Raw genomic sequence first — 72089 nt, 5'->3', positions numbered from 1 at the left:
GAGCTATCCTACCATCTTTTACTTGTACAACTACCGGAGCTACGTTTGCCATTAATCCAGTGTCTTGTCCATCTTTTGTCCAAAGTGACTCTGGTATCTGAGATGTCATTTCTTCTACTTGGGAGGGAGTCCTATTTGTCATAATGGTATGTGACATTAATTTTGACGGGGAGTCTAACATGTCTCGTACTTCCTGAGCGTGATTCTCAGGTATGTCCAAGAATACACCTTCAGGAGTACAATAAATGACGCACCCCATTTTACACAATAAGTCTCTACCCAGGAGATTGGTCGGTGCCGATGCAGCCAGCAAAAAGGAATGCTTGGTATGTAACGGCCCTACTGTAATCTCGGCTGGTTTGCTAACAGGGTAGTGCTGGACTACTCCCGTTACCCCTATGGCTGGAATTGTCTTACCAGTGGTTCTCATGCCCACTGTCGAATTTATCACTGATTTGGCCGCCCCTGTGTCTACAAGAAAGTTTAATGATTTACCAGCTACATTGATTGCAATTTCTGGTTCACTTCCAAGGCTTGCAATCAATTTTACTGGCTGCAGATTACAGGTATGGCCACACCCCTATTGGGTATGGTGACCTCCCTGAATCCCGCTGGCAGCAACTACTTGTGAGGGAGTTAGCTGGGAACTACCAGAGGTTTGCCAATCTCTGTTTGGGGGGTATCTTTTTGTTTCCCCTGCATGTGGCTCATAACTCCGTTTCTGCGGACCCTGCTCCCAATGTCGTGTGTCGTGTCATTGTCTAGGGGGTTGATAAGATTTTTGTACATTTCTCAATCTACAGTCTCGTGCAAAGTGTCCCTGTTTGTGACAAAAATAACATGTTACCATATTTGACTTACCCACAGGGTTTGGTGATGTTAACACAGGCTGTTTTGTGGTCAGGGCCTGTATACTTACTGCCATTAACTTATCACTTTGTTGTTCCCTGTGTCTGGTGATGTTCCTATCATGATCAATAGCAGCCTCTCTCAAGGTAGCCACAGACAGACCTCGCCAACATGGTTGTGTGGTCTGTACCCTAGTCTTTAATGATTCTTTTAAACCATCCATCAGTACCGATACTGCTACTTCTCGATGGTTTATGTTTGTTTTAATGTCCTCTATGCCTGTATATTTTGCCATTTCTGATAATGCTCTGTGAAAATACTCTGCAGCTGTTTCTGACTCCTTCTGTTTAATGGAGAATATTTTGTTCCATTTAACTACGGCTGGGAAATACTCCTTTAACTGTAAGCTTATTCTTTTTACATTGTCTTTGTTGTACACATCTGTAAGAGGTACATCCTGATCTAATCCACAGTCAGCTAAAAATTGAGCTGCGTCGACATTGGAGGGTAAACATGCTCTCAGCAATATCTGCCAGTCTTTGTTGTTGGGCTCTACAGTGTTACCTAGGTCTCTGATGTATTTTTGGCTGGCAACTAAGTCTTTTCTAGGGTCAGGGAATTCAGACACTATGGTCCTTAATTCCATTCTGGAAAATGGGCTATACATGGCAATGTTCCTCACAGGGGTGACTCCTGATGTGTCAGTTTTCCCATTTGGAACAGCTATTACCCTAACAGGATTAACTCTAACAATATCACTCTGTGTGGGTTCTACAGCCTGTGGTGAAATGGCTTCAGCATAGTGTATGGTGCCGTACTTACCTGTAGATACGACCTCACCTATCCCTCCGCTAGGGGCCCTTGTTACTAATCTCGTGGGTGGAGCTGTGCCTACTGTGGTCTCTGCTATGGTGGCTGCTAGAGAGAGCGCTGAAATTGTTGCCGATTCGTCTTCTTGATCACACTCCTGAGGAAAGTTCAAAACAGGGTACAACTTGCACGGGTTAATACTTGCATTGGTTAATTGGTTAACATTATCTTTAACATTTACACAGTTGCTAAGTGTTTGTGTGTTACACCTTAGTGCGTCATTCTCCGCAACCAATTTCTCTCCCGATATATATGGTGGCGGTGGGGCCGTGGCTATCAGTTTTCTGATTGAGCCAGATCCCGCCGCCTGAGCCAATCCTCTCTGTATGTCACCCTCCTGTTGCCACAACTGCAAATAATCATAATGCTTGATTCGTCTCTTTGCTGATTTAATGAGACATATCCTTCTCCTTAAATTCGTTAACACTTCTGTGCTGAAGCTACCTACTCTTGGGAATTTCTCCCCGTCATGTACCGTCATTCTCTCCCATTCATCACATAAAACCTCTGTGTGTGAACCGTATTTTTCACACATCACGTACCTTGCCGACCCAACTGGTCGGTTCACTGAATCAACCCGAACCGAGGTTGATCGCCCCCTACCTGAACAAGTGGCCCACATAGTTCGAAGGTGTTGCTTTATTCAGCCAACCCTTACGCAAACCAAAATGTTCAAAATAGGCTGACGGTGGCGGTTTACCGAGTACCCCACTCACTCGCCCACGCCGACCAATACGACCTGATCACACCGATATGGTGCTGGCGTACTCGACCCAGGGCCCCTGCGACCTGAACCTCTATTTACTGGAACCTGTGAGGGTGATCCGAAGAACACTTACTCTTTCCAGTAACTATTGGTTGTTGGATAGTTCCTGAGTGAGCAGCGAACTTCCCTTAAAATAAAAAAAATTACACAAATCACGTTAGAATGTACAAATAGCGTTTATGACCTTCGTACACAAATAGTACCGGTCAGGTTTACTAATGTACACAATTACGTGCGGTACAATCGTTCAGCACATAAGCAACTAATCTTATGTACGGAGCGACCAGTGGAATCGAAAATTGCGGCTGCGAATTCCTTCAGCAAGAGCTTGTATGGCCTATATGGGTGTTGCACCAACCCTTTCTTGGTGTTGTGCCTGTGGACTGTATAGCGGACTTCCTTGTCTGCTGTACCTGAACCTGCTGGTCTGCTATGACCTCCTGGTCTGTTACAGTATGACCTCCTGGTCTGCTATACTCTAATGCTCAAATTGTATGTTTTAACCAGGGATGCCTCCCTAGCCACCATGTACGTCACTTACACGCATGTACCTCACGAGAACTCGACTTTTCTTGTGGTTCAACCTGTAAAATTGTATACAACACACTCACTCACCACATGTACACTTTTGTTTCTATTTCTATTTCTGCGCAGAAATTTCTCTTTAGACCAGATGTGTTACAAATTAGGAGAAGGATCTATTAATTTAAATTTCGAATTTAAAATAAATTTGTGCGATTTATCGCCTGGCGTTATTTACCGCGTGGCGCTACTTATCGCGTTGAGAGGAGAGAAAAAAACTTGTGATTTGAGTTACGTGGGCGTACCCGTACGCTCCGTTGCGTAATATACGCTGCGTGCGTCGGCCTTTGGTTTGCGTGCACAAATCTCAGTCCTTGTTAGAGACACGTGTACGCAAAATAAAGATCCACCGTAACACAATTTATATGTTTATCAATGTAGATGATCCTTGATCATCTACCGCACACCACACTGACTTCGCCTTATCTCCCAGGCAAAACTGTGTGTTTGTCTATATTTTAACTATGTTATCTTTACTTTTACACTTTGAAATAGCGGCAAATCTCTCTTAGCACGTTTATCAACTATATAATAGCGAACAGGAGAGTGATATACGAAAATACACGAATGAAAAGAAATGCAGATATGCGTGCGTGTGTACGCAAGACAGAAAAATAAACAGTTTTAAAAGAGACTAGCGTGTTGTTCTTACCTCCGGTTCCCGGATTCCTTCAGCACCCTTTACTAAGAGAAGCAGACGCTTATCCAAACAGCACTACGAGGAATATGATCTCCCGCCCTTTGCTGCTGGATAATGTCTGCTGTAATTACCTAGTGCAGATATGTGAAGGACAGGACGAGCCCGCAATTGTTAAAGCAGATTATTTATCTTATATAATACCCTTTATGAGGTCTAAGAACACTGTACGCTAACTACGTATGAAGTACCGTAAGGGTACGCACGTTGCGTAACAATCGCTTAGCCGTGGTCGAGACGCTCAAGCGTTACGTTCGCTCACGGCCAAGAGATCACTGGCAGGCACGCTATTGGCTGCCGACTACCGTAATGATTCGCTATAGCGATGCGACCGCTCGAGACCACGAAGAGATCACCAGCGGCGCATACGCTCACAATGTAAAACCTTTATATCTAAACCATAAACAGTGTATTATGCAGTAAACCCTTTGTGTAGTGATATGGTGTAAATGCAACACAGTATAACCTTACTAGCTTAAAAGCAGTTTGAGCGTCACCGACGCTCTGAGAATACTTAACTCTATAAGAAATACACAGATACCTGGGCTTAGGGTCCAACGCCTAATATATATATATTTTGAATGATATACTTGCAAAAGAATTAATACAAATACAAATCATACACTACAATATAACATAGACTAACTAACCAGGTAACTACACAGTAAATACAATACAATTAAGTTTAAGAGAAAAATTAGAGAAAGAGAAGAGAGAGAAAGATATGGCCCATAATAACAAGAGAGAAACAGTATGATTACGGAGAAAAACTTACGCACAAAGGAAACGATCGCATGCGCCTCTGGACATCCAGCTCCCGATTTTCAGCAATGATAACCGTTGAAGAGTGAGCTGGATGTTATCGGCCTTTCTATTTATGCCCCACACACAATGCAATTCAATGGTCCCTACAATCTCATTGTTCATTGGACACAGGAATTCCTCCTCGCATTATAACAAAAGGTCATAGGTTGATTCATACAGGTGGGCTGTGACTATTTCCAACAGCTCAGGTGGGAGGGAAACTGGGTTTCCCGCCGCATGGGTAATAAAGTGCAAATAAAGTAAATGTTCATAAACTTATGTCCATAACTATTCGCACGAGCGATTGATCTGCTTCAAACCAACACCGGAATATTTCTAATTAAATATTCTTCCGATGGATACTAAACACCACTGTATTACTCCTGTCTGACCCTTCGTATCAAACAAAGAGGGATTTCTCTGTTCATGAACATTCTATATTAACCAAACTTTCAGAATCTATCAAAGGGACCATGATCTAAAAAATACATTATATAGTGAAAATATGTAATGATTGAGTCGCACGCTACGATCACATAAACTCTACCGTAAATACGCATACCGTGCGCCTGCGGGTGCCCGCGACTGAGTATGCGCACGTACGGGAGAGCGTACGCATGCGCAACACGGACCTGTGTGAGGTGCAAATATGGTAGTGTGCATAGAGATATTTTTCTGACTTTGACAGTGGAGTCGAGGATAAGTTTATAACTAAATCTGTCAGCGGCGTGGTGGTCGACGTACGTTGGATCCTTTTGTTCTGCCCCGACCGCCTCGTCCTCGTCCGGGGGCGGGGCGATGTCCCGACCGGGTAGCCACCCCTAAAGGGTACGTTGCTGTATTAGATGTGGAGGGGGTGCTAGGTTGTTCGGTTTCGCTCACAGATGTGCTGGAGCCAGATTGCTCAAACGGATGATTTCTCTGTCGATACCTCCTAAAGTGTGTCGGTCGCTGTTGAGATGGGTTGGTGTTACTGAGTCAAGAGTAGACTCTTCTTTGTTGATAATCAGATTGAACTTTTTGCAATTTTTCTTTCTTGTATTTAATCAAGTTGCTCCTATACTGTTCCATATGGACCTGAATCTTGTCAAGCCAATTAGTGGTGGAGTCGGCTGTTAAAGTTGACTTGTGAGCACTCTCGAATGTGGTGAGTTGCTCTTTAATCTGTGTCAATTCGCGTGTCGACTCTTCTACTACCAGCAACATTAAGTCCATGGAGCACTTATTTAAAATTGCCACCCATCGTCTGCAAAAGGGTATACTATATCGGCCTATCGTGGGGGTATTTTTTATTCTAAATCCCCTCGGTATTTGATTAGTGCGGTAATAGTCCGATAATGTAATACCATGATATGTAAAGTCACACTCTCGCTGTTTCAATTGACGGTATAATTCTTCTGTAGTAGAAATTGGAGGGTCATCATCTAATTTTTGCTTAATAAGAATTGCTTGAGCCTCTGCGTCAGAGTAACTGTATCGTTCCTTGGCGTCAAGTTGCGCCAATTCCCAAGCTGCTTCAATATCCGAATCCGGTGCTGACATGTTAGCCCAATATGGGTTGAATATACTGGATGATCAAACAGCGTTGATCAGAGGATCAAAACCCCACACCAGTGAAGAAAAAAATCAATAAAGTCACTGTATAAAACTGTGACAAAGATTCAATGTTCCCTTGATATATGTATGAAAAGAGTAAGTTAATGAATATCCCGTTGGTGCCTTATCCAGAATATTTTCCATAACACTTTGCCTGCATGGCAGCGTGCTGGTTATCCCATATAGACAGCGGTGTGGGGATCGGCACTCTGAAATAGGGGTACTAGGAATACTTGCTGCGGTGCCCTCTGTGATCCTGTGTGGGATCCAATATGGTGAGTAGAAAAAGCAGCGGCACTCAGCAGTCAGAAGTAAATGATGAGAAACAACTTTTAATCACGTCCTACGGCGTTTCGGGGAACAAGCCCCGTCTTCAGGGACAGACAACATAACAATACAAGTGTACATACAACATATATATACCCGTGCTGAACAATTAATCATGAACAGGATTCATCTCACCTGTCAGACGCCGCCACCGCCGCCGCGTCCGTCCGGGTATCAGCGTGTCCACGAGTCCCCGGACACTGATGTCAGTTAGCAGCGCCGGACAGGGAGCCAATCCCGACGGTCACAATAGTGTTGCTAAGCAACTGAAAATAAACAAACAATAAACATAAACAAAGAAAGCGTGAGGTTATTGTGCAGCGGACACCAAACTTAGTGTGTCTGCTGGTACAGAAAACATTAAAAAAGTATATATACAATAAAGGTTAAAAACTTATATCCTCTGATCTAGGCAGTGACGAGCCAGTGAATATCCGGTGGTATAACATTCAATTATAATAGGGTCTACACATACATTGCCCGCCGCTCTCATTCTAGAAACTGTAGATTTTGCGGCTGGGAAGCATAGACTGCAAAAGAGAAAAGATGTTGAGGGGACGCCTTATATTAACCATCCGATAGGTGTTGCTAGGATATTATCTCATGAGGCTGGAATCAGTGATATAGCAGTGCTGCAGACCCGCTTTCCTGCGAATAGACCGACTGGAAGATATCCTCATTGAGATATCCATTGACGCTCAACCTGGTGACCAGTTGTGGTGCAGATAATCGGAGGAATCAGCTGCTATAATTTTGATGTGCCTACTAAAAATCAAATTTCCAGTACGCAGATTACCTAAAGACACTTCATTGTAAATAACCAAAATTGGTGTGAAGTTACTGCACTATTAGGCGCTTGTCCCCTCCTTGTTTCTCTCTCTCTCTCTCTCTATATATATATATATATATATATAGATAGATAGATAGATAGATAGATAGATAGAGAGAGAGAGCTATACTAACTATACTATCCCATGAAACCAGAAAACTCACGAATTATACAGTTTCTGTGGCTGGCTGACCTCAAGTCTGCATTTCATCTGGTTTAATCAGCCACAGAACCTGTGTAACCCATGACCGTATAAAGAGAAGAAATAAGAGTTGTCTTTTTTGTGGCGCACTAGAAATGTATTATTCAATACCAGCGTACTGTATATAAAACTGTAAGGCGGGCCCGCAAGGTGACATTCACAGGGAATAGGTAATGACATCCACTCAACTTGTTCACACCCGCTGGACGTGTTGGAAAGAGGTTGAGTGGACAGTGAGCGTGGCTGTGCCCTGTGGCACCACGTGGCACCATTGTACCGACAGCCGGATTGCTGAGAACGGAACATGGAGGGTACATAACTTTTTTGTTTTCATTTCATCTCATGACACTCCACAGACAGACAGTGGGGGCCAGAAGACTGCTGCTTGAAGTCAACTGTGGCGGACTGCTCCTTCAGCTCCCATTAGGTGCCCCAGCCCACAACAGCAGGTCCAGAATATGGAAGATCAGGCGGTGCAACAGAAAGTACAGTATAATGACATTGCTTCATGCATATGTGCAACGCAGCATATTAACAGGACCAGGTGACTGGGTGACAGGGGTAACTGGGGGAGGGAGGGCTGTTTTGATAACATGCATTTTTTGCCAACGTACACTGCTTTGGATGAGCTGAGGCACAGTTTCTAAATCAACTGGTGCGGTAGATACTAGAGTGGGTGGAGACGACAACTTCGGAACAAGGGGGGAGGCGACAACGAGGGAACAAAGGGGGGGGCTAGGTAGCAGTAGAGGGAGGGACGACTAGGGAACAGAAGAGTGGTGGACTACTAGGGAACAGAAAGGGAGAAGGGGGGGAGGTTGCTACAGAACTGTCACAAAACTTAAATGAGACTCTCCAGACCCCAACCCAGTGATCCTAATCGTCCCTCCTGCCCAGGACAGAGCAGCCTGCACACAACTTCTGCAGCTGTGAACCCTGACCCACGACGATCCCTGGCCTTACCACCAATGTGCTTAAGTGGAGAAAGAGCATCGCAACTGCCATTGCTTCCGCCGCTACAGAGCGATGCTGCTGGTCCGCGCTCTCTACCCTCCCCTTCCTATCTATCCCCTTTTTCTCCAGGAAGGCAGTGCAGTAGCCATATGTGGCGCTCTAGTCAGCGTAATGGGCGTAGTCAGCATAACACCTCATCCTCCACCTTCCTGCAACCATCGGCAGCTGCTAACCCAAACTCATCCCTGTATCACCGCCGCTAGGCTGTCACTGGGGAGCACAGCACTACACCACGTATCGAAAATAGAGATCCGATCTGTGGCGGGCGGCAGGTACCCCCCCCCCCCCCCCCCCCCCAAGTCCTCCCCTTAATTCGGCTCTGGCGGGCGGCTAGCTGCAGTGAGAGTTTGTGACAGCTTCGCCCTCCTCGGCCCCGCGCTCAACGCAACAGCGTAGTTGGCGTATGTGTAGGGCCGGGCCTGAGGATAACTGAGCCAACTTCATTGGGGGAGTGCTCCACAACCACCTGTTAAGCCACCTGAAACCTCAGAAGAGCAATGCCTCACAGTCTAGCTGCACTTCCTCAGCAAAGTATTGTGAGATTAGAAGAACACATAAAGGAACATCACACAACATACGCTGAACAAGCAGTAATCACAACCATGAGTGAGAAAAAATAAACAGGAGAGGGCTGGTGAAGACTTTTAACTTGTAAAGAGGAATTTACTTCCTCACCTAGCCTCAGAGCCAGATTAACAATGGGGCGGATGGAGCTCCAGCTCCAGGCCTCCACATAAAAATAGGCACATCATCATGGCATCATGATGATCACTAGCCACCAGCTGGCCATATGGTTGGTTATAAACCATATTAAAATTGCATTTCTATTTTTCTTACAAATGTATGCATTTTTTTTATATTTTTACACATTTAGGGGTATATTCAATTGAAGTCGAATCCATTCTGACATTCATTTGTCGGAATAGATCCGACCTGGGATATTCGATGTCATCTCAATTCGACTTTTAAAAATGTCGAATTGAGATGCGTGAGCTGAGACAGGGGAGAGCCGCGTCAGACGGCGGAGAGCAGCACTGCAGCAGCGGCTATATAGCTGCTGCTGTAGCGCTGCTCTCCCCCGTCTGCCCGCGGCTCTACCCCGTCTCCCCGTCTCTCCTCTCCCCGTACTCGCATCACTGCCGCCGCTCACGGCAGCGTCCACCCGGCTCCAGCAAGCGAGGTCTCGCTTGCTGGAGACAGGTGGATGCTGCTGTGAGCGGCGGCTGTGACATCCAAAGGCGCTGCTCTCCATCTGCCTGCGGCTCTCCCGGTCTCAGGTCACTCATCTCACTTTGACTTTTTTTAAGTTCAAATTGAGATGGTCGAAAAAAACCTTACGGTTTTGGCCCCGTTTTCAACACAAGCACGTGGAACGGCAGCTATTCTGCCGATCCACGTGCTTTTTGACAAGTCAAATTCCTCGACTTGTTGAATAATTTAGGGTTATATTGAATAGGTCGGAAACCCCTCCAACCTAAAAAAGTAGAAAACTGACGTCTTTTCGACAAACGGCAGCTTTCGACTTCATTTGAATATACCCCTTAGAGAGACATAGGAGCTAATAGTGTAGGGGATGTACACGCTCACATGGCTCTGGCCACACCCACACAGAACTGATCACACCTCCCCTGTATCACACAATAGGCCCTTGACTATTTTTAGCTCCAGGCCCATGTGGCCCTTAATCTGGCCCTGCCTAGCCTGTTTAAAATAAGAGTAAACTACCCCCCCCCCCCCCGCCGTTGATCAAATCAGCTCTCCATAACGCCATCAAAATACAGTATATATTCCACAGAATGCCATACTTAAGCCACAAACCTGCCTTCAGACTAATTCAGCCCTAAGGAGCTCATTCAGTCCTGATTCAGTCGCAATTAACCAATGTTTTTGGAACTGCACATATGCCGGGCCACAGTGCACATGTGCTGAAATGGCACATTCATGTAATTCTGTTATAACACACTCCAGCAATGACAGGTGAATGGGAGATACCAACCACAACAGAAAAGGGTGAGTACCTCTATATATTGTAATGAAGGATTAATGTTAATGTAGCACCCTGGGAAGTGACCCTATAATGAGGGGTAAGGTACTGCAAGTTAGCAGTATAGCTGGAGTGGGGTCCTGAGGAACAGTGCCCTGGATAGCTGTGTCTATGTATGAGAGAGCCCAGCAGTGACAGTATACCTGGGAAATGTCCCTGAAAGTGACTCAATTTTGTCAGTGAAGGTCACCCAGCTGAGAACTCTGCATTCAGCTACTATGTGGCCCAGAGCTGAGAGAGGCCACCTTCCCTGTCACAGTTACATGTGTTATATATAGGGGTGTAGCTACCAAAGGTACTGTGACTGCCTACCAGTGCAATGCCTCACCTACTGGTGTGATCTACACCTCCTGTGACATGATCCTCCTGCTGGTGCTATGACGACCTACCAGTGCAATGCCTCACCTACTGGTGTGATCTCCACCTCCTGTGACAAGATCCTCCTGCTGGTGCTGTGACTGCCTACCAGTGAATGCCTCACCTTCTGGTGTGATCGCCACCTCCTGTGACACGATCCTCCTGCTGGTGCTGTGACTGCTTACCAGTGCAATGCCTCACCTACTGGTGTGATCTCCACCTCCTGTGACATGAGCCTCCTGCTAGTGCTGTGACGGCCTACCAGTACAATGCCTCAGCTACCGGTGTGATCTTCACCTCCTGTGACATGATTCTCCTGCAGGTGATGTGACTGCCTACCAGTGCAATGCCTCACCCACCGGTGTGATCTCCACCTCCTGTGACATGAGCCTCCTGCTGGTGCTGTGACTGCCTACCAGTACAATGCCTCAGCTACTGGTGTGATCTCCGCCTCCTGTGACATGATTCTCCTGCAGGTGATGTGACTGCCTACCAGTGCAATGTCTCACCCACCTGTGTGATCTCCACCGCCTACCATGCTGCATTAGCCTTGCTTACTACTGCTGTGGGTAATGCTAACAGTTTGCTTAAGCCCAATTTGTGTTGGGACCCGCTTATAGCTGACTTACTCCAACCTACATGAGGCCACTTTTCATACATTTCCAGGGCCACTTTACGTTCCCAATCCACCCCTGTCTGGCATGGAAGAAATGTGAATGATAAATCAATGTAAATGTACAAGGAGGTATTGACAAGCCTTTATAACAGTATCTTATACTGTGAATTTCTTACCCTGTTTCCAAGACAATTAATTCATTTAACTTGTTAATTAAGTGAAAGGAAGACATGATATTTTCCGGGAGATGTATCAAGCCGTGGAGAGAGATAAAGTTGAGTATTTGCTCAAATCAAATGATGCTTCTAACTACAGGTATCATTTCATTTACTGTGCTAGATAAGTGACAGAAGATGATTGGGTGGTTTGGACATCTGCACTTTATCTCTCCCCAAGGCTTGATACATCTCCCCATGAGTGCTGTACATAAAATATATGTCTGGCTGCTATACAGCAGGCCAGGAGCACCAGCAGGACAGTAGAGTAACAGTCATATCAGTAATAATTTGCGGACCCTGTGAAATTAGCATTCACTAAAGATGGGAGACTCAGTCAATGAATACATAAAACATTTTTTAGTTTATGTTAAAATATAAAAAGTTTTTTAGGTGGAATATTTAATAAATAATATTTGTGAGACATCTCCAGAAACAGTCAGTTCTGGGGGCTGCCCACAAATATTAACCAGCCCCTGAATGTATGTATTGGGGACTGCAATGGATATTTGAGATATCTATTGCATTCCTCCTATTTTGAACACAAAAGCAGCCACCAAAAGTTTCTACGGCAGATGGTAAACTGTGAAACTCACCAAGCTCCAGAATGCAAAGCATTTCTGAGCTTAGCCCAGCAGCTAATGCCATTTCTAAATGGCTTTTGTAGCCTGTGGGCTACATTATGCAATAATTCCCAGGAGAAGGATCATTGGTCTTTCCCTGCATTACTGTCTGCTCTCACATACGCAGTCTGACGATTGCACATGTGAACTAGCGCAGCCGGGGTCTAAACCCAGAAGTAAAGTGATCGCATTAGCAATTATTTTACTTCTTATACATTGCAGGGACGGGCATGAGATTGGTACTCATTATGGCATAAAAGCTACACCTCTGGACTCACAAAGAGTCATCCTTCAGCACTCAGGAGAGGAAAACCCCCTTGGGGGGGAAACCTCTGGGGATCCATGGCCTCAGGATCGCCCTTCCCTCTGGGCATTAAGAGGTGTACTAATAGAGGGATCAGTATGCTATTCCAGCGCATGGGATCCCGGTGGTTCTCATACCGAGTGTTGGGATCCCAGTACAGAAAAGACCGACAGGGGTGAGTAAGGGGTGTTCTCCCCTCTCCCCACCCCCCTTACCCTGCCTGTCTGCAGTCTAACCCTAACCTCCCCCCTTTGTGCCTAACCCTCCCACGGAGGTGCCTAATCCTAACCTCTGTCCCTGCTGCCTAAACCTAACCATCCCTTCCCCGCAGCCTAACCACTCCCAGGGATGCCTAACCCACCCTACCCACAGCCTAACCCTGACTTCCCCCCACCCGCAGCCTAACCCTATCCTCCAACCACCCACAGCCTAATCCTTACCCCCCACCTGATGCCTAAACCTAACTGCCCAACTGATGCCTAAACCTAACCCTCCCTTCCCCGCAGCCTAACCCACCCTACCCACAGCCTAACCCTGACTTCCCCCCACCCGCAGCCTAACCTTATTCTCCCCCCACCCACAGCCTAATCCTAACCCCTGCCTGATGCCTAAACCTAACCCCCACCTGATGCCTAAACCTAATCCTCCCTTCCCCGCAGCCTAACCACCCCTGGGGGTGCATAACCCTAACCAACCCTACCCGCTGCCTAACCCTAACCTCCCCCCACCAACAGCCTAAACCAAACACCCTGCCGGACGCCAAAACCATATCTCTCCACCTGATTCCTAAACCTAACCCTATCCTCCCCCGCAGAATAACCACCCCCGGGGGTCCCTAACCCACCCTACCCATAGCCTAACCCCACCTGCAGCCTAACCCTAACCCCTCTGCCTGATGCCTAACCCTCTTCCTCTCCCCACCCCCTAATCCTGCCTGTCTGCAGTCTAACCCTAACCTCCCCCTTTGTGCCTAACCCTCCCGTGAAGGTGTCAAATCCTAACCTCTGTCCCTGCTGCCTAAACCTAACCCTCCCTCCCTTGCAGACTAACCACTCCTGGCGGTGCCTAACCCTAACCCACCCTACCCGCAGCCTAATGCTAACCTCCCCCCACATGCAGCCTAAACCTAACCCAGCACCTGACGCCTAAACCTAACCCCCGCCTGATTCCTAAACCTAACCCTCCCTCCCCCGCAGTCTAACTACCTCCAGGGGTGCCTAACCCTAACCCACCCTACCTGCAGCCTAACCCTAACCTCCCCCTATACACAGCCTAAACTTAACCCCCCGCCTGATGCCTAAACCTAATCCCCCCACCTAAACCTAACCCTCCCTCCCCCGCTGCCTAACCACCCTCAGGGGTGCCTATCCCTAAGCTCTCCCCACCCGCAGCCTAAACTTAACCCCCTGCCTAACACCTAAACCTAACCTTCCCGCCTGATGCCTAACCCTCCCTCCCACACAGCCTAACATTCCCCGTGGGTGCCTAACCCACCCTATCTGCAGCCTAACCCTAACCTCCCCCCACCTGCAGCCTAACCCTAACCCACTGCCTGATGCCTAAACCTAACCCTCCCTCCCCCGCAGCCTAACCACCCCCCTCCCCCGTGCCTGGTGCCTAAACCTAACCCCCTTGCCCAGCCCTAAACCTATGACCGTGGGGATACGGGTGTCGGTATCCTTGCCCATTCGGAGTTCCAACGTCGGGATTCTGAAAAGTGTCGGGATCCCAGCGTCAGTATTCTGACTGCCGTAAACCCAACAGTCGGCATCTTTACCGCATCTCCTAATAGGAAATGCATATGTCCCAACATTTGGAGCATGTGTCCGCAGCTCTCCTCTCAGGGCAGCTATTCAGGGATCACCCACTGCGTGTAGACGAAGAGGAAGAGATGAAAAATCATTGTTAGTGGATGAACAAGCAGAGAGACAAACTGCAAACAGTGGTGTGGTTGTGTAGAGAGAAACATCTCTCTATGTAAATATGTTACTCTAACTACTGAGGACATGGAAAATACCTAAAATAAGGACAATTATCCCAAAGGACCCGTTGTTTTTATACAATACACACATTGGGCGGATAAGTTCTCTCTTATAGTAATTAGTGGGTACCTTCAGAAAAAAAATTTGACCAGTAAATAATAAAAGCTATAAATTGCTAACATTTAGGGGTCAATCCAATTAGGTACGAGTTACCATTGCTGCGACGTTTCAACAGCATCCAAACTCACACCCTTTGTGGCCAGATTCAGCCTACGGGGCTACCGGAAAGTGCGGCTGTTGTAAGACAAACTCGCACCTAATTAAACTGACCCCTTAGTTGTTAAATGTGATAAAATAGTAAAATATAATGGTGTAATTGTGGGCCTGGTTCATTTGTGGTTGTTGAAGTGATCGCTGCTGCAATCTTGCCGTTCACAATTGCATCGTGAGTCTGAGCAGTCGTAGGCTGAGCAAGTCTCCTAGACACAGGGGGCTCTCCAGCAGCAACACAGGTCGCAATGGGTAATTTATGCACACACATGGAGCGGTGTTTGAACGGACCTGACACGCCTGTATAGAGTTAGCCACCCCTGTTACCACCTCAAACGCTGACTTCCTGTCAATCACTTCGCGATGGGATCCTCTATGTGAGCTTGATTTTGTTTATTTTGTGCGCAGTGCAGCTTACACGCATGCACAGTGAAAAGCATTGAGCCACTTGGTGCAACAGCAGCTCTGTGTCCGCATCTGAATCAGGCCCCCGAGCGGTAAGGAGAAGGACTATGTCACCTTTATTATATATAAAGATAGGGAAACAGTCACTTGTTACAGCTCAAATTCACATCATTTATATCATTCTGTACCATTTCATAATTTTTATTCTATGGGGGAGATGTATTAAGCCCTGCAGAGTGATAAAGTGGAGAGAGGTAAAGTACCAGCCAATCAGCTCCTAACTGCCATGTTACAGTCTGTGTTTGAAAAATGACAAGTAGGAGCTGATTGGTTGTCAGTTTATCTCTCTCCACTTTATCACTCTCCCAGGCTTTGTACACATGCCCCCAGTTCATTGATATACTGTAAATGTCATCCATTTCACTATATCCCCTGATCTGTATTGTTCTTCCCCCGATCTGTATGTTCTGTATCATGCTCTCCCCACCCTTCCTGTTTTTCTGTATTACAGTATGTTCTACATCTCGCAACCCCCAAAAGTGTGTCATTCCTCTATATCTCCTATAGAGTACGCCACAATTTTTATGTTTTTGTATTGTGCCCCCACACCATCTGTATGTGCTATACCAAGTTGCCCCCTTCTGCATGTTTTGTATTGTCCGCTCTCCCCCACCATAGATCCTATGTGTTGTACTGTGCTCTCAATACCCCCTACCACACACACAATTACACAAGTATGGTAACTTACCTCCTGCATGCTATTCTCCAGTCACTAATTCCTCTGCGACCCCCTCCCGTCGTCTTCAACTGACACTTTGCAGATCTCTTTGCCGGTCACCCGACACTCTGCAAATCTCTTTGCCAGAACTTTGCCAAATGATGATCTAAATAACCAGAATTTCCTGGTCAGACATACTATGTGTATAATTATACTACTACATTTTGTTACGTACTTTCATTTTAATTCATTTGCAATTTATCTATTTTATTGACTTTTTATCCAAAACCCAAGATCCTTTCTCATAGAGACCCAAGTTATCTGCTCCAGGTTTTATTTTCCCTAGTGCTAGGATCATGTTAGTATCATACACTGGGCCTAATTCAGACCTGATCGCAGCAGCAAATTTGTTCTCTAATGGACAAAACCATGTGCACTGCAGGTGGGGCAGATGTAACATGTGCAGAGAGTATGGTAACTTACCTCCTGCATGTTATACTACAGTCATTGCTACCTCTGCGACCCATCCAGTCGTCTTCAACTGACACTTTGCAGATCTCTTTGCCGGTCACCCGACACTCTGCAAATCTCTTTGCCAGATGATCTAAAAAACACAAAAGACTATCATTAAGCATACTACTAGTTTAAGTACAATAAAATGTCCATGAGTCAACCAGTTTCCCAATTTTCCTTAAACCAAACAAGATACTTTCAAAGTTATCAATATCCCATTTATCTATTTTATTAACTTTTTCCTCCCAAAGCCACGATCCTGCCTCATAGAGACCCAGGTTATCTGCATCCCCTGTATGTGTGCTTATCCTCCATACTGCCCTCTTTATTCCTGTAACGCTACATTTTTATTCCTAAATATGTAATTCCTTCCTGCGTTTCTCTTATTTATGTGTCTTTGTACCTGTATTCCCTGTTCTGTCTATCTTGTCTTGCCTTTCAGCGGACTATACTGCACTCTGTCTTCCTTCCCCCCTCCATTATACCCTGCTATGTAGGACTCACCTCCTCCTACCTGTCTTCCTGCATGGAAACTGGAAACGTCAGCAGCTGTAGATAGAATGTTACAGGAAGAAGCATTGTGATGTCACGGGCTAGTGATGTCACAAGCTCGGTGTGATGTCACAGTAACCAGCAGCAAAGCTACAGAGTTACAGCCATCTTACATATGCATTTTCTACATCAATTACAACTGGATATACATGAGTTTCTAGTTTAAAAAAAATGAGACTAGTGTAGAAAATGAAGTATAAGGCAATGTTGTACAGAGTGCCTCAATATATAGGTAAAGGGAAAACATAAGTGACAGGAATTTCTAGACTAAATCACCACTTATATTTTATAAGGAAATAAAGCTCTTTATCTAAGAGGCTGAATTAATCATTTTCCGTTATGTGCGTGTGTGTATATATATATATATATATATATATATATATATATATATATAAAAAAAAAATCATACAAATTCAGCACTCACCTAATATTAACACTTCAAACTGTAATTCATCTGAATTCAGGGAATGTTAGTTCCAAAATATTGCAATAGTTTGTTAAGCTGACCAGCCCCTTCACGGCCTTCCCATTTGGTCAGTCCCTACACTGACTTACACAAATCTGAGCAATGCTCACAGGCATCTTTTGGATTTTAAATGCACTGCATGCTTATATCATGTGTTTAGGCCCTGTCCCACTCTTTTAAAGAGACAGGAACCACACCCAAGCATATCAGTAAAAACACCTGGGGAATTTCTTAACATTTAATTTACATATGGACAATAGGGGTGCAAGAAAGAGTGTGACCACAAAAATTTTATATAAACAATAGGCAAGAACCCACAGCACTCATACATCCGCGGTGCCAGTGGTATTGTGACCACACTATTGCAGTGCATTTAAAATCCAAAAGATGCCTGTGAGCATTGCTCAGATTTGTGTAAGTCAGTGTAGGGACTGACCAAATGGGAAGGCCGTGAAGGGGCTGGTCAGCTTAACAAACTATTGCAATATTTTGGAACTAACATTCCCTGAATTCAGATGAATTACAGTTTGAAGTGTTAATATTAGGTGAGTGCTGAATTTGTATGATTTTTTATTTAAATAGTGTGGTCACAATACCACTGGCACCGCGGATGTATGAGTGCTGTGGGTTCTTGCCTATTGTTTATATAAAATTTTTGTGGTCACACTCTTTCTTGCACCCCTATTGTCCATATGTAAATTAAATGTTAAGAAATTCCCCAGGTGTTTTTACTGATATGCTTGGGTGTGGTTCCTGTCTCTTTAAAAGAGTGGGACAGGGCCTAAACACATGATATAAGCATGCAGTGCATTTAAAATCCAAAAGATGCCTGTGAGCATTGCTCAGATTTGTGTAAGTCAGTGTAGGGACTGACCAAATGGGAAGGCCGTGAAGGGGCTGGTCAGCTTAACAAACTATTGCAATATTTTGGAACTAACATTCCCTGAATTCAGATGAATTACAGTTTGAAGTGTTAATATTAGGTGAGTGCTGAATTTGTATGATTTTTTATTTAAATAGTGTGGTCACAATACCACTGGCACCGCGGATGTATGAGTGCTGTGGGTTCTTGCCTATTGTGTATATATATATATATATATATACGGGAAGTCCCACACTCTCACCCAACACAGGTAATGGCTGGGGTGCCAAATCAAAGTCTGATCCAATCAATGGGTCAAACTCATAGTACAGTACAGTGTTTCTCCACATATCAGTGGAGAAAGATAGCACTCTCCAGACTTGTTATAGTATACGTGATAAAGTCATTTATTCAAAAACACTTGGTTCCATGTAATCTTCATGTCACAAACAAGTTATATACAAAAAGGGCTCACCAACGTTTCGGTCCTGTTTCAGATCCTGGTTCCTATCTTGATGCTGACACTGATGCTTCTGATTTCCTGACTTTGTATTGATTGACTGGCAAATACCTTGAGAAAGGTCCAAAAACAGAACCGAAACGTTGGTGAGCCCTTTTTGTATATAACTTGTTTGTGACATGAAGATTACATGGAACCAAGTGTTTTTGAATAAATGACTTTATCACGTATACTATAACAAGTCTGGAGAGTGCTATCTTTCGCCACTGATATGTGGAGAAACACTGTATTATATATATATATATATATATATATATATATATTAGAGATGAGCGCCGGAAATTTTTCGGGTTTTGGGTTCGGTTCCGCGGCCGTGTTTTGGGTTCGACCGCGTTTTGGCAAAACCTCACCGAATTTTTTTTGTCGGATTCGGGTGTGTTTTGGATTCGGGTGTTTTTTTCAAAAAGCACTAAAAAACAGCTTAAATCATAGAATTTGGGGGTCATTTTGATCCCAAAGTATTATTAACCTCAAAAACCATAATTTACACTCATTTTCAGTCTATTCTGAATACCTCACACCTCACAATATTATTTTTAGTCCTAAAATTTGCACCTAGGTCGCTGGATGACTAAGCTAAGCGACCCTAGTGGCCGACACAAACACCGGGCCCATCTAGGAGTGTCACTGCAGTGTCACGCAGGATGTCCCTTCCAAAAAACCCTCCCCAAACAGCACATGACGCAAAGAAAAAAAGAGGCGCAATGAGGTAGCTGTGTGAGTAAGATAAGCGACCCTAGTGGCCGACACAAACACCGGGCCCATCTAGGAGTGTCACTGCAGTGTCACGCAGGATGTCCCTTCCAAAAAACCCTCCCCAAACAGCACATGACGCAAAGAAAAAAAGAGGCGCAATGAGGTAGCTGTGTGAGTAAGATAAGCGACCCTAGTGGCCGACACAAACACCGGGCCCATCTAGGAGTGTCACTGCAGTGTCACGCAGGATGTCCCTTCCAAAAAACCCTCCCCAAACAGCACATGACGCAAAGAAAAAAAGAGGCGCAATGAGGTAGCTGTGTGAGTAAGATAAGCGACCCTAGTGGCCGACACAAACACCGGGCCCATCTAGGAGTGTCACTGCAGTGTCACGCAGGATGTCCCTTCCAAAAAACCCTCCCCAAACAGCACATGACGCAAAGAAAAAAAGAGGCGCAATGAGGTAGCTGTGTGAGTAAGATAAGCGACCCTAGTGGCCGACACAAACACCGGGCCCATCTAGGAGTGTCACTGCAGTGTCACGCAGGATGTCCCTTCCAAAAAACCCTCCCCAAACAGCACATGACGCAAAGAAAAAAAGAGGCGCAATGAGGTAGCTGTGTGAGTAAGATAAGCGACCCTAGTGGCCGACACAAACACCGGGCCCATCTAGGAGTGTCACTGCAGTGTCACGCAGGATGTCCCTTCCAAAAAACCCTCCCCAAACAGCACATGACGCAAAGAAAAAAAGAGGCACAATGAGGTAGCTGTGTGAGTAAGATAAGCGACCCTAGTGGCCGACACAAACACCGGGCCCATCTAGGAGTGGCACTGCAGTGTCACGCAGGATGTCCCTTCCAAAAAACCCTCCCCAAACAGCACATGACGCAAAGAAAAATTAAAGAAAAAAGAGGTGCAAGATGGAATTGTCCTTGGGCCCTCCCACCCACCCTTATGTTGTATAAACAGGACATGCACACTTTAACCAACCCATCATTTCAGTGACAGGGTCTGCCACACGACTGTGACTGAAATGACGGGTTGGTTTGGACCCCCACCAAAAAAGAAGCAATTAATCTCTCCTTGCACAAACTGGCTCTACAGAGGCAAGATGTCCACCTCATCATCATCCTCCGATATATCACCGTGTACATCCCCCTCCTCACAGATTATCAATTCGTCCCCACTGGAATCCACCATCTCAGCTCCCTGTGTACTTTGTGGAGGCAATTGCTGCTGGTCAATGTCTCCACGGAGGAATTGATTATAATTCATTTTAATGAACATCATCTTCTCCACATTTTATGGATGTAACCTCGTACGCCGATTGCTGACAAGGTGAGCGGCGGCACTAAACACTCTTTCGGAGTACACACTTGTGGGAGGGCAACTTAGGTAGAATAAAGCCAGTTTGTGCAAGGGCCTCCAAATTGCCTCTTTTTCCTGCCAGTATAAGTACGGACTGTGTGACGTGCCTACTTGGATGCGGTCACTCATATAATCCTCCACCATTCTTTCAATGTTGAGAGAATCATATGCAGTGACAGTAGACGACATGTCCGTAATCGTTGTCAGGTCCTTCAGTCCGGACCAGATGTCAGCATCAGCAGTCGCTCCAGACTGCCCTGCATCACCGCCAGCGGGTGGGCTCGGAATTCTGAGCCTTTTCCTCGCACCCCCAGTTGCGGGAGAATGTGAAGGAGGAGATGTTGACAGGTCGCGTTCCGCTTGACTTGACAATTTTCTCACCAGCAGGTCTTTCAACCCCAGCAGACTTGTGTCTGCCGGAAAGAGAGATCCAAGGTAGGCTTTAAATCTAGGATCGAGCACGGTGGCCAAAATGTAGTGCTCTGATTTCAACAGATTGACCACCCGTGAATCCTTGTTAAGCGAATTAAGGGCTCCATCCACAAGTCCCACATGCCTAGCGGAATCGCTCCGTGTTAGCTCCTCCTTCAATGTCTCCAGCTTCTTCTGCAAAAGCCTGATGAGGGGAATGACCTGACTCAGGCTGGCAGTGTCTGAACTGACTTCACGTGTGGCAAGTTCAAAGGGCATCAGAACCTTGCACAACGTTGAAATCATTCTCCACTGCGCTTGAGACAGGTGCATTCCACCTCCTATATCGTGCTCAATTGTATAGGCTTGAATGGCCTTTTGCTGCTCCTCCAACCTCTGAAGCATATAGAGGGTTGAATTCCACCTCGTTACCACTTCTTGCTTCAGATGATGGCAGGGCAGGTTCAGTAGTTTTTGGTGGTGCTCCAGTCTTCTGTACGTGGTGCCTGTACGCCAAAAGTGTCCCGCAATTCTTCTGGCCACCGACAGCATCTCTTGCACGCCCCTGTCGTTTTTTAAATAATTCTGCACCACCAAATTCAAGGTATGTGCAAAACATGGGACGTGCTGGAATTTGCCCATATTTAATGCACACACAATATTGCTGGCGTTGTCCGATGCCACAAATCCACAGGAGAGTCCAATTGGGGTAAGCCATTCCGCGATGATCTTCCTCAGTTGCCGTAAGAGGTTTTCAGCTGTGTGCGTATTCTGGAAACCGGTGATACAAAGCGTAGCCTGCCTAGGAAAGAGTTGGCGTTTGCGAGATGCTGCTACTGGTGCCGCCGCTGCTGTTCTTGCGGCGGGAGTCCATACATCTACCCAGTGGGCTGTCACAGTCATATAGTCCTGACCCTGCCCTGCTCCACTTGTCCACATGTCCGTGGTTAAGTGGACATTGGGTACAGCTGCATTTTTTAGGACACTGGTGACTCTTTTTCTGAGGTCTGTGTACATTTTCGGTATCGCCTGCCTAGAGAAATGGAACCTAGATGGTATTTGGTACCGGGGACACAGTACCTCCAACAAGTCTCTAGTTGGCTCTGCAGTAATGATGGATACCGGAACCACGTTTCTCACCACCCAGGATGCCAAGGCCTCAGTTATCCGCTTTGCAGTAGGATGACTGCTGTGATATTTCATCTTCCTCGCAAAGGACTGTTGGACAGTCAATTGCTTGGTGGAAGTAATAAAAGTGGTCTTACGACTTCCCCTCTGGGATGACCATCGACTCCCAGCAGCAACAACAGCAGCGCCAGCAGCAGTAGGCGTTACACGCAAGGATGCATCGGAGGAATCCCAGGCAGGAGAGGAATCGTCAGAATTGCCAGTGACATGGCCTGCAGGACTATTGGCATTCCTGGGGAAGGAGGAAATTGACACTGAGGGAGTTGGTGGGGTGGTTTGCGTGAGCTTGGTTACAAGAGGAAGGGATTTACTGGTCAGTGGACTGCTTCCGCTGTCACCCAAAGTTTTTGAACTTGTCACTGACTTATTATGAATGCGCTGCAGGTGACGTATAAGGGAGGATGTTCCGAGGTGGTTAACGTCCTTACCCCTACTTATTACAGCTTGACAAAGGCAACACACGGCTTGACACCTGTTGTCCGCATTTCTGTTGAAATACTTCCACACCGAAGAGCTGATTTTTTTGGTATTTTCACCAGGCATGTCAGTGGCCATATTCCTCCCACGGACAACAGGTGTCTCCCCGGGTGCCTGACTTAAACAAACCACCTCACCATCAGAATCCTCCTGGTCAATTTCCTCCCCAGCGCCAGCAACACCCATATCCTCCTCATCCTGGTGTACTTCAACACTGACATCTTCAATCTACTATCAGGAACTGGACTGCGGGTGCTCCTTCCAGCACTTGCAGGGGGCGTGCAAATGGTGGAAGGCGCATGCTCTTCACGTCCAGTGTTGGGAAGGTCAGGCATCGCAACCGACACAATTGGACTCTCCTTGTGGATTTGGGATTTCGAAGAACGCACAGTTCTTTGCGGTGCTTTTGCCAGCTTGAGTCTTTTCAGTTTTCTAGCGAGAGGCTGAGTGCTTCCATCCTCATGTGAAGCTGAACCACTAGCCATGAACATAGGCCAGGGCCTCAGCCGTTCCTTGCCACTCCGTGTGGTAAATGGCATATTGGCAAGTTTACGCTTCTCCTCCGACAATTTTATTTTAGGTTTTGGAGTCCTTTTTTTACTGATATTTGGTGTTTTGGATTTGACATGCTCTGTACTATGACATTGGGCATCGGCCTTGGCAGACGACGTTGCTGGCATTTCATCGTCTCGGCCATGACTAGTGGCAGCAGCTTCAGCACGAGGTGGAAGTGGATCTTGATCTTTCCCTAATTTTGGAACCTCAACATTTTTGTTCTCCATATTTTAATAGGCACAACTAAAAGGCACCTCAGGTAAACAATGGAGATGGATGGATACTAGTATACTTATGGATGGACTGCCGAGTGCCGACACAGAGGTAGCTACAGCCGTGGACTAACGTACTGTGTCTGCTGCTAATATAGACTGGATGATTGATAATGAGATGAAATCAATATATATATGTATGTATATATAATATCACTAGTACTGCAGCCGGACAGGTAGATAATATATTTATTAGGTAATGATGACTGATGACGGACCTGCTGGACACTGTCAGCTCAGCAGCACCGCAGACTGCTACAGTAAGCTACTATACTCTATAGTAGTATGTACAAAGAAGAAAAAAAAAAAAAAAACACGGGTAGGTGGTATACAATTATGGATGGACTGCCGAGTGCCGACACAGAGGTAGCTACAGCCGTGGACTAACGTACTGTGTCTGCTGCTAATATAGACTGGATGATTGATAATGAGATGAAATCAATATATATATGTATGTATATATAATATCACTAGTACTGCAGCCGGACAGGTAGATAATATATTTATTAGGTAATGATGACTGATGACGGACCTGCTGGACACTGTCAGCTCAGCAGCACCGCAGACTGCTACAGTAAGCTACTATACTCTATAGTAGTATGTACAAAGAAGAAAGAAAAAAAAAAACCACGGGTAGGTGGTATACAATTATGGATGGACTGCCGAGTGCCGACACAGAGGTAGCTACAGCCGTGGACTAACGTACTGTGTCTGCTGCTAATATAGAGTCTAGACTGGATGATAAATTATTGATAATGAGATGAAATCAATATAATATCACTAGTACTGCAGCCGGACAGGTACTATATATATTTATTATGTAATGACTGATGACGGACCTACTGGACACTGTCAGGTCAGCACAGCACCGCAGACTGCTACAGTAAGCTACTATAGTAGTATGTATAAAGAAGAATGAAAAAAAAAAAAAAACCACGGGTAGGTGGTATACAATATTATATATATATATATATATATATATTATATACAATTATATATATATATATATATATATATATATATTAAACTGGTGGTGATTGATTATTAAACTGGTGGTCACTTCAGGACAGGTCACGTTGCAACTTGCAACTAGTACTCCGAGGCCTAAGCAGACAATCACAAAATATATTATTATACTGGTGGTCAGTGTGGTCACAACAATGGCAGTGTGGCACTGACTCTGGCAGCAAAAGTGTGCACTGTACGTTATATGTACTCCTGAGTCCTGCTCTCAGACTCTAACTGCTCCCCACTGTCAGTGTCTCCCCCACAAGTCAGATAATACACTTACAGTCACACTATCTAATCTATAAATATCACTTCAGTAAGTAGTATAGTAGTATACAGTAGTACTCCTCCTAATAATGCTCCCCGAAAATACTGTGTCTCTCTCTTCTCTAAACGGAGAGGACGCCAGCCACGTCCTCTCCCTATGACTCTCAATGCACGTGTGAAAATGGCGGCGACGCGCGGCTCCTTATATAGAATCCGAGTCTCGCGATAGAATCCGAGCCTCGCGAGAATCCGACAGCGTGATGATGACGTTCGGGCGCGCTCGGGTTAGCCGAGCAAGGCGGGAAGATCCGAGCCTGCTCGGACCCGTGTAAAAAACCTGAAGTTCGGGCGGGTTCGGATTCAGAGGAACCGAACCCGCTCATCTCTAATATATATATATAAAGAGAGAGAGAGAGATAGCTATACTAACTATACTATCCCATGAAACCAGAAAACTCACAAATTATACAGTTTCTGTGGCTGGCTGACCTCAAGTCTGCATTTCACCTGGTTTAATCAGCCACAGAACCTGTGTAACCCATGACCGTATAAAGAGAAGAAATAAGAGTTGTCTTTTTTGTGGGCGCACTGGAAATGTATTATTCAATACCAGCGTACTAGTGTATATAAAACTGTAAGGCGGGCCCGCAAGGTGACATTCACAGGGAATAGGTAATGACATCCACTCAACTTGTTCACACCCGCTGGACGTGTTGGAAAGAGGTTGAGTGGACAGTGAGCGTGGCTGTGCCCTGTGGCACCACGTGGCACCATTGTACCGACAGTCGGATTGCTGAGAACGGAACATGGATGGTACATAACTTTTTTGTTTTCATTTCATCTCATGACACTCCACAGACAGACAGTGGGGGCCAGAAGACTGCTGCTTGAAGTCAACTGTGGCGGACTGCTCCTCCAGCTCCCATTAGGTGCCCCAGCCCACAACAGCAGGTCCAGAATATGGAAGATCAGGCGGTGCAACAGAAAGTACAGTATAATGACATTGCTTCATGCATATGTGCAACGCAGCATATTAACAGGACCAGGTTACTGGGTGACAGGGGTAACTGGGGGAAGGAGGGCTGTTTTGATAATATGCATTTTTTGCCAACGTACACTGCTTTGGATGAGCTGAGGCACAGTTTCTAAATCAACTGGTGCGGTAGATACTAGAGTGGGTGGAGACGACAACTTTGGTACAAGGAGGGAGGCGACAACGAGGGAACAAAGGGGGGGGCTAGGTAGCAGTAGAGGGAGGGACGACTAGGGAACAGAAGAGTGGTGGACTACTAGGGAACAGAAAGGGAGAAGGGGGGGAGGTTGCTACAGAACTGTCACAAAACTTAAATGAGACTCTCCAGACCCCAACCCAGTTATCCTAATCGTCCCTCCTGCCCAGGACAGAGCAGCCTGCACACAACTTCTGCAGCTGTGAACCCTGACCCACGACGATCCCTGGCCTTACCACCAATGTGCTTAAGTGGAGAAAGAGCATCGCAACTGCCATTGCTTCCGCCGCTACAGAGCGATGCTGCTGGTCCGCGCTCTCTACCCTCCCCTTCCTATCTATCCCCTTTTTCTCCAGGAAGGCAGTGCAGTAGCCATATGTGGCGCTCTAGTCAGCGTAATGGGCGTAGTCAGCATAACACCTCATCCTCCACCTTCCTGCAACCATCGGCAGCTGCTACCCCAAACTCATCCCTGTATCACCGCCGCTAGGCTGTCACTGGGGAGCACAGCACTACGCCACGTATCGGAAATGGAGATCCGATCTGTGGCGGGCGGCAGGTACCCCCCCCCCCCCCCCCCAAGTCCTCCCCTTAATTCGGCTCTGGCGGGCGGCTAGCTGCAGTGAGAGTTTGTGACAGCTTCGCCCTCCTCGGCCCCGCGCTCAATGCAACAGCGTAGTTGGCGTATGTGTAGGGCCGGGCCTGAGGATAACTGAGCCAACTTCATTGGGGGAGTGCTCCACAACCACCTGTTAAGCCACCTGAAACCTCAGAAGAGCAATGCCTCACAGTCTAGCTGCACTTCCTCAGCAAAGTATTGTGAGATTAGAAGAACACATAAAGGAACATCACACAACATATGCTGAACAAGTAGTAATCACAACCATGAGTGAGAAAAAATAAACAGGAGAGGGCTGGTGAAGACTTTTAACTTGTAAAGAGGAATTTACTTCCTCACCTAGCCTCAGAGCCAGATTAACAATGGGGCGGATGGAGCTCCAGCTCCCGGCCTCCACATAAAAATAGGCACATCATCATGGCATCATGATGATCACTAGCCACCAGCTGGCCATATGGTTGGTTATAAACCATATTAAAATTGCATTTCTATTTTTCTTACAAATGTATGCATTTTTTTTATATTTTTACACATTTAGGGGTATATTCAATTGAAGTCGAATCCATTCTGACATTCATTTGTCGGAATAGATCCGACCTGGGATATTCGATGTCATCTCAATTCGACTTTTAAAAAAGTCGAATTGAGATGCGTGAGCTGAGACAGGGGAGAGCCGCGTCAGACGGCGGAGAGCAGCACTGCAGCAGCGGCTATATAGCTGCTGCTGTAGCGCTGCTCTCCCCCGTCTGCCCGCGGCTCTACCCCGTCTCCCCGTCTCTCCTCTCCCCGTACTCGCATCACTGCCGCCGCTCATGGCAGCGTCCACCCGGCTCCAGCAAGCGAGGTCTCGCTTGCTGGAGACAGGTGGAAGCTGCTGTGAGCGGCGGCTGTGACATCCAAAGGCGCTGCTCTCCATCTGCCTGCGGCTCTCCCGGTCTCAGGTCACTCATCTCACTTTGACTTTTTTTAAGTTCAAATTGAGATGGTCGAAAAAAACCTTACGGTTTTGGCCCCGTTTTCAACACAAGCACGTGGAACGGCAGCTATTCTGCCGATCCACGTGCTTTTTGACAAGTCAAATTCCTCGACTTGTTGAATAATTTAGGGTTATATTGAATAGGTCGGAAACCCCTAAAGTAGAAAACTGACGTCTTTTCGACAAACGGCAGCTTTCGATTTCATTTGAATATACCCCTTAAAGAGACATAGGAGCTAATAGTGTAGGGGATGTACACGCTCACATGGCTCTGGCCACACCCACACAGAACTGATCACACCTCCCCTGTATCACACAATAGGCCCTTGAATATTTTTAGCTCCAGGCCCATGTGGCCCTTAATCTGGCCCTGCCTAGCCTGTTTAAAATAAGAGTAAACTACCCCCCCCCCCGCGCCGTTGATCTAATCAGTTCTCCATAACGCCATCAAAATACAGTATATATTCCACAGAATGCCATACTTAAGCCACAAACCTGCCTTCAGACTAATTCAGCCCTAAGGAGCTCATTCAGTCCTGATTCAGTCGCAATTAACCAATGGTTTTGGAACTGCACATATGCCGGGCCACAGTGCACATGTGCTGAAATGGCACATTCATGTAATTCTGTTATAACACACTCCAGCAATGACAGGTGAATGGGCGATACCAACCACAACAGAAAAGGGTGAGTACCTCTATATATTGTAATGAAGGATTAATGTTAATGTAGCACCCTGGGAAGTGACCCTATAATGAGGGGTAAGGTACTGCAAGTTAGCAGTATAGCTGGAGTGGGGTCCTGAGGAACAGTGCCCTGGATAGCTGTCTATGTATGAGAGAGCCCAGCAGTGACAGTATACCTGGGAAATGTCCCTGAAAGTGACTCAATTTTGTCAGTGAAGGTCACCCAGCTGAGAACTCTGCATTCAGCTACTATGTGGCCAGAGCTGAGAGAGGCCACCTTCCCTGTCACAGTTACATGTGTTATATATAGGGGTGTAGCTACCAAAGGTACTGTGACTGCCTACCAGTGCAATGCCTCACCTACTGGTGTGATCTCCACCTCCTGTAACATGATCCTCCTGCTGGTGCTATGACGACCTACCAGTGCAATGCCTCACCTACTGGTGTGATCTCCACCTCCTGTGACACGATCCTCCTGCTGGTGCTGTGACTGCCTACCAGTGTAATGCCTCACCTGAGGCATTACACTGGTAGGAGGTGTGATCTCCATTACACTGGTAGGAGGTGTGATCTCCACCTCCTTTGACACGATCCTCCTGCTGGTGCTGTGACTGCCTACCAGTGTAATGCCTCACCTGAGGCATTACACTGGTAGGAGGTGTGATCTCCATTACACTGGTAGGAGGTGTGATCTCCACCTCCTTTGACAAGATCCTCCTGCTGGTGCTGTGACTGCCTACCAGTGCAATGCCCCACCTTCTGGTGTGATCGCCACCTCCTGTGACACGATCCTCCTGCTGGTGCTGTGACTGCTTACCAGTGCAATGCCTCACCTACTGGTGTGATCGCCACCTCCTGTGACATGAGCCTCCTGCTGGTGCTGTGACTGCCTACCAGTACAATGCCTCAGCTACTGGTGTGATCTCCACCTCCTGTGACATGATTCTCCTGCAGGTGATGTGACTGCCTACCAGTGCAATGCCTCACCCACCGGTGTGATCTCCACCTCCTGTGACATGAGCCTCCTGCTGGTGCTATGACTGCCTACCAGTACAATGCCTCAGCTACTGGTGTGATCTCCGCCTCCTGTGACATGATTCTCCTGCAGGTGATGTGACTGCCTACCAGTGCAATGTCTCACCCACCGGTGTGATCTCCACCGCCTACCATGCTGCATTAGCCTTGCTTACTACTGCTGTGGGTAATGCTAACAGTTTGCTTAAGCCCAATTTGTGTTGGGACCCGCTTATAGCTGACTTACTCCAACCTACATGAGGCCACTTTTCATACATTTCCAGGGCCACTTTACGTTCCCAATCCACCCCTGTCTGGCATGGAAGAAATGTGAATGATAAATCAATGTAAATGTACCAGGAGGTATTGACAAGCCTTTATAACAGTATCTTATACTGTGAATTTCTTACCCTGTTTCCAAGACAATTAATTCATTTAACTTGTTAATTAAGTGAAAGGAAGACATGATATTTTCCGGGAGATGTATCAAGCCGTGGAGAGAGATAAAGTTGAGTATTTGCTCAAATCAAATGATGCTTCTAACTACAGGTATCATTTAATTTACTGTGCTAGATAAGTGACAGAAGATGATTGGGTGGTTTGGACATCTGCACTTTATCTCTCCCCAAGGCTTGATACATCTCCCCATGAGTGCTGTACATAAAATATATGTCTGGCTGCTATACAGCAGGCCAGGAGCACCAGCAGGACAGTAGAGTAACAGTCATATCAGTAATAATTTGCGGACCCTGTGAAATTAGCATTCACTAAAGACGGGAGACTCAGTCAATGAATACATAAAACATTTTTTAGTTTATGTTAAAATATAAAAAGTTTATTAGGTGGAATATTTAATAAATAATATTTGCGAGACATCTCCAGAAACAGTCAGTTCTGGGGGCTGCCCACAAATATTAACCAGCCCCTGAATGTATGTATTGGGGACTGCAATGGATATTTGAGATATCTATTGCATTCCTCCTATTTTGAACACAAAAGCAGCCACCAAAAGTTTCTACGGCAGATGGTAAACTGTGAAACTCACCAAGCTCCAGAATGCAAAGCATTTCTGAGCTTAGCCCAGCAGCTAATGCCATTTCTAAATGGCTTTTGTAGCCTGTGGGCTACATTATGCAATAATTCCCAGGAGAAGGATCATTGGTCTTTCCCTGCATTACTGTCTGCTCTCACATACGCAGTCTGACGATTGCACATGTGAACTAGCGCAGCCGGGGTCTAAACCCAGAAGTAAAGTGATCGCATTAGCAATTATTTTACTTCTTATACATTGCAGGGACGGGCATGAGATTGGTACTCATTATGGCATAAAAGCTACACCTCTGGACTCACAAAGAGTCATCCTTCAGCACTCAGGAGAGGAAAACCCCCTTGGGGGGAAACCTCTGGGGAACCATGGCCTCAGGATCGCCCTTCCCTCTGGGCATTAAGAGGTGTACTAATAGAGGGATCAGTATGCTATTCCAGCGCATGGGATCCCGGTGGTTCTCATACCGAGTGTTGGGATCCCAGTACAGAAAAGACCGACAGGGGTGAGTAAGGGGTGTTCTCCCCTCTCCCCACCCCCCTTACCCTGCCTGTCTGCAGTCTAACCCTAACCTCCCCCCTTTGTGCCTAACCCTCCCACGGAGGTGCCTAATCCTAACCTCTGTCCCTGCTGCCTAAACCTAACCGTCCCTTCCCCGCAGCCTAACCACTCCCAGGGGTGCCTAACCCACCCTACCCACAGCCTAACCCTGACTTCCCCCAACCCGCAGCCTAACTCTATCCTCCAACCACCCACAGCCTAATCCTTACCCCCCATCTGATGCCTAAACCTAACTGCCCAACTGATGCCTAAACCTAACCCTCCCTTCCCCGCAGCCTAACCACTCCCAGGGGTGCCTAACCCACCCTACCCACAGCCTAACCCTGACTTCCTCCCACCCGCAGCCTAACCCTATTCTCCCCCCACCCACAGCCTAATCCTATCCCCCGCCTGATGCCTAAACCTAACCCCCACCTGATGCCTAAACCTAATCCTCCCTTCCCCGCAGCCTAACCACCCCTGGGGGTGCATAACCCTAACCAACCCTACCCGCTGCCTAACCCTAACCTCCCCCCACCAACAGCCTAAACCAAACACCCTGCCGGACGCCAAAACCATATCTCTCCACCTGATGCCTAAACCTAACCCTATCCTCCCCCGCAGAATAACCACCCCCGGGGGTCCCTAACCCACCCTACCCATAGCCTAACCCCACCTGCAGCCTAACCCTAACCCCTCTGCCTGATGCCTAACTCTCTTCCTCTCCCCACCCCCTAATCCTGCCTGTCTGCAGTCTAACCCTAACCTCCCCATTTGTGCCTAACCCTCCCGTGAAGGTATCTAATCCTAACCTCTGTCCCTGCTGCCTAAACCTAACCCTCCCTCCCTTGCAGACTAACCACTCCTGGCGGTGCCTAACCCTAACCCACCCTACCCGCAGCCTAACGCTAACCTCCCCCCACATGCAGCCTAAACCTAACCCAGCACCTGACGCCTAAACCTAACCCCCCGCCTGATGCCTAAACCTAATGTGATATACAGTGTCTGCCCCCACTCTGACCCCTGCTGAAAACAACGGCAGCCGCTGTCCCCCACAGGGGGGGGTTAATAGACTGCCCGGTCGCTAGGCAACCCAGGCGGCCGGACCGTGACCTGGAGGAGACTGGGGTGATTGGCCGCCCGCTGAGCGGGAGAAGAGGGGGAGGAGTCGGCGGTGCGCGCAAAGAAAGAGGAGAGGAAGGAGAAGCTGCAGGCAGGAACGAGAGACGGAGACCAGCGCCACTAAGCGCCGCCACGCTGAGAGAGGGAGAGCCGCGACTGCATCCGGCCAGAGGGAGACGGAGACCAGCTCCACTGACCGCCGCTACGCTGGGTGGGAGAGCTGCTGGCGGAGGACAGCCACGGCGAAATTGGAGAGCCGCCTGGAGGAGAGCGCGTCCCGCCGCTGCACTACTGAGAGGACGTGTGGCGCTGGCTGCTGATCGGGAGAAGAACTAAAGTACAGGTAGCCACCACGTGGCCAACCCTTTGTAACCCCTTCTCTTTCACTCCTGCTGAACAGGAGGCATACTGACTACACGCACCCTTGCTAACACATACTGGCTCACAATAAACCCCCGAGTGGTGCACCCAGGAACATTATATCCCCTACCTGCTGTGGAGACTGAATTAGACAGGACACTGAGGCATCATAGCACCCTAACCATCCTCACTTAGGGTCACCACCTCGCTCCCCCGTCACCCACGGAACTTAGTAAAACCGCAAAACTGCAGCACCCACTCCTCTATACCTCCCTTGTGCATTGATCACTCGCCAGACGTGGGGTTCCGTGCTATTGGCAAGGACATACACTGAACTTCCCTGGATTATATATATGCATGGGGCCAGAAACCCCTCCTTATTGAGTTCATAGTGCCACCTTGTGGCGTATTCAGCGTACTGCCTAAGTTTACATGGAACCTGCTTTTCTAAATACCTTCTTGAAATTGTTGAAGTTTTCAAAAAGCATTTGTGTCATTATGTTGCCATGTTTATATTAATTTTGGAATTATATGTGGAAAAGGTAATGATTGGAATGGAAATGTATTAGGTTGACTAACCCCAAACCCGGTTTCCCTTCTGCAATAAATCTTTGTTGTTGCATCCCATAGTAGTGGTCCTTTCACATTTGGGGTGTTGTCTGTACTGGGGTATCTCCGTCCTTCTGCCCAGGTCCTCTACAGGTGTCCGCAGATTCCGACCGGCTCCGCACAAGCAGGAATTGGACGACCAGGGGAGCCGCAACGGGACGAACACGAAACTTCAGGTGAGCTCAAGCACGTATCACATTTGGCGTCCGCGAACAGGATACGAACAAGATGACGGATTCACAGGTTCCCGCTACTCCCACATCAGCATCCGGCAGGAGGATGCTACCACCGTCACCCGGACAAAGAAACACGACCACCATGGCGGCATCACCGTTGACTATGCCATACTATTTTGGAGCACCATGGTTACCAACGTTTGCCGGAAAACAAGTGCCGGGTTCGAGTACATTCAAAGAATTTAAAGACAAGATGTACTCCATGTTCCGCCTGTACTCACTAACCGAAGAACAGAAAATAGAGATCGTGATGGGTCAATTGACGGATTCGGCACTACGGGAAGTGAAGGCATGGGAAAACAGCGAAAAGAAGACCGTCGAATGCATCTTCAAGAAGCTAGTGACCATATTTGACTGCCAGACCATAGCGGAATTAAAGAGCCGCCTTTATGCAAGGAAACAAAGACCCGATGAATCACTGCGTGACTTCGCGCTGGCCCTACAAGAAGCTGCAAAGACTATACGGGCTCTGGATGAACGAGAGGCCGAAGGGATAGACAGAACGTTAACAGACCTGTTTGTGGAAGGAGCAAGAGGAGAGATGATTCGATCTCAAATGCGTATGGAGAGACGACAGCAACCAGGGAGCTCCTTCTCCGAATTTAAAGAGACGGTGCTGCAGATCCTTGGGAAAAATCAGAGTAATAATGTCGAGAAAGAGGCGTCTTCGGAGTGGAGTGAAGAGGACAGCTACAGAGAAACCGCACCACTCCGGAAATCGGACGGACCAATCCAAGTAGGAACGGTCCTCCAACAAGCGCAAGCCTCACCGGGTCCAGATTCTATGGAAACACTCAACCAAACGTTGGCGGAGATAACGACGAATCTCTCCCGAATGAACCAAAGGATGGATGAGTTGGACAGGGACCAAGACAGGAATAGGCGCCGAGAATGGCGTCAAGAACGAGGTGGGCGGAGTCGTCCTCGCTGGGACGTGGTAAGAGAATCGGGCCGAAGACCCACTGATCAGTTCGACTCTCAGGGGAGCCCGATATGCAGAGGGTGTCGACAGAGTGGCCATATCGAAAGGAACTGCCCTGCGGCCGCTTTAAACGAAGAACTCCCGAGGCAACGGACCGACCTTCGGGAGAGGAACCAGTAAGTGGTCCACTGCCCCAAGAATGGTCTAGGTACGTCGGAGAATGCCCGCACCTGAAGATCTGTATCAACGGAATTGAAATTCCAGCTCTGTTGGATACTGGGTCGCAAGTCTCCACCATCCGGATCACCGAGTTCCTTCAGCACTGGGACGAAGCCACCATTGTGTCCCCACCAACCACCTGGCTCCATTTGCTGGCCAGCAATGGACAACCCATCACGTATCAGGGTTACTGGGAAGCGGACACAAAAATTGGAAACGCAACATTACCCCGACAAGGGTACCTTGTCACCACGGCTCCTAACACTCACCTACCCCCCGTCATCCTGGGGATGAATGTCTTGAAGAACTGCCCTGATGAGCTAGTGGAAGCCCTTCGGCAGGAAATGCAGATAGCCGCCCCGGTGGAGCGGAGAGCCTTGCAGCAGACGGTGCGCCTGTTGGAGAAAGAGAAGAAATTCACTAACCATAGAGGAGAGGTGGGGAAGGCCAGAATCACTGACCACCGGACCATCCTCTTGAGGCCAAACTCTGAACATGTAATTTGGTGTAAGACAAGAATCGGTCCAGGAGGACGAGATTACGAAGCCTTGGTGGAACCCTGTGACTCGGAGGGCCAACAACCCTTCGCGGTGGCGAGAACGCTAGCAAAAGTGAAACACGGAAGAGTGCCTGTACGTATATTGAACCCGCACCCCTATGCTATCAGACTACACCAACGCTGCCTGGTGGCGAAAATAAGCTCAATTGACTTCCGAGACATTGTAGGCCAAGAGGTGACCACAGCTGCCCAAGAGACGGCGACCGAGGGGCCGCCAACAACGGGTCAAGAACCCCCATGGTGGGCTGATATTCAGATCGGCAACGCTGATACCCCCAACGAACAGAAAACGGGAGTATTACGAGTGGTGCAGCGGAATGCAGCAGCTTTTAGCCAACACCCTTCTGACTTCGGAAAAGCCGATAAAGTATACCATCACATTCCCACAGGGACGACCCCTCCTATTAAGGAGAGACACCGACCCCTTCCCCCAGCCTTGTACCAGCCTGTGAGAAAAATGATAGCAGAAATGAAAGACGCAGGAGTTATCAAAGAAAGCCACAGCCCATGGGCAGCTCCGCTAGTGATCGTTAAGAAGAAGGACGGCAGCCTACGCTTCTGCGTTGATTACCGCAAGCTCAATGCGGCTACTCATAAGGACGCCTACCCACTCCCTCGGATAGAAGAGTCCTTGACAGCCCTGAAGACTGCCGCATATTTTTCGACCCTTGACCTCACCAGTGGATACTGGCAGATTCAGATGGCCCCCGAAGACATGGAAAAAACAGCCTTCACGACACCGATGGGCCTGTTTGAATTCGAAAGGATGCCGTTTGGGCTTTGTAACGCGCCCGCCACATTCCAACGCGTCATGGAACACTGTCTTGGACAGCACAACTTCGAGATGGTCTTGCTATACCTCGATGACGTAATAATTTTCTCGAAGAGTTACGAGGACCACTTGCAACATCTAGAAGAAGTATTCCAACAGCTGACAAAATGCGGCCTGAAACTTAAGCCCACGAAATGCCACCTACTCAAACCCAAGGTCCAGTACTTAGGTCATGTCGTCAGCGCGGAAGGCGTGACGCCCGACCCCGAGAAGGTCCGAGTTGTTCGGGACTGGCCGGTGCCAAAGACCGTTAAGGACGTCCGAAGCTACCTCGGGTTCGTGGGCTACTACAGACGTTTCGTGGAACACTTTGCCAAAGTGGCAGCTCCGCTGCATGAACTACTTAGAGGTCAGGCTGGCCGCGAAAGGAGGGGATCGTCACCAGTGCAGTGGGGCGAAGAACAGCAACAGGCCTTCCACCAGTTGAAGACCTCCTTGACGGAAGCCCCGCTGTTGGCTTATCCCGATTACGAGCAGCCATTCCAAGTCTGCACAGACGCCAGCCATCGTGGATTAGGAGCCGTATTGTCTCAGGTGCAGAATGGGCGCGAGAGAGTAATCGCATATGCCAGTCGAGGATTACGTAAAACAGAGCGGAATTGCGAAAATTACAGTGCTTTCAAATTGGAACTGCTCGCCCTGGTCTGGGCCGTCACAGAAAAATTCAAACACTATCTCGCTGCGACACCATTTATCATCATGACGGATAACAACCCCTTGGCGCACTTGTCCACTGCCCGACTTGGTGCCCTTGAACAGCGATGGGTATCACGGCTCGCCAATTTCCAATACACTGTGTCCTACAGGAGTGGGAAATCCAACGGTAATGCCGACGCTCTGTCCCGGTTGCCCACCACCGATGTGGCGGAAGAAGGAAGGGATATTGAGGAAGAAATAGAAGCACCTGTATTCAAGGTCTCGAAGAAAAGATGGACGGTCACCTCAGACCCATTAACCATCACGGACCAACAGCGATCGGATTTGTCCGAAGCCCCTGTTGTAGACTGGGGAGAGATCCAGCGACAGGATCCAGTGATGAGAGAACTCGCAGCTCTCCTCCGACGTAACCAACAACTGACCCGGGCACAACGTGCCGAAGCGGATCCGGAGCTGGTAAAGCTACTGCGACATCGGAGACAATTCCACCTGAGACAGGGCATATTAGTACGTACCAGTATTGACCCCGGGACTCACCAGACAGTGAACCAAGTAGTTGTTCCCCGGAAACAAGCAAATTTCCTACTTACTGCCTACCACAACAAGTCAGGACATTTCGGTACGCAAAAAACGGAAGCCATCTTGCGCACCCGGTACTTCTGGATAGGTCTGCATGATGACGTAGAACGATGGTGCCGGGACTGTGTCCCCTGCAATCTGAAGAGACGCCCAGATGCACATCAGAAGGACCACCTGCACCCCATCAAGAGTCACCATCCGCTGCAAATTGTCGCTCTCGACCATGTGAAATTAGAGCCCAGCACCAGTGGACACAACTATGCCTTAACCATGACCGACCACTATAGCAAGCTCTTAGTGGCGGTCCCTGCAAAAGACCTGACTGCTAAGACTACGGCCGAACTATTCCTGAAACACTTCGCCAGACCCTATGGGTACCCCGAGTGCATACTAACCGACCAAGGACCTGCCTTTGAGTCGCAGCTATTCTACGAACTGTGCTCCTACTACGGCTGCCAGAAAGCGAGAACGACAGCGTACCACCCACAGGGGAATGGTTTGTGCGAGAGAGCTAATCAGACCCTCATCGGGATGCTCAGAAGCCTACCAGCTGGAGACCGCGCCCGTTGGCCGACCTTGTTGCCCGAACTCGTCTACCTCTACAATAATGCGGAACATTCCTCCACCGGTTTCACACCTTACTATCTTATGTTCGGTCGACAAGGTAAACTGCCTCAAGACCTAGAGCTCGCCCCCGCGCTAACGTCTCCTACCACTCCACAAACCGACTGGGTCCGCGAGCATCAGCGGAGAATTAAAGCGGCCAGAGAACTGGTGGAGGTACGGATGGGAACCGTCCGACGTCGCCAAGAGAAGAATTACAATGCAACCACCCATCCTACACCTCTCCACGTGGGTGACCTTGTTTGGAGGAAACGGAACCACCGCACCAGTAAGTTGGACACCATGTGGGAAAACGCACCCTATGTCGTCATCAGCGTCCCGGAGGGAGAACGGTTCACCTATGAGATCCGCCGAGGTCAAGATGGGCCCGTTAGTGTTGTATCCAGAGAGCAACTCAAACCTTACACCTCCGAAGTAGCACCAGAAACGGCAAGCACACCTGCGGCAGAGGGGCGGGGATCCCCGGGCGGCATACCCTTACTCGACCCCATGGAGCTCTTACTCTTTATGTGCGGTCCACCCGCATCGAGCTCAGCACCCCCTGACAACCTAGACCCCGTAGTTAATGGGCCCTTAGAGGGTCAGAGTCGACCCAACCCAGCCATTAGCCATAATGAGCCCAGAGCCCCCACGGTCGAAATTAGAAGGTCGGGACGTAGCACAAAGGGCGTCCCGCCCTCCAGGTACAGGGAATGAGCTAATATTTGATCTGTAAATACTTTTGTTCGGAAATGTATATGTATGTTGGTACCCAACTTAAATATGTCCACCCGTTCACTATTGTTCACATGTTGCTTAATGCGTGAGGACACGCAATCTTCCAGCGGGGGGATATGTGATATACAGTGTCTGCCCCCACTCTGACCCCTGCTGAAAACAACGGCAGCCGCTGTCCCCCACAGGGGGGGGTTAATAGACTGCCCGGTCGCTAGGCAACCCAGGCGGCCGGACCGTGACCTGGAGGAGACTGGGGTGATTGGCCGCCCGCTGAGCGGGAGAAGAGGGGGAGGAGTCGGCGGTGCGCGCAAAGAAAGAGGAGAGGAAGGAGAAGCTGCAGGCAGGAACGAGAGACGGAGACCAGCGCCACTAAGCGCCGCCACGCTGAGAGAGGGAGAGCCGCGACTGCATCCGGCCAGAGGGAGACGGAGACCAGCTCCACTGACCGCCGCTACGCTGGGTGGGAGAGCTGCTGGCGGAGGACAGCCACGGCGAAATTGGAGAGCCGCCTGGAGGAGAGCGCGTCCCGCCGCTGCACTACTGAGAGGACGTGTGGCGCTGGCTGCTGATCGGGAGAAGAACTAAAGTACAGGTAGCCACCACGTGGCCAACCCTTTGTAACCCCTTCTCTTTCACTCCTGCTGAACAGGAGGCATACTGACTACACGCACCCTTGCTAACACATACTGGCTCACAATAAACCCCCGAGTGGTGCACCCAGGAACATTATATCCCCTACCTGCTGTGGAGACTGAATTAGACAGGACACTGAGGCATCATAGCACCCTAACCATCCTCACTTAGGGTCACCACCTCGCTCCCCCGTCACCCACGGAACTTAGTAAAACCGCAAAACTGCAGCACCCACTCCTCTATACCTCCCTTGTGCATTGATCACTCGCCAGACGTGGGGTTCCGTGCTATTGGCAAGGACATACACTGAACTTCCCTGGATTATATATATGCATGGGGCCAGAAACCCCTCCTTATTGAGTTCATAGTGCCACCTTGTGGCGTATTCAGCGTACTGCCTAAGTTTACATGGAACCTGCTTTTCTAAATACCTTCTTGAAATTGTTGAAGTTTTCAAAAAGCATTTGTGTCATTATGTTGCCATGTTTATATTAATTTTGGAATTATATGTGGAAAAGGTAATGATTGGAATGGAAATGTATTAGGTTGACTAACCCCAAACCCGGTTTCCCTTCTGCAATAAATCTTTGTTGTTGCATCCCATAGTAGTGGTCCTTTCACATTTGGGGTGTTGTCTGTACTGGGGTATCTCCGTCCTTCTGCCCAGGTCCTCTACAGGTGTCCGCAGATTCCGACCGGCTCCGCACAAGCAGGAATTGGACGACCAGGGGAGCCGCAACGGGACGAACACGAAACTTCAGGTGAGCTCAAGCACGTATCACACTAACCCTCCCTCCCCCGCAGTCTAACTACCTCCAGGGGTGCCTAAGCCTAACCCATCCTACCTGCAGCCTAACCCTAACCTCCCCCTATACACAGCCTAAACTTAACCCCCCGCCTGATGCCTAAACCTAATCCCCCCACCTAAACCTAACCCTCCCTCCCCCGCTGCCTAACCACCCTCAGGGGTGCCTATCCCTAAGCTCTCCCCACCCGCAGCCTAAACTTAACCCCCTGCCTAACACCTAAACCTAACCCTCCCGCCTGATGCCTAAACCTAACCCTCCCTCCCACACAGCCTAACATTCCCCGTGGGTGCCTAACCCACCCTATCTGCAGCCTAACCCTAACCTCCCCCCACCTGCAGCCTAACCCTAACCCACTGCCTGATGCCTAAACCTAACCCTCCCTCCCCCGCAGCCTAACCACCCCCCTCCCCCGTGCCTGGTGCCTAAACCTAACCCCCTTGCCCAGCCCTAAACCTATGACCGTGGGGTTACGGGTGTCGGTATCCTTGCCCATTCGGAGTTCCAACGTCGGGATTCTGAAAAGTGTCGGGATCCCAGTGTCAGTATTCTGACTGCCGTAAACCCAACAGTCGGCATCTTTACCACATCTCCTAATAGGAAATGCATATGTCCCAACATTTGGAGCATGTGTCCGCAGCTCTCCTCTCAGGGCAGCTATTCAGGGATCACCCACTGCGTGTAGACGAAGAGGAAGAGATGAAAAATCATTGTTAGTGGATGAACAAGCAGAGAGACAAACTGCAAACAGTGGTGTGGTTGTGTAGAGAGAAACATCTCTCTATGTAAATATGTTACTCTAACTACTGAGGGCATGGAAAATACCTAAAATAAGGACAATTATCCCAAAGGACCCGTTGTTTTTATACAAAACACATTGGGCGGATAAGTTCTCTCTTATAGTAATTAGTGGGTACCTTCAGAAAAAAAATTTGACCAGTAAATAATAAAAGCTATAAATTGCTAACATTTAGGGGTCAATCCAATTAGGTACGAGTTACCATTGCTGCGACGTTTCAACAGCATCCAAACTCACACCCTTTGTGGCCAGATTCAGCCTATGGGGCTACCGGAAAGTGCGGCTGTTGTAAGACAAACTCGCACCTAATTAAACTGACCCCTTAGTTGTTAAATGTGATAAAATAGTAAAATATAATGGTGTAATTGTGGGCCTGGTTCATTTGTGGTTGTTGAAGTGATCGCTGCTGCAATCTTGCCGTTCACAATTGCATCGTGAGTCTGAGCAGTCGTAGGCTGAGCAAGTCTCCTAGACACAGGGGGCTCTCCAGCAGCCCACAGGTCGCAATGGGTAATTTATGCACACACATGGAGCGGTGTTTGAACGGACCTGACACGCCTGTATAGAGTTAGCCACCCCTGTTACCACCTCAAACGCTGACTTCCTGTCAATCACTTCGCGATGGGATCCTCTATGTGAGCTTGATTTTGTTTATTTTGTGCGCAGTGCAGCTTACACGCATGCACAGTGAAAAGCATTGAGCCACTTGGTGCAACAGCAGCTCTGTGTCCGCATCTGAATCAGGCCCCCTGAGTGGTAAGGAGAAGGACTATGTCACCTTTATTATATACTAGGTGATTCATCGCGCCCTACGGGCGCTCTTCACACCGTCGTTAGGGGCTACGCCCCGTTAACCTCTGCACGCCTTTGAACATACGCAGGGCGGTAGATAACAGAATCAGAAACTCAGGGCAGTATAGAGGGCATACAGAAATGGGTTCCGGTTGAGATAAGATAGAGAGGCGTAGGGGGAGAGAAAGGGAATGTACAGAAACGCTGTGCCATCGGTAAAGGATAGGGAGAGGCAGGGTGGTAGGGAGAGGATAAAGAGAGGGAAGGTGTTAGACAGAAAATACCGTTGCAAGGGGCTACGATCCATTATCCCCTGCACGGGCTTCAGCTGTGCTATAATTGTTATTATATGGAGTATTACCTGGTTTTTTTTTTATGGCAGTGGGTAAATATTGTAAGGGGGGAGGGCGTGCGATTGTCAAGGGGGCGTAGGCCTTTGTGAGGGCGTGCAGAGTGGCCGCACGGCACAATGAATAACATGGTGTAGAGTGTAGTATATATTGCTAGTGTCTGCATTATGAAGTACCAGATGAGTAACAGCAATGCACTGTAGATAAGATACAAAGGTGCTGTGGCCACAGGTAGCAGAGCCGCTTATACACACAATGGCCACAGGTAGCAGAGCCGCTTATACACTCAATACCCACAGGTAGCAGAACCGCTTATACACACAATGGCCACAGGTAGCAGAGCCGCTTATACACACAGTGGCCACAGGTAGCAGAGCCGCTTATACACACAATACCCACAGGGGGCAGAGGCGCTTATACACACAGTGCCCACAGATAGCAGAGCCGCTTATACACACAATACTCACAGGTAGCAGAACCGCTTATACACACAATACCCACAGGTAGCAGAACCGCTTATACACACAATACCCACAGGGGGCAGAGGCGCTTATACACACAGTGCCCACAGATAGCAGAGCCGCTTATACACACAATACCCACAGGTAGCAGAACCGCTTATACACACAATACCCACAGGTAGCAGAACCGCTTATACACACAATACCCACAGGGGGCAGAGGCGCTTATACACACAGTGCCCACAGGTAGCAGAGCCGCTTATACACACAATACCCACAGGGGGCAGAGGCGCTTATACACACAGTGCCCACAGGTAGCAGAGGGGCTTATACACACAGTGCCGACAGGTAGCAGAGGCGCTTATACACACAATACCCACAGGTAGCAGAGCCACTCATGCACACAATGGCCACAGGTAGCAGAGCCGCTTATACACACAATACCCACAGGTAGCAGAGGTGCTTATATACACAGTGGCCACAGGTAGCAGAGCCGCTTATACACACAATGCCCACAGGTAGCAGAGTTGCTTATACACACAATACCCACAGGTAGCAGAACCGCTTATACACACAATACCCACAGGTAGCAGAGCCACTTATACACACATTACCCACAGGTAGCAGAACCGCTTATACACACAATACCCACAGGGGCAGAGGCGCTTATACACACAGTGACCACAGGTAGCAGAGGGGCTTATACACACAATGGGCACAGGTAGCAGAGCCACATGTACACACATTACCCACAGGTAGCAGAACCGCTTATACACACAATACCCACAGGGGGCAGAGACGCTTATACACACAGTGCCCACAGCTAGCTGAGCCGCTTATACACACAATACCCACAGGTAGCAGAGCCACTTATACACACATTACCCACAGGTAGCAGAGGTGCTTATACACACAATACCCACAGGGGCAGAGGCGCTTATACACACAGTGACCACAGGTAGCAGAGGGGCTTATACACACAATGGGCACAGGTAGCAGAGCCACGTGTACACACAATACCCACAGGTAGCAGAGCGGCTTATACACACAATACCCACAGGTAGCAAAGCCGCTTATACACACAGTGACCACAGGTAGCAGAGCCGCTTATACACACAGTGTGCACAGGTAGCAGCGCCACTTATACACAATGGGCACAGGTAGCAGTGTTGCTTATACACATAATGGCCACAGTATTAGTGTTTCTAATTAATCCAATGTCCATTGGTAGCAACTATACTCACAAAAGTTTGGGGGGTTTGGAAAGGGGGTGGGTTCAGTGAGGTTCCTATCTGTGGGAATCACTTGTAGCGGCTGTGGATGGTGATTCGAGGTGCTACGTGTGGTGGAGGGTTGGGTGTGGGAGGGGGTCCAGAGGTGTTGTGGGTGGCGGAGGGGTGGGTGCAGGGGCATGGATGGCGTAAAGGGTGCAGAGGTCCTGTGGGTGGGGGAGGGGGAGGTGTAGAGGGGGCGCGGATAGGGAGTGTAGTTGCTGTTGGTGGGGGAGGGGTGGGGGAGGGGGACTGTGGATGAAGGAGGGGGTATGGAGGTGATGTGTGTGTGGGAGGGGCGATGTAGGGGTGTGCGTTTGGAGGTGCAGGGGGGGTGAGCTTAGGTGATGGGTTTCAGAAGTGCTGTGGGTGGGGGAGGTGTGGGATGGCACGGATGGGGGATGTAGATGTTGTGGATGGGGGAGGGGTGGATGCGGGGGAGCTGTGGATGGGGGAGGGAGTCCGGAGGTGGTTCGGGTGGTGGTCCAGAGGTGTTGCGGGTGGGGGAGGGCCAGGTGTGGGAGGTCCGCAGATGTGTAGGGTGCCTGTAGATAATGCGGGCGGGTAGGTGCTGTGGTTGTCGGAGTGGCAGGGGTGTTGCGGGTGGGGTACGTGATCTGGATGGGGTAGGTGATGTGGATGTGCGGCAGCTATGGGAGGAGCGGGTGCGGGGATGGCAGGGATGGGGGAGGGGGTCCGTGGGCGCTGTGGATGAGTGAGTGGTGGGTGTGGGGTTACGGCGGTTGTAGTGGGCCAGGTGTGCTGCTGCAGTGGGTGGGGGAGGGTGCCGGTGCAGGGATACCGCAGTTGGGGTAGGGCGGTTGGTGCAGCTGCGGCGGGTAGGGGAGGGGCAGGGGAGGGTGTGTGGCAGTGGGGAAGGGGCGGGTGTGAAAATGCTGCGGGTGGGTTGGGGGGGGCGGGAGGGGGTGTGGATGGGGTCTGTAGATGCTGGTGGTGGAGGGGCAGGTGCAGGAGGCTGTGGATGAAGGAGGGGGTCTGGAGGTGCTGTGTGTGGGGGAGGGGCGATGTAGAGGGAGTTGGGGTTGCAGAGGGGGAGGTTGGGTGATGGTTTGTAGAAGTGCTGGGGGTGGGGGAGGTGTCTGTAGATGATGGGGGTGGGGGAGGTGCTGTGGGTGGGGGACAGGTGCGGAGGGGGGGCAGGGGCTGGAGCAGTGGTGGTGCAGTTGGGTGGTGGGAGGCAGCTGCTGGGGTTCCGAGGGTTGGGGAGGTGGTGCGGGTGGGGGAGGGGTGGGTGCAGGAGGGGTGGGTGTAGGATGGGGCAGTTGCGGTGGTGGTGCGGGTTGGGTGAAGGGTGCAGCAGTGGGGAGAGGTGGGTATGGGGGAGGGGCAGGGTTGCAGCGGGTGGGGGAGGGGCGGGGGGTGCTGCAGGTGTGGGAGCTACGGGTGGGGACGTGAGTGCCGCGGGTGGGAGCGGATGTGGGGGATGCGTTGGGTGCCGCAGGGGGGGCCAGCGGGTGTTGGTGCTGTGGGTGGGGGAGGGGGCAGAGTGCCATGGGTGGTGCGGGTGTTGGTGCTGCGGGTGGGGGAGGGGGTGGAGTGCCACGGGTGGTGGGTGGATGCGGTGGGTGTCGCGGGTGTTGGTGCTGCGGGTGGGAGTGCCGCGGGTGGGGGGCGAATGTGGTTGGTTTGCCTCGGGTGTTGGTGCTACCGGTGGGGGAGGGGGCCGGAGTTCCGCGGGTGGGTGGCGCGGGTGTTTGTGCTCTGGGTGGGGGAGGGGGCGGGAGTGCCGCGGGTGGTGGGTGGATGCGGCGGGTGTTTGTGCTACGGGTGGGGGCGGGAGCAGTGGTGCCACAACGTGGGTGCGGGCCGCACCCGGGTGTTACCCTCTGAGGGGTGACACCAAAGTGCCGGCTCCTGTCACAGTGCAGAAGGCAGCACTGCAGATTCAGCAGTGTCCGGGTGAAGGCCGTATGCCCCGACCCACAATGTGCCGAAAACGGGGGGTCAGGACGCGAAGCCACGCCCCCTTCCGTGAAGCCACGCCCCCTTTTACCCGCGACCGCGGGTAAGTGACGGGTGGATGCCGCGGGTGGGAGGCAGATGCGGGTGGTTGCCGCGGGTGGGAGTGGGGTCGAGTTGTGCCGAAAACGGGGGTAGGGACGCGAAGTCACGCCCCCTTCCGCGAAGCCACGCCCCATTTTCACCTGCGACCGCGGGTAAGTGACGGGTGGATGCCGCTGCTGGGAGAGGGAGCGAGAGCAGCTGCCAGTGCTCAGCATGTCCCCCTGAACTCTGCAGCAGCCGCTAGTCTGTGAGGCGGGTAGTGTGAGTTCCGCTCACAGTCAGCGGCTGCGGTGTCACCAGAGAGAGTGTACGGGGAGAAGGGAGACCGGGGACTGGGCGGAGATGGGGAGGGGACTGGGCGGAGGGAGGGAGGGGACTGTTCCTGGCCAGATCTGTGCCTGTGACTCCGCCCAGCGTTACGGGCACAGAGTCACAGACTTGGGCAAATATATAGGAGATAAAGATAGGGAAACAGTCACTTGTTACAGCTCGAATTCACATCATTTATACCATTCTGTACCATTTCATAATTTTTATTCTATGGGGGAGATGTATTAAGCCCTGCAGAGTGATAAAGTGGAGAGAGGTAAAGTACCAGCCAATCAGCTCCTAACTGCCATGTTACAGTCTGTGTTTGAAAAATGACAACTAGGAGCTGATTGGTTGTCAGTTTATCTCTCTCCACTTTATCACTCTCCCAGGCTTTGTACACATGCCCCCAGTTCATTGATATACTGTAAATGTCATCCATTTCACTATATCCCCCGATCTGTATTGTTCTTCCCCAGATCTGTATGTTCTGTATCATGCTCTCCCCACCCTTCCTGTTTTTCTGTATTACAGTATGTTCTACATCTCGCAACCCCCAAAAGTGTGTCATTCCTCTATATCTCCTATAGAGTACGCCACAATTTTTATGTTTTTGTATTGTGCCCCCACACCATCTGTATGTGCTATACTACCAAGTTGCCCCCTTCTGCATGTTTTGTATCGTCTGCTGTCCCCCACCATAGATCCTATGTTTTGTACTGTGCTCTCAATACCCCCCACCACACACACAATTACACAAGTATGGTAACTTGCTATTCTCCAGTCACTAATTCCTCTGCGACCCCTCCCGTCGTCTTCAACTGACACTTTGCAGATCTCTTTGCCGGTCACCCGACACTCTGCAAATCTCTTTGCCAGAACTTTGCCAAATGATGATCTAAATAACCAGAATTTCCTGGTCAGACATACTATGTTTTATAATTATACTACTACATTTTGTTACGTACTTTCATTTTAATTCATTTGCAATTTATCTATTTTATTGACTTTTTATCCAAAACCCAAGATCCTTTCTCATAGAGACCCAAGTTATCTGCTCCAGGTTTTATCTTCCCTAGTGCTAGGATCATGTTAGTATCATACACTGGGCCTAATTCAGACCTGATCGCAGCAGCAAATTTGTTTTCTAATGGACAAAACCATGTGCACTGCAGGTGGGGCAGATGTAACATGTGCAGAGAGAGTATGGTAACTTACCTCCTGCATGTTATACTACAGTCATTGCTACCTCTGCGACCCATCCCGTCGTCTTCAACTGACACTTTGCAGATCTCTTTGCCGGTCACCCGACACTCTGCAAATCTCTTTGCCAGATGATCTAAAAAACACAAAAGACTATCATTAAGCATACTACTAGTTTAAGTACAATAAAATGTCCATGAGTCAACCAGTTTCCCAATTTTCCTTAAACCAAACAAGATACTTTCAAAGTTATCAATATCCCATTTATCTATTTTATTAACTTTTTCCTCCCAAAGCCACGATCCTGCCTCATAGAGACCCAGGTTATCTGCATCCCCTGTTTGTGTGCTTATCCTCCATACTGCCCTCTTTATTCCTGTAACGCTACATTTTTATTCCTAAATATGTAATTCCTTCCTGCGTTTCTCTTATTTATGTGTCTTTGTACCTGTATTCCCTGTTCTGTCTATCTTGTCTTGCCTTTCAGCGGACTATACTGCACTGTGTCTTCCTTCCCCCCTCCATTATACCCTGCTATGTAGGACTCACCTCCTCCTACCTGTCTTCCTGCATGGAAACTGGAAACGTCAGCAGCTGTGGATAGAATGTTACAGGAAGAAGCATTGTGATGTCACGGGCTAGTGATGTCACAAGCTCGGTGTGATGTCACAGTAACCAGCAGCAAAGCTACAGAGTTACAGCCATCTTACATATGCATTTTCTACATCAATTACAACTGGATATACATGAGTTTCTAGTTTTAAAAAAATGAGACTAGTGTAGAAAATGAAGTATAAGGCAATGTTGTACAGAGTGCCTCAATATATAGGTAAAGGGAAAACATAAGTGACAGGAATTTCTAGACTAAATCACCGCTTATATTTTATAAGGAAATAAAGCTCTTTATCTAAGAGGATGAATTAATCATTTTCCGTTATGTGCGTGTGTGTGTGTATATATATATATATATATATATATATATATATATATATATATACGGGAAGTCCCACACTCTCACCAAACACAGGTAACGGCTGGGGTGCCAAATCAAAGTCTGATCCAATCAATGGGTCAAACTCATAGTACAGTACAGTGTTTCTCCACATATCAGTGGAGAAAGATAGCACTCTCCAGACTTGTTATAGTATACGTGATAAAGTCATTTATTCAAAAACACTTGGTTCCATGTAATCTTCATGTCACAAACAAGTTATATACAAAAAGGGCTCACCAACGTTTCGGTCCTGTTTCAGATCCTGGTTCCTGTCTTGATGCTGACACTGATGCTTCTGATTTCCTGACTTTGTATTGATTGACTAGCAAATACCTTGAGAAAGGTCCAAAAACAGGACCGAAACGTTGGTGAGCCCTTTTTGTATATAACTTGTTTGTGACATGAAGATTACATGGAACCAAGTGTTTTTGAATAAATGACTTTATCACGTATACTATAACAAGTCTGGAGAGTGCTATCTTTCTCCACTGATATGTGGAGAAACACTGTATTATATATATATATATATATATATATATATAAAGAGAGAGAGAGAGAGAGAGATAGCTATACTAACTATACTATCCCATGAAACCAGAAAACTCACAAATTATACAGTTTCTGTGGCTGGCTGACCTCAAGTCTGCATTTCATCTGGTTTAATCAGCCACAGAACCTGTGTAACCCATGACCGTATAAAGAGAAGAAATAAGAGTTGTCTTTTTTGTGGCGCACTGGAAATGTATTATTCAATACCAGCGTACTGTATATAAAACTGTAAGGCGGGCCCGCAAGGTGACATTCACAGGGAATAGGTAATGACATCCACTCAACTTGTTCACACCCGCTGGACGTGTTGGAAAGAGGTTGAGTGGACAGTGAGCGTGGCTGTGCCCTGTGGCACCACGTGGCACCATTGTACCGACAGCCGGATTGCTGAGAACGGAACATGGATGGTACATAACTTTTTTGTTTTCATTTCATCTCATGACACTCCACAGACAGACAGTGGGGGCCAGAAGACTGCTGCTTGAAGTCAACTGTGGCGGACTGCTCCTCCAGCTCCCATTAGGTGCCCCAGCCCACAACAGCAGGTCCAGAATATGGAAGATCAGGCGGTGCAACAGAAAGTACAGTATAATGACATTGCTTCATGCATATGTGCAACGCAGCATATTAACAGGACCAGGTGACTGGGTGACAGGGGTAACTGGGGGAGGGAGGGCTGTTTTGATAATATGCATTTTTTGCCAACGTACACTGCTTTGGATGAGCTGAGGCACAGTTTCTAAATCAACTGGTGCGGTAGATACTAGAGTGGGTGGAGACGACAACTTCGGAACAAGGGGGGAGGCGACAACGAGGGAACAAAGGGGGGGCTAGGTAGCAGTAGAGGGAGGGACGACTAGGGAACAGAAGAGTGGTGGACTACTAGGGAACAGAAAGGGAGAAGGGGGGGAGGTTGCTACAGAACTGTCACAAAACTTAAATGAGACTCTCCAGACCCCAACCCAGTGATCCTAATCGTCCCTCCTGCCCAGGACAGAGCAGCCTGCACACAACTTCTGCAGCTGTGAACCCTGACCCACGACGATCCCTGGCCTTACCACCAATGTGCTTAAGTGGAAAAAGAGCATCGCAACTGCCATTGCTTCCGCCGCTACAGAGCGATGCTGCTGGTCCGCGCTCTCTACCCTCCCCTTCCTATCTATCCCCTTTTTCTCCAGGATTGCAGTGCAGTAGCCATATGTGGCGCTCTAGTCAGCGTAATGGGCGTAGTCAGCATAACACCTCATCCTCCACCTTCCTGCAACCATCGGCAGCTGCTACCCCAAACTCATCCCTGTATCACCGCCGCTAGGCTGTCACTGGGGAGCACAGCACTACGCCACGTATCGAAAATAGAGATCCGATCTGTGGCGGGCGGCAGGTACCCCCCCCCCCCCCAAGTCCTCCCCTTAATTCGGCTCTGGCGGGCGGCTAGCTGCAGTGAGAGTTTGTGACAGCTTCGCCCTCCTCGGCCCCGCGCTCAACGCAACAGCATAGTTGACGTATGTGTAGGGCCGGGCCTGAGGATAACTGAGCCAACTTCATTGGGGGAGTGCTCCACAACCACCTGTTAAGCCACCTGAAACCTCAGAAGAGCAATGCCTCACAGTCTAGCTGCACTTCCTCAGCAAAGTATTGTGAGATTAGAAGAACACATAAAGGAACATCACACAACATACGCTGAACAAGCAGTAATCACAACCATGAGTGAGAAAAAATAAACAGGAGAGGGCTGGTGAAGACTTTTAACTTGTAAAGAGGAATTTACTTCCTCACCTAGCCTCAGAGTCAGATTAACAATAGGGCGGATGGAGCTCCAGCTCCAGGCCTCCACATAAAAATAGGCACATCATCATGGCATCATGATGATCACTAGCCACCAGCTGGCCATATGGTTGGTTATAAACCATATTAAAATTGCATTTCTATTTTTCTTACAAATGTATGCATTTTTTTTTATATTTTTACACATTTAGGGGTATATTCAATTGAAGTAAAATCCATTCTGACATTCATTTGTCGGAATAGATCCGACCTGGGATATTCGATGTCATCTCAATTCGACTTTTAAAAAAGTCGAATTGAGATGCGTGAGCTGAGACAGGGGAGAGCCGCGTCAGACGGCGGAGAGCAGCACTGCAGCAGCGGCTATATAGCTGCTGCTGTAGCGCTGCTCTCCCCCGTCTGCCCGCGGCTCTACCCCGTCTCCCCTCTCCCCGTACTCGCATCACTGCCGCCGCTCACGGCAGCGTCCACCCGGCTCCAGCAAGCGAGGTCTCGCTTGCTGGAGACAGGTGGACGCTGCTGTGAGCGGCGGCTGTGACATCCAAAGGCGCTGCTCTCCATCTGCCTGCGGCTCTCCCGGTCTCAGGTCACTCATCTCACTTTGACTTTTTTTAAGTTCAAATTGAGATGGTCGAAAAAAACCTTACGGTTTTGGCCCCGTTTTCAACACAAGCACGTGGAACGGCAGCTATTCTGCCGATCCACGTGCTTTTTGACAAGTCAAATTCCTCGACTTGTTGAATAATTTAGGGTTATATTGAATAGGTCGGAAACCCCTCCGACCTAAAAAAGTAGAAAACTGACGTCTTTTCGACAAACGGCAGCTTTCGACTTCATTTGAATATACCCCTTAGAGAGACATAGGAGCTGATAGTGTAGGGGATGTACACGCTCACATGGCTCTGGCCACACCCACACAGAACTGATCACACCTCCCCTGTATCACACAATAGGCCCTTGAATATTTTTAGCTCCAGGCCCATGTGGCCCTTAATCTGGCCCTGCCTAGCCTGTTTAAAATAAGAGTAAACTACCCCCCCCCCCCCCCGCCGTTGATCAAATCAGCTCTCCATAACGCCATCAAAATACAGTATATATTCCACAGAATGCCATACTTAAGCCACAAACCTGCCTTCAGACTAATTCAGCCCTAAGGAGCTCATTCAGTCCTGATTCAGTCGCAATTAACCAATGTTTTTGGAACTGCACATATGCCGGGCCACAGTGCACATGTGCTGAAATGGCACATTCATGTAATTCTGTTATAACACACTCCAGCAATGACAGGTGAATGGGAGATACCAACCACAACAGAAAAGGGTGAGTACCTCTATATATTGTAATGAAGGATTAATGTTAATGTAGCACCCTGGGAAGTGACCCTATAATGAGGGGTAAGGTACTGCAAGTTAGCAGTATAGCTGGAGTGGGGTCCTGAGGAACAGTGCCCTGGATAGCTGTGTCTATGTATGAGAGAGCCCAGCAGTGACAGTATACCTGGGAAATGTCCCTGAAAGTGACTCAATTTTGTCAGTGAAGGTCACCCAGCTGAGAACTCTGCATTCAGCTACTATGTGGCCCAGAGCTGAGAGAGGCCACCTTCCCTGTCACAGTTACATGTGTTATATATAGGGGTGTAGCTACCAAAGGTACTGTGACTGCCTACCAGTGCAATGCCTCACCTACTGGTGTGATCTCCACCTCCTGTGACATGATCCTCCTGCTGGTGCTATGACGACCTACCAGTGCAATGCCTCACCTACTGGTGTGATCTCCACCTCCTGTGACAAGATCCTCCTGCTGGTGCTGTGACTGCTTACCAGTGCAATGCCTCACCTTCTGGTGTGATCTCCACCTCCTGTGACACGATCCTCCTGCTGGTGCTGTGACTGCCTACCAGTGCAATGCCTCACCTACTGGTGTGATCTCCACCTCCTGTGACAAGATCCTCCTGCTGGTGCTGTGACTGCTTACCAGTGCAATGCCTCACCTTCTGGTGTGATCTCCACCTCCTGTGACAAGATCCTCCTGCTGGTGCTATGACGACCTACCAGTGCAATGCCTCACCTACTGGTGTGATCTCCACCTCCTGTGACACGATCCTCCTGCTGGTGCTGTGACTGCCTACCAGTGCAATGCCTCACCTACTGGTGTGATCGCCACCTCCTGTGACATGAGCCTCCTGCTAGTGCTGTGACGGCCTACCAGTACAATGCCTCAGCTACTGGTGTGATCTCCACCTCCTGTGACATGATTCTCCTGCAGGTGATGTGACTGCCTACCAGTGCAATGCCTCACCCACCGGTGTGATCTCCACCTCCTGTGACATGAGCCTCCTGCTGGTGCTGTGACTGCCTACCAGTGCAATGTCTCACCCACCGGTGTGATCTCCACCGCCTACCATGCTGCATTAGCCTTGCTTACTACTGCTGTGGGTAATGCTAACAGTTTGCTTAAGCCCAATTTGTGTTGGGACCCGCTTATAGCTGACTTACTCCAACCTACATGAGGCCACTTTTCATACATTTCCAGGGCCACTTTACGTTCCCAATCCACCCCTGTCTGGCATGGAAGAAATGTGAATGATAAATCAATGTAAATGTACCAGGAGGTATTGACAAGCCTTTATAACAGTATCTTATACTGTGAATTTCTTACCCTGTTTCCAAGACAATTAATTCATTTAACTTGTTAATTAAGTGAAAGGAAGACATGATATTTTCCGGGAGATGTATCAAGCCGTGGAGAGAGATAAAGTTGAGTATTTGCTCAAATCAAATGATGCTTCTAACTACAGGTATCATTTCATGTACTGTGCTAGATAAGTGACAGAAGATGATTGGGTGGTTTGGACATCTGCACTTTATCTCTCCCCAAGGCTTGATACATCTCCCCAAGAGTGCTGTACATAAAATATATGTCTGGCTGCTATACAGCAGGCCAGGAGCACCAGCAGGACAGTAGAGTAACAGTCATATCAGTAATAATTTGCGGACCCTGTGAAATTAGCATTCACTAAAGACGGGAGACTCAGTCAATGAATACATAAAACATTTTTTAGTTTATGTTAAAATATAAAAAGTTTATTAGGTGGAATATTTAATAAATAATATTTGTGAGACATCTCCAGAAACAGTCAGTTCTGGGGGCTGCCCACAAATATTAACCAGCCCCTGAATGTATGTATTGGGGACTGCAATGGATATTTGAGATATCTATTGCGTTCCTCCTATTTTGAACACAAAAGCAGCCACCAAAAGTTTCTACGGCAGATGGTAAACTGTGAAACTCACCAAGCTTCACCAAGCTCCAGAATGCAAAGCATTTCTGAGCTTGGCCCAGCAGCTAATGCCATTTCTAAATGGCTTTTGTAGCCTGTGGGCTACATTATGCAATAATTCCCAGGAGAAGGATCATTGGTCTCTCTCTGCATTACTGTCTGCTCTCACATACGCAGTCTGACGATTGCACATGTGAACTAGCGCAGCCGGGGTCTAAACCCAGAAGTAAAGTGATCGCATTAGCAATTATTTTACTTCTTATACATTGCAGGGACGGGCATGAGATTGGTACTCATTATGGCATAAAAGCGACACCTCTGGACTCACAAAGAGTCATCCTTCAGCACTCAGGAGAGGAAAACCCCCTTGGGGGGAAACCTCTGGGGAACCATGGCCTCAGGATCGCCCTTCCCTCTGGGCATTAAGAGGTGTACTAATAGAGGGATCAGTATGCTATTCCAGCGCATGGGATCCCAGTGGTTCTCATACTGAGTGTTGGGATCCCAGTACAGAAAAGACCGACAGGGGTGAGTAAGGGGTGTTCTTCCCTCTCCCCACCCCCCTTACCCTGCCTGTCTGCAGTCTAACCCTAACCTCCCCCCTTTGTGCCTAACCCTCCCACGGAGGTGCCTAATCCTAACCTCTGTCCCTGCTGCCTAAACCTAACCCTCCCTTCCCCCGCAGCCTAACCACTCCCAGGGGTGCCTAACCCACCCCACCCGCAGCCTAACCCTATCCTCCCCCCACCCACAGCCTAATCCTTACCCCCCACTTGATGCCTAAACCTAACTGCCCAACTGATGCCTAAACCTAACCCTCCCTTCCCCGCAGCCTAATCACCCCTGGGGGTGCATAACCCTAAGCAACCCTACCCGCTGCCTAACCCTAACCTCCCCCCACCAACAGCCTAAACCAAACACCCTGCCGGACGCCAAAACCATATCTCTCCACCTGATGCCTAAACCTAACCCTATCCTCCCCCGCAGAATAACCACACCCGGGGGTCCCTAACCCACCCTACCCATAGCCTAACCCCACCTGCAGCCTAACCCCACCTGCAGCCTAACCCTAACCCCTCTGCCTGATGCCTAACCCTCTTCCTCTCCCCACCCCCTAATCCTGCCTGTCTGCAGTCTAACCCTAACCTCCCCCTTTGTGCCTAACCCTCCCGTGAAGGTATCTAATCCTAACCTCCGTCCCTGCTGCCTAAACCTAACCCTCCCTCCCTTGCAGTCTAACCACTCCTGGTGGTGCCTAACCCTAACCCACCCTACCCGCAGCCTAACGCTAACCTCCCCCCACATGCAGCCTAAACCTAACCCAGGACCTGACGCCTAAACCTAACCCCCCGCCTGATGCCTAAACCTAACCCTCCCTCCCCCGCAGCCTAACTACCTCCAGGGGTGCCTAACCCTAACCCACCCTACCTGCAGCCTAACCCTAACCTCCCCCTATACACAGCCTAAACTTAACCCCCCGCCTGATGCCTAAACCTAATCCCCCCACCTAAACCTAACCCTCCCTCCCCCACTGCCTAACCACCCTCAGGGGTGCCTATCCCTAAGCTCCCCCCACCCGCAGCCTAAACTTAACCCCCTGCCTAACACCTAAACCTAACCCTCCCGCCTGATGCCTAAACCTAGCCCTCCCTCCCACACAGCCTAACATTCCCCGTGGGTGCCTAACACACCCTATCTGCAGCCTAACCCTAACCACCCCCCACCTGCAGCCTAACCCTAACCCACTGCCTGATGCCTAAACCTAACCCTCCCTCCCCTGCAGCCTAACCCCACCCCCTCCCCCGTGCCTGGTGCCTAAACCTATCCCCCTTGCCCAGCCCTAAACCTATGACCGTGGGGATACGGGTGTCGGTATCCTTGCCCATTCGGAGTTCCAACGTCGGGATTCTGAAGTGTCGGGATCCCAGTGTCAGTATTCTGACTGCCGTAAACCCAACAGTCGGCATCTTTACCGCATCTCCTAATAGGAAATGCATATGTCCCAACATTTGGAGCATGTGTCCGCAGCTCTCCTCTCAGGGCAGCTATTCAGGGATCACCCACTGCGTGTAGACGAAGAGGAAGAGATGAAAAATAATTGTTAGTGGATGGACAAGCAGAGAGACAAACTGCAAACAGTGGTGTGGTAGTGTAGAGAGAAACATCTCTCTATGTAAATATGTTACTCTAACTACTGAGGACATGGAAAATACCTAAAATAAGGACAATTATCCCAAAGGACCCGTTGTTTTTATACAATACACACATTGGGCGGATAAGTTCTCTCTTATAGTAATTAGTGGGTACCTTCAGAAAAGAAATTTGACCAGTAAATAATAAAAGCTATAAATTGCTAACATTTAGGGGTCAATCCAATTAGGTACGAGTTACCATTGCTGCGACGTTTCAACAGCATCCAAACTCACACCCTTTGTGGCCAGATTCAGCCTATGGGGCTACCGGAAAGTGCGGCTGTTGTAAGACAAACTCGCACCTAATTAAACTGACCCCTTAGTTGTTAAATGTGATAAAATAGTAAAATATAATGGTGTAATTGTGGGCCTGATTCAGTTGTGGTTGTTGAAGCGATCGCTGCTGCAATCTTGCCGTTCACAATTGCATCGTGAGTCTGAGCAGTCGTAGGCTGAGCAAGTCTCCTAGACACAGGGAGCTCTCCAGCAGCCCACAGGTCGCAATGGGTAATTTATGCACACACATGGAGCGGTGTTTGAACGGACCTGACACACCTGTATAGAGTTAGCCACCCCCGTTACCACCTCAAACGCTGACTTCCTGTCAATCACTTCGCGATGGGATCCTCTATGTGAGCTTGATTTTATTTTGTGCGCAGTGCAGCTTACACGCATGCACAGTGAAAAGCATTGAGCCACTTGGTGCAACAGCAGCTCTGTGTCCGCATCTGAATCAGGCCCCCTGAGTGGTAAGGAGAAGGACTCTAGGGAAAGGACTATGTCACCTTTATTATATATAAAGATAGGGAAACAGTCACTTGTTACAGCTCGAATTCACATCATTTATACCATTCTGTACCATTTCATCATTTTTATTCTATGGGGGAGATGTGTTAAGCCCTGCAGAGTGATAAAGTGGAGAGAGGTAAAGTACCAGCCAATCAGCTCCTAACTGCCATGTTACAGTCTGTGTTTGAAAAATGACAACTAGGAGCTGATTGGTTGTTAGTTTATCTCTCTCCACTTTATCACTCTCCCAGGCTTTGTACACCTGCCCCCAGGTCATTGATATACTGTAAATGTCATCCATTTCACTATTTTCCCTGATCTGTATTGTTCTTCCCCCGATCTGTATGTTCTGTATCATGCTCTCCCCACCCTTCCTGTTTTTCTGTATTACAGTATGTTCTACATCTCGCAACCCCCAAAAGTGTGTCATTCCTCTATATCTCCTATAGAGTACGCCACAATTTTTATGTTTTTGTATTGTGCCCCCGCACCATCTGTATGTGCTATACCAAGTTGCCCCCTTCTGCATGTTTTGTATTGTCTGCTCTCCCCCAACATAGACCCTATGTTTTGTACTGTGCTCTCAATACCCCCCACCACACACACAATTACACAAGTATGGTAACTTACCTCCTGCATGCTATTCTCCAGTCACTAATTCCTCTGCGACCCCTCCCGTCGTCTTCAACTGACACTTTGCAGATCTCTTTGCCGGTCACCCGACACTCTGCAAATCTCTTTGCCAGAACTTTGCCAAATGATGATCTAAATAACCAGAATTTCCTGGTCAGACATACAATGTCTATAATTATACTACTACATTTTCTTACGTACTTTCATTTTAATTAATTTGCAATTTATCTATTTTATTGAATTTTTATCCAAAACCCAAGATCCCTTCTCATAGAGACCCAAGTTATCTGCTCCAGGTTTTATCTTCCCTAGTGCTAGGATCATGTTAGTATCATACACTGGGCCTAATTCAGACCTGATCGCAGCAGCAAATTTGTTCTCTAATGGACAAAACCATGTGCACTGCAGGTGGGGCAAATGTAACATGTGCAGAGAGAGTATGGTAACTTACCTCCTGCATGTTATACTACAGTCATTGCTACCTCTGCGACCCATCCCGTCGTCTTCAACTGACACTTTGCAGATCTCTTTGCCGGTCACCCGACACTCTGCAAATCTCTATGCCAGATGATCTAAAAAACACAAAAGACTATCATTAAGCATAGTACTAGTTTAAGTACAATAAAATGTCCATGAGTCAACCAGTTTCCCAATTTTCCTTAAACCAAACAAGATACTTTCAAAGTTATCAATATCCCATTTATCTATTTTATTAACTTTTTCCTCCCAAAGCCACAATCCTGCCTCATAGAGACCCAGGTTATCTGCATGCTCTGTATGTGTGCTTATCCTCCATACTGCCCTCTTTATTCCTGTAACGCTACATTTTTATTCCTAAATATGTAATTCCTTCCTGCGTTTCTCCTATTTATGTGTCTTTGTACCTGTATTCCCTGTTCTGTCTATCTTGTCTTGCCTTTCAGCGGACTATACTGCACTCTGTCTTACTTCCCCCCTCCTTTATACCCTGCTATGTAGGACTCACCTCCTCCTACCTGTCTTCCTGCATGGAAACTGGAAACGTCAGCAGCTGTAGATAGAATGTTACAGGAAGAAGCATTGTGATGTCACGGGCTAGTGATGTCACAAGCTCGGTGTGATGTCACAGTAACCAGCAGCAAAGCTACAGAGTTACAGCCATCTTACATATGCATTTTCTACATCAATTACAACTGGATATACATGAGTTTCTAGTTTAAAAAAAATGAGACTAGTGTAGAAAATGAAGTATAAGGCAATGTTGTACAGAGTGCCTCAATATATAGGTAAAGGGAAAACATAAGTGACAGGAATTTCTAGACTAAATCACCGCTTATATTTTATAAGGAAATAAAGCTCTTTATCTAAGAGGATGAATTAATCATTTTCCGTTATATGTGTGTGTGTGTGTGTGTGTGTGTGTGTGTGTGTGTGTGTGTGTGTGTATATATATATATATATATATATAGAGAGAGAGAGAGAGAGAGAGAGATACGAGATATGAGATAGCTATACTAACTATACTATCCCATTAAACCAGAAAACTCACGAATGATACAGTTTCTGTGGCTGGCTGGCCTCAAGTCTGCATTTCACCTGGTTTAATCAGCCACAGAACCTGTGTAACCCATGACCGTATAAATAGAAGAAATAAGAGTTGTCTTTTTTGTGGCGCACTAGAAATGTATTATTCAATACCAGCGTACTGTATATAAAACTGTAAGGCGGGCCCGCAAGGTGACATTCACAGGGAATAGGTAATGACATCCACTCAACTTGTTCACACCCGCTGGACGTGTTGGAAAGAGGTTGAGTGGACAGTGAGCGTGGCTGTGCCCTGTGGCACCACGTGGCACCATTGTACCGACAGCCGGATTGCTGAGAACGGAACATGGAGGGTACATAACTTTTTTGTTTTCATTTCATCTCATGACACTCCACCCAAAGCTACTCTTCTGGTTATCCTATCAACTAGGACAACAATGAAGGTGACTCCATAACATTTCTTCCATTGTTATCCCATGTCACAGAAACATTGCATGTGTGCTACAGGTGACCATCCTAATAATCTCTCCTTCACGTCACAGTGATGTCATTGTTAGTGATACATTATTTGGATCAAGCATCAAAAGGAAATTTAGGTATAAGAGTCCGGCCGGCATATCACTTATTGCATGACGACCTTGTGCCTGCGCTGTACTGTATGTAGACGGAGCATTTGGTTTTGCTAATGACTTACATAGACTCCATAAGAGGGCATGCCGACATAGCATATTGTTGAATGTTAACATTTATGATCTTAAACTCCATCTATAAATGTTCTGTTGCGAGACTTCCAATATGCTCAGAATATTGCTACTGTGACAGATGATTTAGTATATACTAGCTGGAGTGCCCGGTGTTGCCTCGGATTTTAAGAATGTCTGTTTACAAAAAATAAGAATTTACTTACCGATAATTCTATTTCTCGGAGTCCGTAGTGGATGCTGGGGTTCCTGAAAGGACCATGGGGAATAGCGGCTCCGCAGGAGACAGGGCACAAAAAGTAAAGCTTTAGGATCAGGTGGTGTGCACTGGCTCCTCCCCCTATGACCCTCCTCCAAGCCAGTTAGGTACTGTGCCCGGACGAGCGTACACAATAAGGGAGGAATTATGAATCCCGGGTAAGACTCATACCAGCCACACCAATCACACCGTACAACTTGTGATCTAAACCCAGTTAACAGTATGATAACAGCGGAGCCTCTGAAAAGATGGCTCACAACAATAATAACCCGATTTTTGTAACTATGTACAAGTATTGCAGATAATCCGCACTTGGGATGGGCGCCCAGCATCCACTACGGACTCCGAGAAATAGAATTATCGGTAAGTAAATTCTTATTTTCTCTATCGTCCTAGTGGATGCTGGGGTTCCTGAAAGGACCATGGGGATTATACCAAAGCTCCCAAACGGGCGGGAGAGTGCGGATGACTCTGCAGCACCGAATGAGAGAACTCCAGGTCCTCTTTTGCCAGGATATCAAATTTGTAGAATTTTACAAACGTGTTCTCCCCTGACCACGTAGCTGCTCGGCAGAGTTGTAATGCCGAGACCTCTCGGGCAGCCGCCCAAGATGAGCCCACCTTCCTTGTGGAATGGGCCTTAACCGATTTAGACTGTGGCAGGCCTGCCTCAGAATGTGCAAGTTGAATTGTGTTACAAATCCAACGAGCAATCGCCTGCTTAGAAGCAGGCGCACCCAACTTGTTGGGTGCATACAGTATAAACAGCGAGTCAGATTTTCTGACTCCAGCTGTCCTGGAACATATTTTCAGGGCCCTGACAACTCCTAGCAACTTGGAGTCCTCCAAGTCCCTAGTAGGTGCAAGGCACCACAATAAGCTGGTTCAGGTGAAACACTGACACCACCTTAGGGAGAGAACTGGGGACGAGTCCGCAGCTCTGCCCTGTCCGAATGGACAAACAGATATGGGCTTTTTTTAAGAAAAAACCACCAATTTGACACTCGCCTGGTCCAGGCCAGGGCCAAGAGCATGGTCACTTTTTATGTGAGATGCTTCAAATCCAAATATTTGACTGGTTTTAAACCAATGTGATTTGAGGAATCCCAGAACTACGTTGAGATCCCACAGTGCCACTGGAGGCACAAAAAAGGGGTTTGTATATGCAATACTCCCTTGACAAACTTCTGGACTTCAGGAACTGAAGCCAATTCTTTCTGGAAGAAAATTTACAGGGCCGAATTTGAACCTTAATGGACCCCAATTTGAGGCCCATAGACACTCCTGTTTGCAGGAAATGCAGGAAACGACCGAGTTGAAATTTCTTTGTGGGGCCTTCCTGGCCTCACACCACGCAACATATTTTCGCCACACGTGGTGATAATGTTGTGCGGTCACCTCCTTTCTGGCTTTGACCAGGGTAGGAATGACCTCTTCCGGAATGCCTTTTTTCCCTTAGGATCCGGCTTTCCATCGCCATGCCGACAAACGCAGCTGCGGTAAGTCTTGGAACAGACATGGTACTTGCTGAAGCAAGTCCCTTCTTAGCGGCAGAGGCCATAAGACCTCTGTAAGCATCTCTTGAAGTTCCGGGTACCAAGTCCTTCTTGGCCAATCCGGAGCCATGAGTATAGTTCTTACTCCTCTACGTCTTATAATTCTCAGCACCTTAGGTATGAGAAGCAGAGGAGGGAACACATACACCGACTGGTACACCCACGGTGTTACCAGAACGTCCACATCTATTGCCTGAGGGTCTCTTGACCTGGCGCAATACCTGTCCCGTTTTTTGTTCAGACGGGACGCCATCATGTCCACCTTTGGTATTTCCCAACGGTTTACAATCATGTGGAAAAAAACTTCTCAATGAAGTTTCCACTCTCCCGGGTGGAGGTCGTGCTGAGGAAGTCTGCTTCCCAGTTTCCATTCCCGGGATGAAAAACTGCTGACAGTGTTATCACATGATTTTCCGCCCAGCGAAAAGTCCTTGCAGTTTCTGCCATTGCCCTCCTGCTTCTTGTGTCGCCCTGTCTGTTTACGTGGGCGACTGCCGTGATGTTTTTCCCACTGGATCAATACCGGCTGACCTTGAAGCAGAGGTCTTGCTAAGCTTAGAGCATTATAAATTTACCCTTAGCTCCAGTATATTTATGTGGAGAAAAGTCTCCATACTTGATCACACTCCCTGGAAATTTTTTCCTTGTGTGACTGCTCCCCAGCCTCTCAGGCTGGGCTCCGTGGTTACCAGCATCCAATCCTGAATGCCGAATCTGCTGCCCTCTAGAAGATGAGCACTCTATAACCACCACAGGAGAGACACCCTTGTCCTTGGATATTGGGTTATCCGCTGATGCATCTGAAGATGCGATCCGGACCATTTGTCCAGCAGATCCCACTGAAAAGTTCTTACGTGAAATCTGCCGAATGGAATTGCTTCGTAGGAAGCCACCATTTTTACCAGGACCCTTGTGCAATGATGCACTGTTTTTAGGAGGTTCCTGACTTGCTCGGATAACTCCCTGGCTTTCTCTTCCGGGAGAAACACCTTTTTCTGGACTGTGTCCAGAATCATCCCTAGGCACAGCAGACGTGTCGTCGGGATCAGCTGCGATTTTGGAATATTTAGAATCCACCCGTGCTGATTGTAGCAGTATCCGAGATAGTGCTACTCCGACCTCCAACTGTTCCCTGGACTATGCCCCTATCAGGAGATCGTCCAAGTAAGGGATAATTAAGACGCCTTTTCTTCGAAGAAGAATCATCAATTCGGCCATTACCTTGGTAAAGACCCCAGGGTGCCGTGGACAATCCAAACGGCAGCGTCTGAAACTGATAGTGACAGTTCTGCACCACGAACCTGAGGTACCCTTAGTGAGAAGGGCAAATTTGGGACATAGAGGTAAGCATCCCTGATGTCCCGGGACACTATATAGTCCCCTTATTCCTGGTTCGTTATCACTGCTCTGAGTGACTTCATCTTAATTTGAACCTTTGTAAGTGTTCAAAAACAAATTTTTAGAATAAGTCTCACCTAGCCTTCTGGCTTCAGTACCACAATATAGTGTGGAATAATACCCCTTTTCTGTAGTAGGAGGGGTAATTTAATTATCACCTGCTGGGAATACAGCTTGTGAATTTTTTCCCATACTACCTCCTTGTCGGAGGGAGACTTGGTAAAGCAGACTTCAGGAGCCTGCGAAGGGGAAACGTCTCGACATTCCCATCTGTACCCCCGGGATACTACTTGTAGGATCCAGGGGTCCTGTACGGTCTCAGCGCCATGCTGAGAACTTGTCAGACGCGGTGGAACGCTTCTGTTCCTGGGAATGGGCTGCCTGCTGCAGTCTTCTTCCCTTTCCTCTATCCCTGGGCAGATATGATCTTATAGGGACGAGAGGACTGAGGCCGAAAAGACGGTGTCTTTTTCTGCAGAGATGTGACTTAGGGTAAAAAACGGTGGATTTTCCAGCAGTTGCCGTGACCACCAGGTCCGATGGACCGACCCCAAACAAGTCCTCTTCCTGTATACGGCCATACTGTGCCGTTTGGAATCTGCATCACCTGACCACTGTCGTGTCCATAACATCTTCTGGCAGTTATGGACATCGCGTTTATTCATGATGCCAGAGTGCAAATATCCCTCTGTGCATCTCGCATATATAGAAATGCTCTATAGTCAATAAAATACTGTCCCTGTCAAGGGTATCAATATTTTTAGTCAGGGAATCCGACCAAGCCACCCTAGCTCTGCACATCCAGGCTGAGGCGATCGCTGGCCGCAGTATAACACCAGTATGTGTGTATATACTTTTTATTATATTTTCCAGCCTTGTCAGCTGGTCCTTGAGGACGGCCCTATCTATAGACGGTACCGCCACTTGTTTTGATAAGCGTGTGAGCGCCTTATCCACCTTAAAGGGTGTTTCCCAACGCGCCCTAACTTCTGGCGGGAAAGGGTATACCGCCCATAATTTTCTATCGGGGGGAACCCACGCATCATCACACACTTTATTTAATTTATCTGATTCAGGAAAAACTATGGTAGTTTTTTCACATCCCACATAATACCCTCTTTTGTGGTACTTGTAGTATCAGAAATACGTAACACCTCCTTCATTGCCTTTAACGTGTGGCCCTAATAAGGAATACGTTTGTTTATTCACCGTCGACACTGGATTCAGTGTCCCTGTCTGTGTCTGTGTCGACCGACTAAAGTAAACGGGCGTTTTAAAACCCTTGACGGTGTTTTTGAGACGTCTGGACCGTACTAATTGTTTGTCGGCCGTCTCATGTCGTCAACCGACCTTGCAGCGTGTTGACATTATCACGTAATTTCCTAAATAAGCCATCCATTCCGGTGTCGACTCCCTAGAGAGTGACATCACCATTACAGGCAATTGCTCCGCCTCCTCACCAACATCGTCCTCCTACCTGTCGACACACACGTACCGACACACAGCACACACACAGGGAATGCTCTGATAGAGGACAGGACCCACTAGCCCTTTGGAGAGACAGAGGGAGAGTTTGCCAGCACACACCAAAAACGCTATAATTATATAGGGACAACCTTATATAAGTGTTTTCCCTTATAGCATCTTAATATATATATAAGCATATCGCCAAATTAGTGCCCCCCCTCTCTGTTTTAACCCTGTTTCTGTAGTGCAGTGCAGGGGAGAGCCTGGGAGCCTTCCCTCCAGCCTTTCTGTGAGGGAAAATGGCGCTGTGTGCTGAGGAGATAGGCCCCGCCCCTTTTTCGGCGGCCTCGTCTCCCGCTCTTAACGGATTCTGGCAGGGGTTAAATATCTCCATATAGCCTCCGGAGGCTATATGTGAGGTATTTTTAGCCAAAATAGGTATTCATTTGCCTCCCAGGGCGCCCCCCTCCCAGCGCCCTGCACCCTCAGTGACTGCCGTGTGAAGTGTGCTGAGAGGAAAATGGCGCACAGCTGCAGTGCTGTGCGCTACCTTTAGAAGACTGAGGAGTCTTCTGCCGCCGATTCTGGACCTCTTCTTACTTCAGCATCTGCAAGGGGGCCGGCGGCAAGGCTCCGGTGACCATCCAGGCTGTACCTGTGATCGTCCCTCTGGAGCTGATGTCCAGTAGCCAAGAAGCCAATCCATCCTGCACGCAGGTGAGTTCACTTCTTCTCCCCTAAGTCCCTCGTTGCAGTGATCCTGTTGCCAGCAGGACTCACTGTAAAATAAAAAACCTAAGCTAAACTTTCCTAAGCAGCTCTTTAGGAGAGCCACCTAGATTGCACCCTTCTCGGCCGGGCACAAAAATCTAACTGGCTTGGAGGAGGGTCATAGGGGGAGGAGCCAGTGCACACCACCTGATCCTAAAGCTTTACTTTTTGTGCCCTGTCTCCTGCGGAGCCGCTATTCCCCATGGTCCTTTCAGGAACCCCAGCATCCACTAGGACGATAGAGAAATAAGTATAAATATTAAACACACAGTATAAATAACATTGTAGATAGCTGAATACCCATGCTTTGGTATGGGATGTGGATGGTAAATTAGAATGATAGTTTGTTAATTTACGTTGATTGGAGATTACTTTGTGTAGTGGCCGCACCCCTTTTTGGTCCCCAATGGACCCTGCTCTTCCCACTATACAACTCTGTCTGTGGCTTCCTGCTGCCTCCATTCCCCTCCTCACATCATGTCACTGCCCCTGTCACATGCAGCCCTGTCATCACTGAGATATCATGCATGTCCTGATATAGTGTGTGCTGCTGGCCCACCCCTAGTGGTGCTGGTGGTGTGTTACCCCCACAGTGTTTGTTCCCAGAGTGTCATGGGCCCTACACATTGAGCGATCTGAGCTGCCCGACGGCGGATACGGCCGACGGGCGACCCGGTGGCGGGGGGGGGGGGCAGTGATGGGGGGAGTGAAGTTTCTTCACTCCCCCCGTCACCCGGCTCCATAGAAGTAAGGGCAAATATGGACGAGATCGTCCATATTGGCCTGCATGCACAGGCAATGGGGCACCAGCAATGTGCAAGTGTGGGTCGCGCATCGGTCATCGCTGGTGCCTCCACACTGAAAGATATGAATGGTATCTCATTCATTAATGAACGAGATCGTTCATATCTTTCACTAATATCGCGCAGTGTGTAGGGCCCATCAGTCAGAGTTATGCTGACTGCTGAAAAACTCTGTGCTGCTGCCTCACCCCTAGGGGTGCTAGGGGTGTCTTACCCCCACAGTGTTTGTTCCCAGCTTGCAAATCATATGTGAACCAAGTTTGTTGTAAATTGGTCCAGGCATTCGGGAGTTATGCTGTCTCCTGACATACTCTGTGCTGCTGTCCCACCCCTATGGGTGTCTAACCCACACAGAGTTTGTTTGCGGATTGTAAGTCAGATGTGTACCAAGTTTGGTGTAAATTGCTCCAGGCCTTCCACAGTTATGCTATCTGCTGACATACTCTGTGCTGCTGTCCCATCCCTAGGGGTGCTAGGGGTGTCTGACCACCACAGTGTTTGTTTCCACAGTGAAAGTCATATGTGTACCAAGTTTGTTGTAAATTGCTGCAGGCATTCCAGAGTTATGCTGTCTGCTGAAATACTCAGTGCTGCTGCCTCACCCCTAGGGGTGCTAGGGGTATCTTCCTCCCACAGAGTTTGTTCCCAGATTGTAAGGCATATGTGTACCAAGTTTTGAGTACATTGCTCCAGCAATTCCGGAGTTATGCTGTCTCCTGATATACTCTGTGCTGTTGTCTGCCCCCCTAGGGGTGTTAGGGATTTCTAATTGTTTTAGTTGCCTCCGCCATGATTTGATACGCTAGTATGTAAAATTTCACGATCGTCGCTTGTAAACTGTGGATTTGTATAGAAAGACAGAATGACGGATTTTCGCTTTTATATAGTAGATACACTTAGAGTTCCTTTGATATGTGACTGTCATACTTGGCAACATTTTATAACAAGTTCCAGGGATGCTTGGTGGCTGAGCCCAGTGCATGGTGGAGTGTCATGTGCGGATCTGTCTAGGAGGTCCTTGGTGCACTACAACTCCCATCATGTCATGTTTACTGTACTTCATTATAATGTGATGATTTGTTTTTAATTCATGTGAATTACTCATGTTCCATACATTTTCATTTACACCACTTAATATGCTCATAACACAGTGTTTATAGGGCCTAATTCAGACTGATCGCTCGCTAGCGTTTTTTTCAGCGCTGCCATCAGGTCAGAACTGCGCATGCGTATGCACTGCAATGTGCAGGCACATCGCACAGGTACAAAGCGGTTCGTTGCTCTGCGATGGGTTTGTGCAAAGAATCCATTCGCATGGGCGATCGTGAGGAGATTGACAGGAAGAATGCATTTGTGGGTGTCAACTGACCGTTTTCTGGGAGTGGTTGGAAAGACGCAGGCATTCCCAAGCGTTTGCAGGGCGGGTGTCTGACGTGAATTCTGGTCCCGGACAGGTTGAAATGATCGCAGAGGCTGAGTAAATCCTGGGCTACTCAGAAACTGCACAAAATCTTTTTGTACCGATCGGCTGCACACAGGGGCGTCAGAACGTTTTTTGGTTGGGGGGGGGGGGGGGGGGGGGCAGAATAAAATCTCAGTTTGGCGCCCCTACCTCCTGGCCACCTTAGACAGGTCTCTATGAAGCAGCTGGGAATGGCTGCTTGCACAAATTATACCTGGTTGATCCCCTTTTACACATTATGCCAGGTAGAGCCCAATACACACATTATGCCTGGTAGAGCCGCTTGTACACATTACACCCGGTAGAGTCGCTTGTACACTTTACGCCTGCTAGAGCCCCTATACACATTACGCCTGGTTGAGCCCCTATACACATTATGCCAGGTAGAGCCCATCATACATATTATGCTGGATATAGCCCCTTGTACACATTACGCCTAGTAGATCCCATTACACACATTACGCCTGGTAGAGCAGCGTTTACACATTACGCCTGGTAGAGCAGCGTTTACATATTACGCCTGGTAGAGCCACTTGTACACATTGGGGGTCATTCCGAGTTGATCGTAGCTGTGCTAAGTTTAGCACAGCTACGATCGTTAACTCAGACATGTGGGGGGATGCCCAGCACAGGGCTAGTCTGCCCCGCATGTCAGTGCCCCCCCCCCCCCGCACAAATACAAAAGCATCGCACAGAGGCGATGCCTTTGTATTTGAGGAGTAACTCCCGGCCAGCGCAGCTCCTGCGGCTGGCCGGGAGTTGCTCATCACTCCCGTTGGCTGCAGCGGCCGCAGCGGCCTGCCCCCCCAACAGTCCGGCCACACCTGCGTTGGCCGGACCACTCCCCCTAAATGGCGGCTTAACGCCGCCGTTCAGCCCCCTCCCGCCTAGCGACCGCCTCTGTCTCAGAGGCGATCGCTTGGTAACGAAAGCTGCAATGCGCCGGCGCACTGCGGCGCCGGCGCATGCGCAGTTCTGACCCGATCGCTGCGCTGCAACAAACTGCAGCGAGCGATCGGGTCGGAATGACCCCTATTATGCCTGGTAGAGACGCTTGTACACATTACGCCTGGTAGAGCCCATTATACATATTACGTCGGATATAGCCCATTATACACATTACATGGAGGAAAAGGGCAGAGGTACAGTTGGCATAGGGAGCAGAGGTAAAGAGGGGGGAAAAAGGGGGGAGTATCAGACACAGAGGGGACAGAGGCATGGATGGAGAACATGCCATAGATATACATACTGTACAGTATATAGGAAAGTGAGCAGAGGCACTAATGGGAAAGAGGACTGAGGCATAGAAAGGGGAGGGGTAAAGGCACAGTTGGAGGGGTGGGGAAAGCGGCGCACTTGGGGACACAGGGGAAAGAGGCGCACATGGGGACACGGGAAAGAGGCACAGATGGGGACATAAGGGGAAGAGGCAGACATGTAGATATAGGGGAAAGAGGCACACATGGGGACATAGAGGAAAGAGGCACAGATGGGGATATAGGGGAAAGAGGCACAGATGGAGATATAGGGAAAGAGGTACATAGGGGAAAGAGGTAGACATGTGGACATAGGGGAAAGAATTACACCTGGGAATCTTGTGAAAGCCTCTATCCAGTCCAGCCAGGGGATGCAGGGGGAGGAGGAGAACGGAGGAGAAGCAGGAGACCTGGGGGCGGGGCTACATGCAAATGAGTGAGTAGAGGAAGTTGAGCTTGTCGGGAGATCTAAACATTCCCCTGCGAGGCTGCTACTCCAGAGTGAGGGGTGCATACAACCCCCATGCCGGTAACTACAGTCTGCATATAACGATATAGTGCTGGCAGAGGGGGGCCGCTGGCATTAATAATCCCAGCTCCGACCTGCTCCTTCTTACCCAGACGCATGTCTGCAGCCGAGAACATCAGGGGCCCCTGTAGACCCTGTGCTTCCTGTAAACCCCCCTCTCTATTGCATAGTCTTTAGTCCCACTCTCAGCTGTACAGCGCTGTCTGCGAGGGGAGACCCAGCCGGGGGATTGCGGTGAAGTGCTCCCTCCTCCACTGCTGTAGCTTGCCACATCCTGTCAGTAGTGTGACAGGCGCAGCAAGCAGCGGAACGGGGAGAGCGGCTTTCCAGGCAGGCGCCTCCCTGCATCGCGGGCCACGCTGAGTGGCTAGCACCTAGCACCAGCTCTGCTGCTGGGTAACGTGCTGCTGTATTAGCAGCGCTGCCGGACACACTGCTGCTAATACAGCAGCACGGACAGCGCTGAACTAGCGGCTGCACAGGCGTCCGGGTGGATGGCGCCTCTCTCAAGTTTTGGGGGGAGCAAGCTGCCCCCTTGCCCCCCCTATTCCGACGCCCCTGGCTGCACATGCGATCGCACACTTGCACAGCTAAAATACACTCCCCGGTGGGCGGCGACTATGTGAACGCAGGACTGCAAAAAACAGCTAGTGAGTGATCAGGCCCCATAGATCCTCCAGAAACCACATGGGGCTGTTTTACTGGTCCATGTCAGGTTTGGCCATCCAAGTGTGAGGTCAAATTGATCAATAATCCTGGGCCGCAGCTCCAGAGGCGGGATGGGCCTGCGTGTGGCCAGCTGTACAGTGGAGACATCAGATAATAACAACCCATGTCCTCTCATGCTTTACAGTGTTTAGTTGCAAAATAGGTGGTGGTGGTGGGTGTTTGGTAGGCTAAAGCACTGGGGCTCGTTACAAATACTGGAGTCTATTTACTAAGCCTTGGAGAGAGATATAGTGGACGGAGATAGGTACCAGCCAATCAGCTGCTAACTGTCATATTATAGGCTGGGTTTGAAAAATGACAGGAGCTGATTGGCTGGTACTTTATCTCCATCCACTTTATCTCTCTCCAAGGCTTAGTAAAGGTCCAAATATAGACCGAAACGCGTCGACAGGAGGAGTGTGGACAGCCATTTTTTCCAGTTTTACCTTCTAAAAAGACTCTGTGTAAGGTTAAAAACCGTGTTTTTAATTTTTCATGTTTTTTATGTAGAAGAAAATGCCAACTTTTTTCTGCCTTCATATTTTTGTATGTACTGTATTGTTCTGGACATTGTTGTTTGATCCACTCTCATATGGCGAGTGGTGTGGAATAAAATACAATTTTTTTTTAATCTTCACGTGGATTTTCAAATTTATGGAATTGCATGCGTTTGGCTGGAAGTTTTCCAGAAGAACTGTATGAGAGAGGATATAAAGAAACCCTGATGTGCATGGCAAGAACCAGCTAGACTGTGAGTGGGGTACGCTTGCTGGAACCTCTTCTCTTCCTCTATATAAAGAAACCGTTATGTGTATATCACTTCCCCCACTTTGTGTAAGTGGGGTACGTTCACTTTAAATTTATATCAATCCACATTAATGGGGTGTATTTATAAAGTTACATACACCATAAAGAAATAGAATATTTTATTTGTGAGGATCACTATATCCTTAGATACACACATATATATACCTTTATATACAGGTATATTTTTTTACGGTACACATTCTTCTTTTTTTGCACTAATTCACTGGTTTAGTCTACACATTTGTCTTTTAAATTTCTTTCCACATACTTGACACCGTGAGAGATACTGTGAAGAAATATAAAGTTGCTGCCAGTTGATAACCAAGGGAAAAAGAAACCTTGATACGCTTGTGGTCATCTTTAAACCCTGTAAGTAGGGTACGCATCTGAAGACAAAGATACCTTTATGTGTTTCCTTCACCTTACAAACCTAGTGAGTGGGGTACGCCAATCTAAAAAAACACAGTAAAACTGGTGATCTGGTGGTGGAAAGAAGGAAAGAAAAGATACCTTTATACGTACAGTTTCACATTGAATAGTGTGAGTTGGGGTACGCCTAGACCACGCTTCTGATCATTTATCTAAAGGACTTGTTGCACAGTGTGTTATATAGAGACAATGGGGTATATTTACTAAGGTCCCGATTTTGACCGAGATGCCGTTTTTTTCTTCAAAGTGTCATCTCGGTAATTTACTAAGCAAAAATCACGGCAGTGATGAGGGCATTCGTAATATTTTGGAAGTCCTAGGAAAAAATCACGAATCAATACACCATCGGTCAAATACGCCTGCAATTTGGTAGAAATCGGGAATTTACTAAAAAGTGCAAAACACAAACACTGCCGACAATAGCCAAACACTGCCGTGATGAAATACAAATCGTGAAAAAGTGCTAAAAAAAAACAGACCTGCTTTTTTATCCCGTGTTTGTATAGGCATGCACGGATCCATGAGATCCGTGCATGTTTTTCAGTGGGAAGGGGTGGGAAATGTTATAATTTTTCAAAAAAAAAAATGCGTGGGGTCCCCCCTCCTAAACCAAACCAGCCTCGGGCTCTTTGAGCCGGCCCTGGTTGCAAAAATATGGGAAAAAAATTGACAGGGGTTCCCCCATATTTAAGCAACCAGCACCGGGCTCTGCGCCTGGTCCTGGTTCCAAAAATACGGGGGACAAAAAGCGTAGGGGTCCCCCGTATTTTTGAAACCA

The 72089-nt window shown here is 48.4% G+C and overlaps 2 long non-coding RNA genes across 2 annotated transcripts in view; both read right to left on the bottom strand.

Moving 5' to 3' along the window:
• Positions 1–55860: 55860 nt before the first annotated feature.
• On the bottom strand, positions 55861–58218 carry LOC135051323 (uncharacterized). The gene is made up of 3 exons (XR_010242186.1): positions 58093–58218; positions 57639–57773; positions 55861–56090 (listed from the first exon to the last, which is right to left on the bottom strand). It is a non-coding gene; the product is annotated as an uncharacterized LOC135051323 (long non-coding RNA).
• Positions 58219–70988: 12770 nt separating this feature from the next.
• The window catches only part of LOC135051322 (uncharacterized), a 3690-nt gene continuing 2589 nt past the window's right edge, over positions 70989–72089 (bottom strand). The window contains exon 2 of the long non-coding RNA XR_010242185.1: positions 70989–71334. This is a non-coding gene — a long non-coding RNA (uncharacterized LOC135051322). The remainder of the gene's footprint in view (positions 71335–72089) is intronic.

This window comes from Pseudophryne corroboree, chromosome 2 (assembly GCF_028390025.1).
Source record: "Pseudophryne corroboree isolate aPseCor3 chromosome 2, aPseCor3.hap2, whole genome shotgun sequence".
In the NCBI taxonomy this organism is placed as follows: Eukaryota; Metazoa; Chordata; class Amphibia; order Anura; family Myobatrachidae; genus Pseudophryne; species Pseudophryne corroboree.
Note: the sequence above shows the minus strand (reverse complement) of the source record. Positions and strands in the feature narration are given on the sequence as shown.